This window comes from Brugia malayi, assembly GCF_000002995.4.
Source record: "Brugia malayi strain FR3 genome assembly, contig: Bm_v4_Chr4_scaffold_001, whole genome shotgun sequence".
In the NCBI taxonomy this organism is placed as follows: Eukaryota; Metazoa; Nematoda; class Chromadorea; order Rhabditida; family Onchocercidae; genus Brugia; species Brugia malayi.
Genome location: NW_025062478.1, coordinates 12,776,879 through 12,848,967, shown reverse-complemented (window position 1 = coordinate 12,848,967; position 72,089 = coordinate 12,776,879). Strand labels below are relative to the sequence as shown.

At 26.7% G+C, this 72,089-nt stretch overlaps 6 protein-coding genes across 8 annotated transcripts; 3 read left to right on the top strand and 3 right to left on the bottom strand.

Annotated features, from left to right (window-relative positions):
- Nucleotides 1–12,967: 12,967 nt before the first annotated feature.
- Nucleotides 12,968–18,443, top strand: Bm10165 (Uncharacterized protein; the record flags this gene model as incomplete). 2 transcript variants are annotated; one of them, XM_043082574.1, is made up of 18 exons in its annotated part: nucleotides 12,968–13,066; nucleotides 13,319–13,452; nucleotides 13,543–13,616; nucleotides 14,308–14,430; nucleotides 14,499–14,575; nucleotides 14,898–14,991; nucleotides 15,105–15,313; nucleotides 15,480–15,629; nucleotides 15,862–15,942; nucleotides 16,095–16,250; nucleotides 16,474–16,605; nucleotides 16,784–16,993; nucleotides 17,368–17,493; nucleotides 17,613–17,715; nucleotides 17,803–17,965; nucleotides 18,035–18,118; nucleotides 18,203–18,287; nucleotides 18,357–18,443. In XM_043082574.1, 18 exons carry the CDS (start codon nucleotides 12,968–12,970, stop codon nucleotides 18,441–18,443), a joined length of 2,187 nt encoding a protein of 728 aa, XP_042938508.1. The 2 variants fall into 2 exon arrangements, with proteins under 2 accessions (XP_042938508.1, XP_042938509.1); XM_043082575.1 differs by lacking the exon at nucleotides 17,368–17,493.
- Nucleotides 18,444–20,136: 1,693 nt separating this feature from the next.
- Nucleotides 20,137–23,327, bottom strand: Bm4421 (Uncharacterized protein; the record flags this gene model as incomplete). Of its 2 annotated transcripts, XM_043082573.1 has the most annotated exons (4): nucleotides 20,137–20,226; nucleotides 20,522–20,593; nucleotides 20,862–20,987; nucleotides 23,274–23,327. In XM_043082573.1, 4 exons carry the CDS (start codon nucleotides 23,325–23,327, stop codon nucleotides 20,137–20,139), a joined length of 342 nt encoding a protein of 113 aa, XP_042938507.1. The 2 variants fall into 2 exon arrangements, with proteins under 2 accessions (XP_042938507.1, XP_001891846.2); XM_001891811.2 differs by lacking the exon at nucleotides 23,274–23,327 and having other exon boundaries at nucleotides 20,862–20,969.
- Nucleotides 23,328–31,693: 8,366 nt separating this feature from the next.
- Bma-nex-2 (annexin, putative) lies at nucleotides 31,694–39,859 on the top strand (the record flags this gene model as incomplete). The annotated part of the gene is made up of 9 exons (XM_043082572.1): nucleotides 31,694–31,744; nucleotides 32,596–32,659; nucleotides 33,499–34,089; nucleotides 37,097–37,239; nucleotides 37,434–37,589; nucleotides 38,083–38,301; nucleotides 38,864–38,986; nucleotides 39,260–39,394; nucleotides 39,680–39,859. The coding sequence occupies 9 exons, from the start codon at nucleotides 31,694–31,696 to the stop codon at nucleotides 39,857–39,859; spliced, it is 1,662 nt and encodes a 553-aa protein (XP_042938506.1).
- Nucleotides 39,860–42,037: 2,178 nt separating this feature from the next.
- Bma-rde-12 (DEAD/DEAH box helicase family protein) lies at nucleotides 42,038–49,100 on the bottom strand (the record flags this gene model as incomplete). The annotated part of the gene is made up of 20 exons (XM_043082571.1): nucleotides 42,038–42,084; nucleotides 42,290–42,383; nucleotides 42,565–42,705; nucleotides 42,855–42,972; nucleotides 43,234–43,400; nucleotides 43,630–43,779; nucleotides 43,989–44,102; nucleotides 44,535–44,665; nucleotides 45,072–45,260; nucleotides 45,395–45,507; nucleotides 45,671–45,738; nucleotides 45,874–45,962; nucleotides 46,068–46,113; nucleotides 46,444–46,469; nucleotides 46,762–46,827; nucleotides 47,223–47,900; nucleotides 48,058–48,120; nucleotides 48,519–48,591; nucleotides 48,867–48,915; nucleotides 49,078–49,100. 20 exons carry the CDS (start codon nucleotides 49,098–49,100, stop codon nucleotides 42,038–42,040), a joined length of 2,445 nt encoding a protein of 814 aa, XP_042938505.1.
- Nucleotides 49,101–51,751: 2,651 nt separating this feature from the next.
- On the top strand, nucleotides 51,752–56,712 carry Bma-mdt-17 (Uncharacterized protein; the record flags this gene model as incomplete). Its single annotated transcript, XM_001893105.1, has 12 exons — nucleotides 51,752–51,876; nucleotides 52,372–52,587; nucleotides 52,912–53,246; nucleotides 53,463–53,627; nucleotides 54,006–54,154; nucleotides 54,423–54,546; nucleotides 54,697–54,866; nucleotides 55,171–55,299; nucleotides 55,375–55,460; nucleotides 55,625–55,739; nucleotides 55,999–56,141; nucleotides 56,532–56,712. 12 exons carry the CDS (start codon nucleotides 51,752–51,754, stop codon nucleotides 56,710–56,712), a joined length of 1,938 nt encoding a protein of 645 aa, XP_001893140.1.
- A 1,242-nt stretch (nucleotides 56,713–57,954) lies between these two features.
- Nucleotides 57,955–68,414, bottom strand: Bm4299 (Uncharacterized protein; the record flags this gene model as incomplete). Its single annotated transcript, XM_001893104.2, has 20 exons — nucleotides 57,955–58,113; nucleotides 58,349–58,493; nucleotides 58,767–58,840; nucleotides 59,000–59,158; nucleotides 59,601–59,673; nucleotides 60,533–60,651; nucleotides 61,193–61,319; nucleotides 62,936–63,297; nucleotides 63,473–63,536; nucleotides 63,662–63,731; nucleotides 64,133–64,231; nucleotides 64,497–64,633; nucleotides 64,910–65,021; nucleotides 65,143–65,252; nucleotides 65,745–65,854; nucleotides 66,381–66,565; nucleotides 66,710–66,816; nucleotides 67,042–67,213; nucleotides 67,491–67,675; nucleotides 68,332–68,414. 20 exons carry the CDS (start codon nucleotides 68,412–68,414, stop codon nucleotides 57,955–57,957), a joined length of 2,652 nt encoding a protein of 883 aa, XP_001893139.2.
- Between the last annotated feature and the right edge of the window lie 3,675 nt (nucleotides 68,415–72,089).

Sequence of the window (72,089 nt, the reverse complement as noted above, 5' to 3'; positions counted from 1 at the left end):
CAAAAGAATTTTAAAATTGTTGATTTATTTTTATATGCTTAAAGTTTGATGTCATTAATGTTTTTTATTGTTAATCCTATTGCTACTGTTATTTTCATTGCTGTTATTGTTATGTTGTTATTGTCGTTGTTGTTGTTGTTATTGCTAATGCAATTGATTTAGCTTTTGCATATTGTTGCTAATATATAAATATTATTAGTGAAATTTTTGTTATTATTATTGCTAATTTAATTAACTTATTTTTGCTTACATATGCTAATTAATTTCATTAGCAAATAATAGATTTCAATATAATAATACAATATGATAAAGAACAATGAATGATTTGTTAGCATTATATGAAATAAGACTTCTTGTATTCTAAATAAAATTAATAAAAAATTTTTAATTTGAATCAAATTTAAAATGAAATAACATTTGAATTTTTTTTGCCATTTTCATTATTAAATGTTAAAGTAAGCATCTGAATGTAAAATAATTTTAAAAAAAAAAAAAAAAAAGAAATGAAAGTGCGAAAAAAACATAATCAAATTAATATTTATTGAAACTTTCAAATTCCATTAATTATTTTTAAAATTGTATTTATTGGTGTAACTAGAACTAAAAGTTACTATGATGCTATTTGATTTGATAAATTAAATTGTTTAAAGAGGAAGAAAAGAAGGAGAATGGAACACAATCGATACATTCTTGCAAGAGAATCAATACATTTATTTTTCTGTGGAAAGAAACAAAAAATTCGAAATGAAATTTAATATAATCAAAGGGAAAAAAAAATTTAATTCCTAAAAAATTGCAATATGAAAATTTTTGCCTTTTGCTTACAAACAATTTAATGTATCATTTCAAAAATACATTAATTACAATAAAATATGACTAATTTGTATTCAATTTTAAAATGATCACAGATTAGAATGGTTTGCATTCATTATTATGCAGATACTGATAGAAAAGTGATGAATAGCTATAATAATATTACTATTATATAACAATAATAATATTAATAATAATAATAATAATAATAATAATAATAATAATAATAATAATGATAACATAACAATAATAATAATAATAATAACTTCTAATAATGATAGTAAGCAGTAACATAATAACAAACAGATAATCGAAATCAATTCTCGACAAATAAAATCATAAATACATTTACTCTTTTATGCAGCAATAATATTAGTGTATAGGTGTGATATTTACTTTTTACTTTGTTATTATCGAACCTTTCAGCGACTCAATGTACGGTAATAACCGGTTGGATAGTAACCGGAATATTTACTTAAGAAAATAAAGATTGAAAGATTAGAAAAAATAGAAGGGAGAAAAAATGATAGCTTGATGCTTACAGCAAGTTATAGTTGGCAGTAATGTAATAATAACAGTACTTTTATTATTATTATTATTATTATTATTATTATTACTGTTGTAAAATTATATGAAGATAAATTATTTAAATTAGTCATTAATTTTAATTAGCTATTTTATCTTAATCTAATTTTTTTTTTCTTTTCGCTTATAATTCGTATATTTAATTAAGCAATAACTATTATTAGTTATTAAACATTTTTATAAAGTATGAAGAATTATTAAATATATTTGTGTAAATCTTTTTTATTACATTAATTATTTCTGTATGGTTGTTACTTAAAAGTAATGAAAAGGTCAAATATTTTTTTTTTTTTTTAATTTTAATTAAAATGTTAAAACCATTGAACGTACAATTTTGATCAATGTTAAAAAAATTTTTTGATTAAGGTAATAAATAATAAAAAGTAATAATAATAATAATAAGAAAAAGTATTTTTTTTTCTTTTGACGATTGCAGACAAATATCAATCTATTTTCGTTAAAGTTTCTTATATTCTTAACAGATTAATCAATTTTATTTCTTTTTATAATTTCAAAATAAAATTTTAAAAGAGAAATTTATTTGCTAACCTGTAAGAGTATAAATTTGACCGTTAAGTTTATTATTTATTATTATTGTTTTTTTTCTTTTTTTTTTTTGTTGTAAAGAATCAAAGTACTAGAAAAAATATATGTAAGAATTTATAATAGATGAAATTTAATGGAAATACCTTGTTTAAAAAAAAAAAAAAATCAAATGATAATACTAAAAGTTATTTTGTTATAGTGGCAATTAATGATACACTAATTATTGTTAAATTATTAATGAGATAGTAATTATTGCTAAAATACATTGAAACATTGAAAAAATTTGTGATAAATGATTTTACCTATTTAAGATCAAAAATTAAAAATAGCTGATGAGAGCAATCAAAATGATTAATTTTGATAAATTATTTCATCCATTTCTGCTGTCTTTGTTTTGTGGTTAAAGTAACAAAATGCATTTTAAAATAACAAAAAAAAAAAGAAACGAACAAATACTGAACGTTTATCAGTGATGAAAACAATCAATTAATTAAAAATAAAATTGAAGTATTTTCATAGTTTAACTTCCGCATTTCTATCACAAAATATTTAAAAATAGATGACAAAAAAAGCTTGATAATTTTAACTTTTTTTTTTTTTTTTTTTGAAATTTTGTATCACAAATTTTTATAACAAATTATAAAATCTATAATATAAAATTTATTTAAAACTAAAAAACTAAAAAATATTTGCTGATTATTATCAAGTGATAATTTGATGAAATATTAAATGCTAGCTGATATGATATTAATCTTTTAATATTTTTCCATCGAATCATAACATACGAATATCAGTAATGTTTAAATTATTTTTAAAAATTTATCAGAATAATAGATAAGCAATTTTATTCTTTATTCATTTACAAAAACATTTTAAATGTTGAACTATTTTAAAGAAAAAATTAAATATCACTAAAGTTTATCGAATTAAAAATAAAAAAGAGCAAAAAGAAATAAAAAGCCAAGGAGAGGGAGAGAGAAAAGATTTACCTTCAACATATTAATGTCAACAATGAACCAATAAATGTCATTGAAATTATAAAATTAAAATGAAAAAAAAAGCAAAAAAAAAAAAAAAAATGAATAATTCTTCTCCTTTAATAAATGTTCATTGAAAAAAAAAAAGCAACAAAAAAAGAGGAAAAAAGAAATTATTGCAATTTTCCCTTTTTTTTAAAAAAAAAAATAATATTATAGAATTGAATGTTTACCATTTAGCTATGACAGTCGTATGTCTCTTTTTTTGTTTTTGTTTTTATCCAATGATACAATAAAATTGATTTATATGACATATAATAATATCACAAATAATTGAAATTTGATTTATCAATTTTTGTTTAAATTATAAACAAGAATATGTAAGGATAATAAAAAATGAAAAAAAAAAAAAACAATTTTGTTTAAATTTCATTTTAGTTTTGTTTTTTTTTATTTATTTTCCAACAAAATCAACATTAATCATACCTCTTTTTTCCTTCACTTCATCGTTTTTTTTTTTTTTTTTCTTTTTTTTAGTAAAAAGTAATATATACTTTTTTTACATGTATGTATTTATTTTAGCGTATTTTTTACGTGTATTTCCACGTGCATAGGTATTTTCTATACGTGTATTTTCACGTGCATAGGTATTTTCTAGATTTTATTATATTCATAAATTAGTTAGTATATGTATATGTATAATTTGTTAAAATATCAAATGTTCAAATAGTTAAATGTTTTCCGCAAAAACGTTTTTCAATAAAAAGAAAAAATTGTTTTCACAGTTTTTCCCATAAAACTTCCGAATATTATTAATTTGAAATTTGTTGATTTGTTGACAAAGAAATGCCGATGAAATGGGCAGGAAGCCAGATAATGAGATTTTTCACTAATTCATTTCAATGGAACGAAATTCTGTGTCCTTCTTCTTACATACACACCCACGCACACACAGCACACACATACCCAACCCGTAGATACGTCACACATACCCAACCCATAGATACATCACATAAACCCACAGATGTACCATACATTCCCACCAATAAATCCATCCATATACCCACGCATACCCACAAACTCATCCATTTACCTTGCATCCACCCATGTCATCATTCACCACACACCCACCTATCTACCCACACATTCACTCCCTACCCTACAACTCTCACAAACCCGCAGACATACCCATACATTGAACTGTCTACCCACCCAAACATCACCCATATCAGTTTGGAATTTGCTGATTTGTTGAAAGAAATGCCAATGGAACGGGCAAGAAGCCAAATCATAAGGTTTTTCATGAAATTCTTTTCAGTTAAACGAAATAATATTCATGTCATTGGCATTACAAACTAAAGCTTATCGAACATAAAAATATATTTCCCAAAAATACCCAACACATAAACCCAAAAATGGTATTACTGAAATTGAACCTAAAATTTAAAAGTGTTAAGTGAAAAAAAGCTTTGTTAAATGATCAATAATTGATATGATATCACCAGTAGCAACAGAATAAAATAAAATTACTAAAAATTGTTTACATTGCGAAAAAAAAAGATCGTTTATTACAGGAAAAGTATAGGTTAACTTACTTGATATAATATTATCACGTACGAGTAAAAACAAAAGTGAGGGAATTTGACGTAATAAATTTATTCAAATGATATTACGCAAATTTATCGAACAAGGATAATTAAACATTTCATGCTTACTACTAAAACAAAACATTCAAAATTTAAAATGGTTATTATACAAAATCAAATTTAGAAATTTAATTCAGTTTCTTGCCCCAAATTTTTGAAATTTCAAATCTTTGCTTGTGAAATTAATTTTTATTTCTTTTTTTAATCATCCAAAATTAATCAAGTAATGGGTAAATATTAAAGGATTTTAGTATTTTGAGAAATGCCAAAAAATACGCTTCTCCTAAAATCAATTTTTTTATTTTAAACAAATATGAAAGTATATTTATTTAGGCATCATATCACATTTACTTAAGTATTATATTTATATATAAATATAATATTTAAATAAACGAAATTCTAGTCCTATATTTCTAATCTTCGTACAATAGTCAAAAATTCAAATTTTAATAATCTCCAAAATGAAATTTTTAAATACAAATTATTCGAGCAAATTTTTTAAATCTAAATTTATCTAATTCAAATATGTAAAAAAAAAAAAAAAAGAAAAAAGAAAAAAACGAAAAAAAAAAAAACAAAGAAAAAGAAAGGATGCATCATTAAAATATCATTAAAAATATATGATCACTTCAAATATATTAATTCTTCAATTTATAATGATTAAACGTTGAGAGAAAGAGAGAAAATGAAATTGAAAAAAATGAAAGAAGAAAAGAAAATTAAAATTGATAAGAAATAAATTTATTAACAATAATATTTGATGTAAAAAGAAGATGAAAATTAAAGTGAAAAAGAAAGTGTAAAAGCGGAAAAATTTTTAAGAGAGATGAAAATTGTTAGAAAGTTATTTCATATTTTCCATGCAACACTAATAATAATAATAATGATGATGATGATAATAATACTAGTAATGATAATGATAATGATAGTAACAATAATAAAAGTAATATCTTCGAATAGATTCGCGCTCGATTTAATCTCAATGTCATTTGGTCAATAACATCGTAGTGACCACTACTACTGCTGTGGTATGTGCACAAATGACCACATCCGTATAAGAGAGTTAAAGAAAGAAAGGAAAATCGTAGTATCATAATAAATGTTCGCATGAATCGTTGGTTTTATCACCTATCTTACCTGTTTATATCGATGATATGCAGGTATGATTGGATGGATCTGCAATATCAAACTGTTTTGACTATCTTTTAACAAAACACAATGAATTTTACTAATACACACACATACTACATACATATGTAATCCTATATTTAAACCTGTTATTAAATTATCATTGAAATTGTTATCGTAGTTATCTAATGATTGTTATCTAGTAATAGTGATAATAATAATGATAATAATAGTAATAATTGAAAATATTGATTAAAGTTAGTTTAATCCTTACCAATTATAAATATCTGGAAAGTATGGAATGTTGTGATGATATGTTTGTAATTGTTGTGAAATGAATGGAATTGATCATTTTAATAGATAAAATTGTGAGTGGTATATAAAAATGAAAAGTAGAAAAATAATGAAATTAAGAGAGAGAGAGGGACAGAGAAAAGATTTTTTAGTTAGTATACATTATGGAATTTTTTCATCATAAAAAAGTTTTTTTTTTTTTTTTGTTTTAAAAATTTTTGTATAATTATTCATTTTAAAATAATTTTATTGAATTGTAAAAAATGTGTTGGCATAATGGTGAAATGTATGAAATAACTGAAATGATTGCATGCATTTAACCGGATAATAGATATGTACATGTTTGCATGCATTTAACCGGATAATAGATATGTACATGTTTGCATGCATTTAACCGGATAATAGATGTGTAGATGTTTGCATGTATTTAACCGGATAATAGATATGTACATGTTTGCATGCATTTAACCGGATAATAGATGTGTAGATGTTTGCATGTATTTAACCGGATAATAGATATGTACATGTTTGCATGCATTTAACCGGATAATAGATGTGTAGATGTTTGCATGTATTTAACCGGATAATAGATATGTACATGTTTGCATGCATTTAACCGGATAATAGATGTGTAGATGTTTGCATGTATTTAACCGGATAATAGATATGTACATGTTTGCATGCATTTAACCGGAAAATAGATGTGTAGATGTTTGCATGTATTTAACCGGATAAACTGGATAATAAGTAGCGGTAGCGGTACGAAAGTTTAAAAAAGAAAACAGTATTGCCGTATTGAAAATAAATCATTATAAATAGAAAGGACAAAGAATGGAATAACTGGAATGAATAGATGATATGACCGGGTAATGAATAATACAGATGTATGTATCATTAAACCGGATAATAGATGGAATGACTATATGCATTATTAAACCGGATAATGAATAATAGCGATGCTTATATTGCTTAATTGACAACAAATAGTGAAATGAAATTTTGAAAATGACAAGAAATAAATGTATAAATGCAAATTTGAATTTCAAATCCTTCCTATTATAATCAGTTTTACTATTCTTTGAATCTATTTTATTTGTATGCAAAATAGATAACTATTTTATTACTATCTATAATAGATTTGCAAAATTTCAAAATAAAATGGCAAAAAAAAAATTTTTTTCAAATTATTATTTTTTTTTTTTTTTTTTATGCATTGAGAAATTTTATCTTTCACTCAATAAATGCTATGTTATTTGTTGTTTTATTATTAAATATTTAATTACCGGCTAATATTATCAAATTTCATTTCAATTCATTAGGTTTCAAATAATATTGCATTAAATTCATCAGCTTATCTTCCAGAAATTCATAATATTGTTGAAATAAACTTTAATTAAAATTTATAATATTTAAAAATTAAAAAAAAAAAGTTTATCTAACATTGCTTAAATTAGCATAACTCAAACGAGAAAAAACACATAGTAAGGGATTTTATATACATTGCTGTCATAATTTCAAAATGATTTCTGATATATTTCAATAATAATATATTGAATTATAATTATTATTTTAGTATTTAATTTAATTTCATATAAATTATTCATCAATGTTAGCATTTCAAAATTTGAAAATTTCGTTTCATTAATTTCAAAATTACTTTACAAATGTTAGCTGTGTTAAATAATTTTAATAGTTTCACCTCGGATAGATTATTATTATTTTTTATTATTAACAATAATAATTATTAATGATAAACTGTTTAAAATAAAACTTCAAAGTAAATTTTTATTAAATTAAAGAAAATATTTAAACTTTGTTTTATTAATGTTCAAATTTTGCACAAAAATAAAAGTTTTAGGATACAATTACACTTGTGTACTACTCAAAAGTAATATAGTTGCTCGCACTATAATTTTACAAAAATAAACTTTGAAAGAAAAAAAAAAAAACTTTTACGAAAATAATTTTATTAATCGTTTCTTTCTTTTCTTTCATTTTCAAAATGAGAATGAAAATAAAGCAATTAATTTACACAAACACATTTATCTTAATAATAATTTGATAATTGATAATAAATAGATAAAGTTGCAGTCAAAAGTATAATATAATTTAATGAAAAATTATTATAATTTCACTTTTTTCTTTCTATTTATTTCCATTAAAATATGAATATTTGTATATGATAATTAGAAAAATATTGGAAGTAATCATATGAAAATATAATTTGATAATAAATGATAAAAGTTCAAATGTGATAAACTCGTTTCGTACAAAAATAATTTCATTAATATTTCGATTTCTGATCTTTCTTTTTTGATGAAAAAATTTGATTTAATTTAAAATAAATAAATCTCTTATATTTGACATAGTATATGCATTGTTAAATACAAATGCATATTATTAGATTAATTTATTTTATCAAAATTTATTATTATCAATTAAACAGCTTATTTATGAAATTAAAATACGATTAATTCTGTCTGTGCGCTGTGAATTATCTTTGCTTAGTTAATATTATTATGTAAACAAAAATTAGAAGTTGGAATTTTGTTAAAAAATGTTTAAACAGTTAAAATTTTCGTGTTTTTTTTTTTTTTTTTTTTTTTTTTTTTATCAAATGTTTTTTAAGTTATTTTTTCCTAAATTTTTGAATAAAAACTTTCAGTAAAGTTATGTAACATTTTTGATCTAAGCTGAATTTATGTATGATAAATTAGTAAATTATTGTTAAAATAAATGCGTTTGTTTAATTGATTTGCATCCGTGTAAATTAATTTTCTTATTTTTCATTTTCATCCTAAAAAAAGGGGAAAAAAGAAACGATCAATAAAATGGTTTCTAGAAAAGTTTGTTTTTCAAAGAAAAATGAAAGTAAGATACGAACAAATGTATTACTTTCAACAGATACATATATACAATTGCATGTTAAAATCCATTTTATGCAATTTATTACTTAAATAAATGAACAAATTAAATAAAATTTATTTAAATAAACATTTACTTTGAAATTTTATTTTATACAAATTGCTACATAATAATAATAATAATAATAGTAATAACGACGATACTATAATATGTGAATATCTTATAACATTTTAATAATTTATTGTTAGAATGAAATGTCTAAAATTACTGCGAATAATATTTTCCAATTTTTTTGAAAAACTTTAAAACTAACACAACTAATAAATTTTTGGCATCAATTTTTTTTTTTTTTTTTTACATTAATGAAGTTGAATTAATGAAATTGAATTGAATACTAAAGATGTTCAACAATTTAAGCAGTACTATTTTATTAGACAAATTTTTTTTTTCTAGTTTTCAATTATTTGAAGTTTAATTCATAAATGTTATGAATGACTGAATGATAAGCAAATAAATTGAATGCAATATTATTTAACATTTAATAAATTGAAAAAAATTTCATCAAATTGTACATTTGTGTACTATATTTATTTTTCAAAAAATTTTTCTCAAAACTCATAAAAAAGTTTAAAAATTTTAATAAACAACTTTGATAATATTAAGTGATATTTAAAGATCTGATAATAAAACTACAAATAACATAACAATTAAAGCATTTAATGAGTGAAAGATGTAATTTCTCAGTACATAAAAAGAAGACAATTGAACAAGGATGAAAAAACTAAAATAATGAATTTAAAATGAGAAATTTTTCCTTTTTTTTTCATTAATTTGTAAGCATTCAATTTTATTATATATTAATTACTAATTACTTTTATATAAATATATATGTAATGATTGTAAGATGATATAATGATAAGACTAATCACCCATTACTTTTATAAATATTAAAATGATATCATATTACAGAATTGTTAATATAGCAAAAAAGAAAAAAGAAAAACTGCAATATCTGAATTAAATCATTAATCTGTGCCATTTGCATTATTATAAAATATCAAAATTATCCTGCAATCTATGGTTTTATTTTCACAAACATATTTAAAAATAAATCTTTAATCAATAATAGAATAATTTCTCTCAATAGAAAAATATTTTATTTTAAAAATTTTTTAGCTTTTTTTTTTGAAAAATAATAAAACTATTACTGAATAGATTAAAATATTAAAAAAGTGGAAAAGAAAGAAGGAAAATAACACAGAACTTGAAATAAAAATATAAAAAAAAAAAAAATGAGAATTTATATAAAATAAAAATTTAAAAAAAAAAAAAAAACGAGAAAAGTAAATTTTAATTTAAAAATTTATTTTTTATTTTCATTATAATTTTAAGGCAGTTAGTTTTATTATAATTTAAGGCAATTACAGATCAATTAAATACCATTGGTGTAATGATCCATGAAATTAATTTTAGCAATGATTACAACACAAAGAAAATGAATCATGAAATATAACGTATATTACAATACTTTGAGTATTTAATTCAATTCCGTCTAATTTAATTTTGTATAATTCATTTCATCAATGTTAGCATTTCAAAATTTTTCCTACAAACGTTGAATGTGTTAAATAGTTTGAACAATTTCACCTAAAAATTGGGAAATATCATTTTTAGTAATTATACATGAAAATTATCAACTGTTAATTTTCATCAAGCTTTTAAAATAATTTATTATCAATAAAAAGAATAAAAAATTTGAAGATTTGAAAATTTAAAAATTTGAAAAAAATTATGAATTTGGAACAATCGTTGAACAATTAATAATAATAATAATAATTTTAATAATAATGATAATAAGAGTAATAATAATAACAATAATAATAATAACATCAATAATAATAATAATAATAGCAATAGTAATATATGATAATCATAATAATAGTAATGATAGAGATAATAATAATAGAGGTAATAACAATAATAAAAATAATAATAATAACAATAATGGTAATAATAATAAATAATAATAGCAAAATTAATAGAATCACTTGTTTACTTTACTTTACTAATACTTGTTAATTAGTCTTTACACAGTTACTTTATTGGACTAATGATAGTCCTTTGACTTATTTTTGTTAGCTTCAAAAACTGATGTATAGCTGTTAATTATATTTTGATAAGCTAACTTGTAATCTTGACAAGAAAATGCATAATTGTATGTTTTATAGTTGTAGGCTACATTACACATTAATTCCGACATGAAATCCAAATCCACTACCAATCCGGAAAAAAGTATGCTTAATCCGTCCTAAAAATGCAAGGGAAGGAACAAGGATGGAATTCTGCCTTAGTGGTTTTTTTTTTGCTGGAAAATATTTCCGGAAATATCGTATCTGCTGGCCAGATGCCAATTCTTGGAATGGCTCAGAAAGCGTCTGGGAGCGATTTTAGGCCAAACGTGAAAGTGTTGAGAAGATGGGGGAGACGGGAGATTGCGTGCGTGAGTGGTACTTGTTTGGGTAAGTGGAGAGATATTCGGGTAGACAACGGGTTGTTTACGTAAAGCTAAATACTAAGGTACTTGAGAAAGGTAAAGGTAAACAGGTGAAGGTAATGGTTTTGGTTAAGGGGGTGGATTATTTAGTGAGAAGTAAGGTGTGACTAAAAGATACTTCGACAGGTAGAAAATTGTTTGGATAAGAGCTTAACTGAAGCTTTCTTACGTCTTATACGTCAATTTAATCCAAAAAGAAAGGAATGTGTTATATGAAGAAATGTGTCAAAAGAAAATGGAATTTTGGTAATTGGGCATAAATTTCTACAATGATTTAGAAAATATGTAGGAACGATTTTAGGTCAAATGTAAAAATGTAGACATGTCGCATAACATGAAAGCTAACGTAAAACCAAATACTGATCTCGACATTTTTACAGCGTTTATGATTTATATTTTTTTCTTTCTTCTTTAATTTGTTACTATTTGCAGCAAATCTTTATTTAGCAGAGGTAAAAATATCGGCTTCAAGTGTAAGGCTTCATCTGAAAGTACAGACAATTCACTATTTGTGTCTATATTTGTCAATTCGCTTCTATTTATAACCTTTTACTTTTGTTATTATTTCAGCTCTTTTTTAGAATTTAAGTCTTTATTAGAAAAAAAAAATGAATTAAAGATCTTAGAATTTTGCTAATATATATTACTTTAACGCTGAATCTTATAGAATTCTCATTCAGGTTTTAAATTCATGACTGATCTTTTGAATATAGTGACAAGTCGTATTAGAAATGTAGTTCACAGCTACTCTGTGTTTTTTAAAGTGTTTTTAGAATTAGATTTTTATAAAGTACAAATTACGAAAAATTTTAAGCCCTGAATTTAGAAAAAAGTCAGATGCAATGAGTGGTTGGAAGATTTGAAATCGTAAATTTCAACTAAAATATTTCTTAAAGTTATACTCTTTCTCTCAGCAGTTACACTCTTTCTGTGATGCTTTGCACCCCAATATATTTGTAACTCATTGTTCTTGACGACAATGATGTAATAGGTTTCTTCTTAATTTCCTTAAAACTTCTAGTTAATTTTATATCATAGCATCCAGCATTACTCTGCATTTACGGTACTCGAAATATAGTTGAATGAAGGTTAAAATTAAGTTCAAATTTTATTATAATTAAGATTTGAAATAATTGTTGGAAGGATATTGTAAATACGCAGTAATTATGCGATGGAAAGCAGAAAAAAGTAACTAAGTAGAGGTTTTCTCATTTACAGTTGAAATTAATTTTCAAAGTAGTTCACCAATTCTTAAATTATATGGAAGAAGTGAATTTTAGTTCAAATTTCCGGGAAACCTTCGAAGTATTTTGTCAATGCTTTCGGCAGTTTAACTGATAAATAGGTTAGATAAGTTCAGTTAGATAGAGGAAGAGATCAGGAGGTTAGAATGATTATTTTGTTATTAAATAGAAAGTCATTAGGTCTTAAAGCATCATTAAAATCCCTTTAAGCATCAAAGATTAAAACATTATTGGAGGATAAGAGAAACTCCTGAAAATATAAATACAAATCTTCGGTGACAGAATAGAAGCGCATTCGTTGAATTTGAGGTCAAAATGGAAACAACATCGACTTCGGGCAGCAATTTGTTGAAGAATCTTTGCGAGCAGTATGATCAGGAATTGGCCAGCACTGAAGTAGATCTTGACGTACATGTTAGCTTTTATTTTATTTACATACGGGCATGATAGTAAGAGAAAATAAAACTCACACATATGTAGGTTTAATGATAAAAAATCTACGATATACTATCAGTATACGTCACATATTAGTCTCCTTCATAACTTGCATCTTGCATATGTTGTTTTAAGGATTCATGTATTTTTACAATTTTTTGGCAGAAATGGGAGAAAAAACAAGAATGTTTTTTTCTTTTATCAATATTTCGTGCTATTATGTTATCTTAGGAAAAACTTATAAAGCTCATGAGGGATAACAGTACAATTAATAAAGAACAATTGTTATCGGCACAAAAAAATGCGAAAGAAACGGAAAAAGAGTTGCAGCTGCTGGATGATATGACAAATGAACTTGTTCAAAGGTTCTTTTTTCAAATACGCATGCATTACTCATGAATTTAAAATTTGATTCTTTTCAAACTATTGCTTCTACTTGTTTTATGAACTTTCAGTACTAGTTTACAAGGCGAAAAAATTGAAGAACTGAAACACGTGCAGCAGGAAAATATGAATGATATCACTAATGGTTGGTAAAATTCCTGGATTTCTCTATAAGAGCTTGTATTAGACAGAAATATAGTTGTCCCGAATCCTTATGAGAGGAAAGTAAACTATATTCGCCTTCTGATCTTTGAAGTGAAATATGATTTCACATTTATAATCACATTGCATACTATGTTTAGTTTGTTATGATGCAGATCATTCAGAAGTTAATCGAGCATATTCTGACATTGGATACTTTTCTAGCCATTATCAGTTTGGATATAGATCTAGAGCCAAAAAATATGAGGTTAGAGTGAAATGACGGAATCTACTTATTTTTTTTTTTTTTTTTGATATCATTTAAAAATATTCACAGCCAGTTGGTCAATATAATCTTCAAATAAATTTGCACAAGGGGTTACAACCGCAATATTTCGATTTCATTCCGGAAATTTGAAATTGCACATACTAAATAAATATTGCAATACTAGAGTGCCAGACAGATATTTGATCAAATCACTATGCAACTTTTACTCTAAACTTTTATAGATATAATAATCATTTTACTATATGAATGTTTTGACTATAAATAATAACAGGTCGATAAAGACTTGAATCAGATTATGTAAAACTCTTTTCTTTACTTCTATTGATATTATAAATACAGATTTATTCTGTGCAAATATTGGGTATTAGCGTAGAAACGCCTTAATGACAGTAATAAGTACTTCTAGCTCAACAGTGCCTGCGTGCCGCTCAAAATACTGCTCGCGAAGATTTGGAAAAGTTGCATTCCACAGAAAGAGATGCGCAGAAATTTTTAGAAAGCAATTTTGTTTCACCAAATTTTTCCAGCGGTAATGAAATTATTTGTGGGAAAATTGCCATTGAATTTTATTTTTCTTCATATGATAATAACTTTCAGTTGCTTTAAAATTGCAAAATCTCCAGGAAACGTTCACTTCAAAAATACAAGAATCAATCGACCATTTAGCTTCAGTGGTTTGCCTCTTACAGTTCCTTTATATTCTTTAATAAAAGTTCAATATTTTTGATTTCGTACAGTAGCAATTAAAATTTTGTAAATTCAATATAACAAATTTATATCGTGAATAGTGTATCGTTGTCTTCAGATTGTGTAATTATTGATAGTATGATTAATATGGAAATGAGTAAAAACCGATTTGACTAACACGTAGGCAAATAAATACTTCCAATCTTAGAACCATTTAGTGTACGTATATATATTAATGATAGCTGATTATATACCAATTAAGAATCAGTGTTATAACGATATATGTTCTGTGCCAAATTGCTTGTTTAGATATCAATTGCGGATGAAGCTGGTCGGCTGGAGAATCTCGAGGAAGTTGTAAAAGAAATGAGAATGGATGTCGTGAATGTGGAGGGACAAATTAGTAAGTACTGAACAATCAAAGATGAAGAATTTTGAATGAATGTATCATCCTTTGCTTTTTGATTATCTCATAATAAATCAGCTGTTAATAATGTTAATAATGGTTAAATTTAGGTGAAGCTGATTCACAGTATTCAGTTTGTCATGAGAAAATCGGCAAGTTAAATGCGATGCAGGAAGAGGAAAAGCAACGACGAAATGCCATATCGGAAAAATACAGACAACGTAAGAGACGTGTTGCGGAACTTACGCGTTCTCTTAACGGTCGTAAGAACGAGAAAAAGGTGCTTTCTGAAAGCATAAATTCTAAGCAGCAGGAATTGGTTAGTATTGTATAGTTTTGCAAAAATTTCCTTTTTCTTACGATTTATGGATAAAATCTAAATGCATATTATTTTGTATCAGTACTGTCTGTGTCCTAATTTTTTTTTTTTTTTTTTGAAAAAAATTTTTTTTCAATTTCAAAGTTTCTGTTTACATTTGTTATAGGACAAAAACAAGGAACGTTTTGACAAAAAGAGTGCTGATGCTGCAGCTATTAGGCAAGAAGTGGACATAATAAAGGACAAATTAGCTAAACTTGAAGACATTGTGAAACTTGAACAGACGAAGCATGAACAAGAAGTTCTAGAAATTAAGGTAGATGGGCGTTCTCTCTTAAACCATCATAAGTCAAACATTGTCTTGATTAGATGAATGACATTTCTAAAGCTGTTTTAAGATCTGTGGCCATATGAACGCGGTTTTATGGCACTTTACGGAATAATCCTATGTTTCTAATAACGTTTTCTCAAGAACTCGTAAATTTAGATGTTTATTTTTCATAACTTTTGTTTTCACTTGCAATTTATTTTGACTAATTAACACTTAGGAGCGAGGTGAAGCTGAAATATGTGCTGCGAAGTCAGTTTTGATGACTCTGCGTGAAAAAAAAAGCGCTATGCTTATGCAGGTAAATAGCGAAGGCTTTGGTCTTTCTATATGATCCGTAAGGAAGTAATGACATCTAGCACTTTGCTGTGTTTATCATTTATTAAAAGCATTTGTATAACTCTTTTTGATTCTTTTATTGTTATTTATAATGCTCACCAAAAGATTGTTCAGGTTCAGCAGGCTCGTGATGATCTCAATAAAAAATCAGAGTTGGAAGCTCATAAGAAAATCAACGAACAAATGGAATTGAATTTAAAACAGCTCAATCAGGAGAAGGCAGAACTTCAGCTCGCACTTGACGAGAACGAAAACCGTCTCAATGAACAAGTTCCAAAAATTTTCTACTTGTCTAAGTTTAAGTGCTTACCACGAATTTCCATTAGTATGGATGGAATAAGGAATATTATTTTGGCTTGTTAACTTTGTGTCCGTTTTCTCCATGTTTCAGATACAATAAAAATTTCCAAGGGAAAGTGTTCTAAATGGTTTAAGTAGTTCACGAAGATGCACTGTAATTCTCTAATTCGATAACAATAAATTTATTTTTCAGCTTTCTGCAATGAAAGCTATGAAAATCACATTTCAAGATAACAAGCTGGATGCTTCGAAGAAACGTGAGATTTTGATGGCAGAAGTAAAGCGCATGAGTGAAGAGATTCAAGGCTTGAAACAGAAGATTGCGGTTAGTCAGTCTCTGGTGAACATACTTTATTGATTGAGAAAGCAGTCTTTGTATTGTTAATTTATAAAATTCAAATAGCTTTTGTAGGGTTTATAGTTGCAGCTTCAGTATTTATGCTTCATAAATATGAATAAGGAAAAATTGCTTCTTCATGGAACCTTATCATTATTTTATAAAGGAAGAAGAACAACGCCTTAAGGCTAAAAAGAAAACTGTGGATAGGCAGTTAAAGATAGTAACTGTTGGCAAGAATATTAGTACACTTCTGCGCAGTGCTGTTGAAAACGATGGAAAATCTCGACAAGATTGCGCAAAAGCAACACAAGGATCTATTATGGTGGATCAAGAAGGAACAATTCAAAAATCACAAGGAGCAGAATTTGATATGGTTATTTCCCATTTTTTTCGTTTAAACTTTATATTATTACGTTCATCAGTCCAATTTTTCATATTATTTCTTAGTGTTTTTTGATTTAAATTTTATTACATTTACTGTAAATGTAAATGTAGTACTTTATTTCTAGAGATTTAGTCTAGCGGTGGTTGTTTTAATCTTTTTCATCTTTCTTTTTCGATTGTGGTACCATAGATTTGAACTTGAATGAGCAATACTAAGGATTTTAATTAGAAATTAAGAAAATGGCGATATCAGAATTTTTATACGTATCTTTTTCGATTTATACTTCATATTTACTGTGAATGTGGTACCTTATTTCTAGAGATTTGTTAAGGATAAAATTTGAACTCCATTTCCGTGAATAGGTAAAGAAAAATGAGGAGAGTGTTAAGGATATTAAGACGGAGAATTCTAACAACAAAGAAATCGTTATTCGGGAAACTGATTCTCGAGAAATGATGCCAGAAAAAAAGCCTGGAAACAATGAGGAAGTTTGTATATTTATTAAAATTTGCTTTAATTTTAAGCAGTTTCACAAATGTACAGGACTAAAGCGTTCTTACTAGTCCTTTTACAAGTTTTCTCCTTTCATTAATTAGTTAAGTTTTAGATGGCTCCAAATTTTGATGTGTCAGAGACCAAAAAGCTGTTTCTCACCACAAAAAAAGACGAAGGAAGGGAGATGATACATGCGCCAAGCATTGAACAACAAGGTATATCATATTCTTCAGATATCGAAATTCTATAAACATGAGCATTAAGTTTTATTGCACGTTACTCAAAAACTGTTTTGTTTTTAGGACTGGAATTGTCACAACCAACTACAAAGTATAAGGTGTCGAGACGCCATCGCGCAAAGCAAAATCTTTCAATTTCGGATGCTGTAGCAACTGCACCGGGCCCATCAAAAAGAGGTCGACAGGCTCGTAAAAAAAGTGAACCAGGGAAGAGAAAGACAGATCAGTAAGTCAATTGTTGTCTGAATCATAACTAGTATCATTAAAGAATTTACTATTTATGTTGTTTTTCCAGCGATTTGGCGCTCACACTTTTCGATAGTGACATGTCAATGAGCACCATCAAACCGATACATGCCTCAACTCCACTGCTTCAGAGGTACGGTTTTTTGATAGTTTTGTAACTGATCTTGTTTTATCATTTTATTAACCTTAGATTGAGGTGCACTGATTACACTTTCAGAAAGGATGATTCTTCGATTTATAATGATGCAATTAAAAACACGCAAAAGACGCAAAAAAGTCGTGGAAAACCGAGAGGGAAAAAAGTGAGCTTACTTTAATACTGCATCTGTTTATGTAATAAATGTTATGTAATAAAATGGAATATTTTTCAGGCAGCAACAGGAATACTTGCTGGGAATGGTAGTTCGAAAGTTCCGAAAAAGAAAGATGCTTATGACTTGGACAGTGATTTTGAATAAATCAAATTGATAAACAAATGTTTAAGCTAATTTTTTCTTCTTTTCCACTTTTTTTGGTCAAAAAATGTTTAAGCTAATATTCTTTCTTTTCTTAACGTATTTCGACAGTTTCTAATTATACGAGATTTGACCTTATGTTTCTTGATTTTTTGATCTTTTAGTGTGTTTAATATTGATTTTGAATTCTGTTTGTTTCTAGTTGTGTTGTTCAGCATTCACCGCTGTCTACCTTAATATCATTGGCTCATTTGATTCAAATTATTTAAATCAGTTATATATTTTGTCTAATTAGACAACCTCCTTAAAGCAAGTAATTTCAGGGTGGTAGCATTAGAAAGAACGGAATTAAGCTTTATTAACCTTTAAAAGGCAGAATTTACTTTGTTTCTGTTGAAACGATTTGTTTGCGTTTCAAGTTCTAATCACATGTTAAATTTTTGTATTTGTTTCTGTTGAATAAAGTTTTTTTTTTTTTTTTTTCTTCGAGTGTACTTAGAATTTTTGGGTAAAACCATATGTAAAATTTTTCATGGTACATTTGTCATAAATGCAACTTGGTTAAAGTCATGGTGAATTAAACTTACTTTCACTAACTAACTGACTCTGCCTTGTATTCCATTTCTGAAAAGTAGACGAAAATTTAGGATAAAGTTTAGTGGATTCTCAATGGTCATTTCTAGTGCTGCATCGGTTTCTGCCGGTTTTGCATAACATATTAAATTAATATCTGCTCAGTTCTTCATAGGGATTTTTTTTTTTAATTTTAAGATTCTCGGTTTGACATTTTCTAACGAGGAATCGACAATTATTCGGGAATGCATGTTACGGAGAAAGAGCGATGTGTACTTATGTTTATTTTATTTGAACAATTGACAATTAAATTTCTCATTAAAACTAAGACGTAATTATAAAACCAATTTCCTAATTCTAATAGTTCATTTTGTGTAGTAGTTAATTTTACTCTACTTTTATCGAAATATAAATGTAACGTATTTAAGAACAAATTGTTATTATTTATTGTACTCATAAATTAATTACTAGTTATTTAATAATCAATCATTTATTTGGAAATAATTCATGAGAATATATCACGCACAAAGAATATAGAATTCTTAATTCATTAATAACATAATTGTTGAGGGGGAATGATTTGAATATTTTTCATGTTTCAGAACTTTCTTAATTATTGTAAAATATTTTTTCAGATGAAATTTCGAAAAGTATGAGAAGGAGTTTGCAAAATTTGAAATTTGAATTTTCATTCACAAATAATTCAAAGATGTGACATAAAATGAAGGTATGAAAGTATGAAAGAATTTTTTTTGGCGTAATTTTTCTTAATTAGAAATGTTATGCTTAATGTAATAGATTTGATTTCTTTCTTTTTTTTTTCCCTTTTAATTCGTGATTTTTGTTAATGCATGAGTAATTCATTATAAAATAACCACAAAATTATCAAAATTGCTAATTTAAAAAACTTAAATTTAACGTTAGAATTTTGTAAAATTTAAAAAATGCAGTTTAATCTAACTTATACAAAACTTTCAAAATAGATTGCTTGCTTATTTTAGAAATATTAATTTATTACAAAAAAAAAAATTTTTTTTTCAACAAGCTAACTTTATCTTTTTTCTTTCTGGTAACATTTTCATAAACAGTCATATTATACAACAATGTAAAATAAAAAATACAATCATAACATATTCAATTTTTGTATTAATTGATCCAAGAAATCATGAATTTGAGAATCGGTTGCTGGACAATGCGTCTTTCGCAACAAATCCTTAAATGTATGCTACTTAAATGCTTACTATTTCATTAATACATAGTACTATTCATAAATAATTCCAAAAAAAAAAAAAAAAAAAAGGCAAACTTAAATAATAGATTTATAGTGTCATTCCAACATTTACAAAATCTAATATGCTTTTTATAGATTGCACAAGAATATAACAACTTTATTATCTTTCTCTCACTCATTTCTTTTTTTTTTTCTTCTTTTCTTAGAAAATATATCATTTATTCTAAAAAAAAGTATGGAAATTAAACAAACAAATAAAGGAAAAAGTACGACTTACCATTATATAATGACGTCGCTCTAATTCTGTACTGAGATCAAGAATTGCATCAACATCAATATCAATATTATCCTGAATTAATAAGAAAATATTTGACATAATTAAAATGAATAGCCAATAAAATTGATTTATACATTTCAGTAATATACATTTAAAAATTGGCTGTTCTTTTTTTGCACATTATTTTTATAAACGATCAGGAATATTAATCAATAGAATGAAAAGTAATCAATAAGCCGGAACTTCACTCTATGTAATCGAGAATTTCATCCATATATTTCAGAATAAAGCAATGTTAATAAAGATTTTAAATTATTTGTAAAATTTAGAAGAAGATTACCGTAGCAGATTTGTAAAGTTCATTTAGTTGGTCATCAATCCAACTTTCCACATTCATTCGTTTCTTAATTAGCATCATTTGATGCTTACCATATTTCATCGTTAGCATACGACTTCGTTCATTTGTCTGCAAAGTTAATCATAAAATTGACATATTTTACAATACTTAAATAAACTAATTGAAGTTTTGAATTTATTATGTTTGAAAAAAGAAATCGGGAAAAATGAACAATTATTTGCAGCCTTCTCTTTATTTGTTAAATTAATTGGCTTTCTTTTTTCTTTTTCTGACTATTCTTTCGTTCAAAAAATAATAGATTTTCACAATTGCTTATTGTTTAATCGTTGATTATCATGCATATATTATTAGCTTAAATAAAATTAATTTAATTAATCCAATTTTTTATCAACTAAGAGAATTTTTCAAATTTTACTAATTTCTATCAAATTATCCCTCAGTACATTTAACTAGAAAAAGAAAAAGCGAAAGAATGAGATATAAAGTTTGAATGTAAAATTTTACACAAAATAAGATTTAAATTTTAAACTGGATTTTAATAAACAACATAAAGTATTTGTTGTAAAGAGATTAATTATCACACATCAATTAATTTTAAAGCGTATCTAATTGGTGAAAAAGCAAGTCCTATAAAAATTAAACAATATTTATACACTAAAATTTCCTTTAAATTTCGATTTTTCAAAGAAATGAGAAAAAAAATTTGATTTTTCTTTTTGTATTTCATAGAAATTTTCACAATTTATTACTCGTTTTAATCACTACTTATAATAACAGTAAAAATAATTTTTTTTTTCTTAACAATAACAAATATATTAATGTGATTCAAATTTATTTCTACATGTATATGTTAATGCAAAAATTATTTGTGTGTGAAAATATTTATAACTTCTTAAATTAAAATTAATCTTTAATAAAATATTTTGAAATTTTGAAGTATCAAATTAAGTAATATATATCAATTTTTTTTTTTACCATGACGAGATAAAAAAACTTATGGTGAATTTATCCGCAAATCTACGAACTTTCTTCTTTCTCTTAAAAATCAACATTAAAAATTACAAAATGCTTCTTCCTTCCTTTTTTATTTTTATTTCAGTATATTAGGAAAAATAAAAAGATTTTTTGAGCAATAAAATAAACTTAATTATCCTGTTTAAGTCCAACATTTTCTAGGCAATTTTTATTGCAACAAAATTGTAGAATACTAATCCAATTTAAAATTGTGCTAATTTAATGAAAGAGGAAAATTTTTAAAGGAAAAATTTTCAAATTATATGACAAATTTTATTGTAGATAAAAAACGAAGTATTTGGCATTTATAAAATTTATTTGCTAACATTTATATTACTAGTAAATATCAACACAATTCATATGAGTCATATAGTGGGAGTAATATTTTCAGATTAGATTCATCAATTTTATGGATTTCTTATTGGCAAGTTTTTCATATACGGAAAATTTTTGAAAAATATGTTAGGATTGTCTAAATTAGTTGTCCTGACTATTTAAATTCGATTTCAATTCTTTCTTTTTTTTTTTGTTTTTTTTTGTTGCGAAGACTTTCATATATAATAATTTCATATAAAAAGATAACAAAAGTATAATTTAAATTGATAATAATTTCAAAAAAAGAAAACTTATGTACTATTGCAACTTAGTTAATATGAATAGTAAACTATAAACGTAGGATTTATATCATTTCATTATATTATTAAACATATACAATTATTTCTAGTTCAAAAACAACTATCATTTTCAAAACAAATTGAAAATTTTTCCATAGTGTTTGCTTTTTCTTTTTTTTTTTTTTCATGGAATTATTACACACCAATCTGGTAATTTCATCGAATCATTCCAAATGTGTATACTGCGTTTGTGTGTAAAAATAATAATCCATGAAAAAAAAAAAAAAAAAAGAACGAACGATTTCAACTTTAACTGGTAAATGAAAATCAATAGGAAGACATTATTCCTAAAAACCAAAAAAAATTTTTCGCCACTTCATCTTCTTTTCTTCTCATTTTAGATGATTTAATTTTGAACATTTTTGTTGTTTCAAATTTCGTTTTCCAAAAATAAATAAAAAATTGAAATAATATTTGATATAGAAAAAACGGAAGGATTTTATTCATAGTTTTTGCTTGACCAGATGGAGGGAAATAGATTAAATTACACTTCCTAAATGTAAACCTAAGGTTGAAAAATTAGCAATTTTACAATATAAGCACGTAAATTGCTCTTTAAAGCTTATGCGAACTTTAAATTTATATTAGATTAAAGTTTAAAACGAATGAAAACTCAAATTAAATTCTTAAAATATATACAAACATATTGGAATAATTTATGGAGAAAGAGATGTGAATATTTGAAGAGAGAAAAAAAAGCAATAACCTTTCGGATTTTTTGATCATTGAAACGGGCATGTTTTGCCATATTTTCTGCCATTATTTGCTGTACTTTTAGTGAATCTGCCAGAATATATTACAATTTTAGGAATTAAACACTGCAGCTTAAATTTTGTCTTTTTTTTTTCAAAAAAAAATGTTTCGAACAGTTGCTTCTTCTTTCAGTCCAGATTTCAACAGATGCTTGTTGTATTTGAAAATATCGCTAAAATAATTTCAAATGCCTTCAGGCAAAATTAATTGATCTTATATTGAAATGGACGAAGGATTATATTCAAAATGATTTTATTTTTACATTCCAGTAAATTAAATGTATTATTGTTCTGCCTAAGAGCGAAAATTTACTTTCAAATAAAATTATCACTAAACTATTAATTGCTATGAAATTTCAAACAATAATTCTATTTAAGAAGATAATACCAGAAGCATTTAGACGATTTTTTTTTAAACTTATTAAAAATGCATTAAATTAACATAAAAATGTATGAATTGTTTAAGACGATGAAATATCAGTATTGGTATTAACACATTTCAACAAAAAAAAAAAAAAAAAGAGAGGAAAATCTTTTTAAAAAATTGAAAATGAAATTTCCAATTGGTTCAAAAAAAAACTATTATGATGGCAATATATATATAAAGAATGTTTGATTATGAATGCCAGTAGTGCATAAGTGATGAAAAAAGAGAGAAAAGAAAATGATGAAATAAAAATAGAAAAATAGGATAAAATAAAAACAAAACAGCCTAACTGTTTGCTATTATTTTCAGTTCATTGTTTAATATAATAAATGAAAAAAAAAAAAAAAACTTTTGGTATTGATGAATGAATACAAGTAATAAAAATGAAAGATCGATGAAATTAATTTAATTTAATTTAAATGATCATCTATGCTTTCTATGTCTACAATATTTTCCATTTCTAAGTGTTTTAAATATCTCAAAAATTAATGCTACTATAACATACCATCATAGCATCATTATCATTATTATCATCGGCTTCAAAAATGTTATCGATGAAAAGAAGTGGGGAAGCTGTTGGAATGGTAGTATGAAAGGGAGTAGGATGGGTTTAACTCTCAATCAATCATTAAACGATGAAACAATATTTTGAACATATTAAATAGAAATAAAAAGTTGAATGATATATTAATTAATGATAGAAAAAGATTTTTCTCAATCAAAACTGATAAAAAGAATTAGCTTAATTATTTTTTTTTTCTTCCTTATTCCCTGTTGATTTTATCATATTAATCATATCAGAATTATTGAAAATTATTACTGGAAAAATTGGAAATGATAATAATTAATGTTGCATATACATTGAAACGAAAATGAAAAAATAAAAATGCTCATAACGATGTACAAATCATATCCTTTTTCATCAACAATAATATACAATGATGATAACTGATTATAGGAGATGAATGATTAGTGATGATTTGGTCTTTCAATGATAATTGAGCGCGGGTGATGAATGAATGATATAGAGTGACCACAAGGCATAATAATGAGTTGCTCTTTCTGTTTCATAAGTCGATAAAACTTCAGATTTCAATTCCGGTTGAAATTTTAGATTGATAGTACAATAATTGTTCCTTTTCCTTTATTATCACTTATTGTTGATATAAATGTTATTTCTTCTTATCGACATAAATAATTATCAATAATATGCTACCTTTTTTTCTTTCATCTAATTCTTCTTGAAAAATATTTGCTTAAACTGACAATTTCTATATCAAGCATCATTTATTTTCAAAATTTATCGAGAAAATATGTGTGGTGCTAAAATATATAGAATAGCAAATTCAAACGATAACGACAAAATAAAAAAAAAAAAAAAAACAATGACAGCAATCGAAATCTTAAAGTATTTGTAAAAAAAAATTCAATGATAGTAATACAAAACGATATCTTGATATCGAGCTAACATAGCAAAGAAATATTACATGTAAAACCCATCCATATATGTAATTCTTGCACGTAAATGCACGTAAAATCTACATATGCGTACTCTTAATCCTTCCGTAATGCACGTAAAATCCACATATGCGTACTATCAATCCTTCCATAATGCACGTAAAGCCCACATATGCGCATCCCCAATTCTTTCGTAATGCACGTAAGATCCACATATGCATGCATTTAATTTCTATGTATTCCTTTATATTTCACATATTGTCTCAGACAATTAAAATTGCTAATTCTATCGAATGAATCACCCCAAAAAAAAGACAAAATTCAAACTTAAAAAAAATATTAAAAAAAACTTAATACCTTAAAAATGTGTCGAAGATGATAATGATGACAAGACAGAAAAGAGAACATTATCATGAATAATAGTAATAATGTGGACAATAATGACAACAATGATAAAAATAGATTAGTGACGGTAACGACAATTAGATGATTTAAATGACGACCATAAATAACAGCGATGAATTTGATGTTGATAACGGCAACGAGAGCACAGCTCAATGAAAATAGTAGTAAGGAAATAGTATTGCTGATGACTGCAACAATCTAATAATTATTAACAATAATAATGAATAATAATGGTAATACTACCCAAAACTACCCAAAAAACATAATAAAAATTAAAATCGTAACAAATACTTAAAAAATCATAATCAAAATTAAAAAAAAAAAAAAGAAATTATAATCAAAAACAAAAAACAAAAAAAAATAAAAACAACAAAAAAATAGCCATAATTATAATAATAATTACAGCCAGAAATACTACAAAAATAAGTTAACAAAGAAAAAATACCACTCAAAAAAATCAATACAATAAAATAAGAATATCACACATGAACACCCAAAGAAATATAACAACTTATAAATAAAATACCTAAACATATCATGATGCAACTTTTCATAGGATCCCAATCTAAAAAACTTAAGCAAAAAAATAAAATAGATAAAAAAAAAAAACTAAAATAAAAAAAAATATAACAAAAAAGTCAAAAAATCCAAAATAAAAAATTCTATAACTTTAAAAAATAGAATAAAATCTTTAGTTTTGAAAACTAAAAGTTTAAAAATTTAACCTAAATCTACAACTACTTACTATAATAACCATAACCAACACGACGGTATCTATAACTAGGGGTATTCTTACAAAAAACCTTTCAACATAGACCATAACCTAAAATATCTTCCAAAAAAGAATTAATAATAATAACAATGATAATAATAAATATAATTAATAATAATAGTAACAGTAACAATAATAATAATAATAATAATAGCAATAATAATGATAATAATAATAATAATAATAACAGTAGTAATAATGATAATAATTATAATAAAAATTAAAATAATAATATAGTAATAATAATTTCCTATGAATAATAATTATAATAATAATAATTTAATGATGAAAATAGAAGCAAATTACAATCTTCCTGATAATTAGATTACGGAATTTGATTTAATAATTTTTTGCAATGTTCCTAACTTTTTTAAATCATATTATTACCATTAATTTTTTATAATAATGACTACAATTGTGTATGCACCAAGCTTCATACATTTGTTATAGTATTGTACACTTCGTCTCATCAAGGTCATCCACAAGACTAATCGCGTTCTTCCTATCAAAATTGACAGATCTTACAATAAATTCACTTCTGGATGCATTTGTAATAATGATGTCAACTTCCCAAGGAAATAACCTTTAAATAGTTCGAAACAATTTCTCATTTGGAATAGTTAATTGAGCATATAATCATCATTCATTTTCATTTAGTAAAATGCAACAATTCTCAGTTGTGAATTTAAAATTTTAATATGAAATTTGATTAATTCTCGTGATAGTTTTCATAGCTTTAAATTATTGCGTTTTAATTTTAATTTTAACTAATCTTATCTTCGAAATTACTAGCAAATAAGTTAACAGTGAAAAAAAATTAAAAAATTTATTTTATAATCATAGAAACTTCATTATTTTAACATGAAAAACACTCTCTGTAATATAATATTTATATTTACACTAATCTTTAAATATAATTAAATTTTATAGTACTATCATCAAAAATGATACACTTAGACGCAATTAAAAATGATAAGATGCAAATAGCAAATGTGTCATTGTCATTTTTTTTATTTCATTTTTCAATCATTGTTAACAAAATGCATCTGATTCATGAATTTTGTTTGTAAAATTGATTAAAAGTAAAGTGAAAAAAAGAAAAAAAAAACTAGCAAAACATAATATTGCTTTTAAGATTAATATTTGTCACAAAAATTATTCGAAAAAACAAAAAAAAAACTATTTTATAGGAGGGAAAAAAAAGTCATTTAAATGATGTGAAAATATTTAAGATATTATTTAGGTCTATGAAAAAGGCCACACCACTTATCATAGTGATGAAATCGATAAATAAGCTAAGACATTATTATTTCAAACTATTATCAAATGTTTGTAAGGTAAGATTTCTATAAGATTATTTGCAGCAAGCAGATCAAATAAATTAAATTATACTAATTATTTAGCAATGTGAATATAAAGTAAGAGAGAGAGAGAGAGAGAGAGAGAGCGAAGGAAAAAAAGCGAGAAAAAGAGGAAAAAAACTAACAAAAATTGTCATATAAAATAAAATTAAGCATTCATATTAATTTAAAAGAAAAAAAAATCAAAGAAAAAAAAAACGAGGAAAAAAAGAAGGAAATAGCTTTTTTTTCTTATTAAAAAAAAAAATTAATTTAAGCTAAGAATGAGTTAAAGAAAAAGAAATTAAAAAAAGTTTAAGCTAAAGTAGGTTAAAGCTTTCAAAAAAAAAAAAAAAAAATGTGAAAATAACGATATTCATAAGTTAAAATATTGCATTATTTCTTAAAACTAATCGAATAATGCTATCCTTTACAATTTTTTGTCCACACCATTTTTCATTTTGTTGAATTATTTAAATTAAAAATGATACATGTGACATCAGAGAAGAACTAGAAAAATTAATTGAGCATTCATTTGGCTTAGTATTATAGGAAAATAAATGAGAAATTAGTTAAATTATGCATCGCTTTTTTTTTCTGCTATTTCCCATAAATATTTTAATTTTTTCCTTCACAAAATTGGCAAATTCTCAGTTTCAGAAATGATTTCGCATCTTCTTTCCTTTTTTTTTTTTCTTGATGAATAAAAAGTAGGCGTAAAATTTAATTTATTTGTCAAAATTTTCCATTGAAAATAAATTAAATTTGTGTAAAAATGAGGAGGAATATTTTTTTAAAAAAAAGAAAGAAAAAAGAACGAAATAGGACTTTATTTATTTAAAAATTAAAAAAAAAAAAAAAGCAGAATAAATGTTTAAGTCAATTATTTCAAGATGATTGATTACATATAATCTAATATGGAAATAAAGCAAAATTCAGAAAATATTTAATTAAGAAAAAATTACAAATTGTAAACATAACAGATAGTAATTAATTAAACAATAAATAATTGTGTGAAAATAAATTCGAATCGATCATTTCATGCAAAATGATGTGTCAAATACATGAAAAGTCTCAGATAAATTGAAATAAATTATTTGAATGAATGACAAAAAATAATTTTTTAAATTTTCAGAGTTAATGGAAAATTTGACAAAAAAAAATTTTTGCTAAGAATTAATATTTTATTTCGAGTGGATGAAATATTTTGATCATTCATTTTCGTAATGCTTATCAAATTCAATGTTAGCATTTAGTTTCCTGAACAGAATTCAGTAAAACTATTTCATTTAATGGTTTTGAAAAACATTTTACATCGTTCACTTTAATCATTTATCAGATAACCTTATCATTTTCTTTTGAAAGTTTTGAGAAAAGAATTTTTAATCCTATTTTAAAAGTTTTAAACAAAGAAATTTAAATTTTGTCAGGTTTAATTACAAAAATTTATTCCTTCAATTAACATAGAATTTGTTATTGAAGACTTTTAATATTTTTTGAGGACACAATTTTTGTAATCCAGAAAAATTTGTTGAAAAGTTAACAATCACAGATTTATTAGGTCAGATAAATATAGAAATAAGTAAGCAATTGAAATTAATTTATTGAAATCATTTTTACAACTTTCCTTATTCTTTTAACAAAACTTTCAATTCTAAGCTATTAGCATTAATATTACATTAGCATTAATGTGCTATGACTGAATTTGATGATTAAAATAAAGTATAAAAAAGTTTATCATAAAGTCATTATTGCATGACTATATGAATACGTCTTCAACAATGATTCATTTTCTTGATATTTTATTGCTTACATTAAATTGATATTAAATTTACGTCAAAATATTCAACTACACTTAATTTATATGAAATATACGTTAAATTTTGAAATTTTACAAAGACGTAAAGTTTGCATCTTAATTCTTAACAAAATTTCTAAAACAGTTTGAAGCTCTAACAAAAGTTTATTTTGATATTATTTATACGATTTTGATTTTATACTGCTAATCTTAAAACTAATTAAATTTTCTAATCATCACAAAAGATATTAATAGGACTATTGCAAAAGAAAAATTTTTTTTTATTTAAACATTTTTAGAAACTAATTTTTAAAAGTTTAAATAAAATTGCAATTAATTCTGCAAAAGCATTTTAGTTTATGGCTTGAAATTTTTTTCATTCTCATTCCATTTAAATAATTCGCCTATTTTCATCAAAAATTTTCAGTAATTAATTGTTTTAAAGATAACATAATAATATTATCTTAATTACAAACCACAAAGAGAAAAAATCGTTCTAATAATTTATGAAAAATAAAAAATTAAAAAGTGACAATGTTGAAAAAGCATTTAATTACAATAATTTGTAAATATTTTTATAATTAATTTCAATTGCTAAAAAAAAAAAAATCCATTCAAATTTAGTTTTCCATTTGTAAATATAAACGCTCAACACTTTGTGTATTATTTCAATTTCATCTTTTTCACTTCCAGTTCATCCTCCTTGCGTTTTGTTTTTTCAACCAATCAATTCACATTTATCGATTGCGAGGACATACAATGCGGTGAAACACAACAACCAAAGGTAGTGACAACAACGCCAACCAGCAACAACTACGCAACACCACGGGCGCTTACGCCATTTTATCCAATGATTGTGATAATTATTAGTCACAGCCTTATCATCGCCGTTATCATCATCGTCATCATTATCATCATCGTTGTAATTAATCGTCAGTTATTCTCATTTGAATTTGCATTAGCATCAACAGTTATTAGCAACTGAGACAAATTATTATTTTCGAATTTTATCTACTAATTTTTACTTTATTTCAGTAAGAAAGATTGCGTGTTGATTAATTGTGACAGAGATAATAATACTGATGGTAATAATGATGATGATAAGATTAGTAATAATGCTGATGATGATAATAATAACAATGGTAATGACATGATGGCATGATGATAATAATGGCAGTAATAATAATGACGATAGTGATATGATAGTGTTGATGACGATAACAATAATAACAATATTGGTAATGACAATGATGACAATAACGAAGATGATAATGATGACAGTATTATGATGTAAGAGTGATGATAATATTAATGAAAAAATGATGATAATGCTGATGATTAATGATAATAATGTTGATAATGATGGTAATGATGTGATATCATGTTCACAATGATGACTAGTGATATGATAATGATAGTAACGATAATGGTAATAAAAATAATGAGAATGGTGATGATAGTGATTATGATAATAATGATGATGATAATAATAATGATTATGATGTTGGTGACAGAGAGAAAAAGTTTTATTTCCCGCATATAATCTCAAAAATTATCCACCATTGACAGCAAAACATTACAATTGATAAACGGACATCGTCAAATTTTATTTGTTTATCTTAACCAAAAGCGCTTTTCTTTCTTTTTAGTTTAGTCATACACTCTTTCCATTCTTTTTTAAAAAAAAAATCGATCGGTTTTTTGTTACAGCAATAATATATATAATTTGAAATCGAAATTTCAAACTAAAAATTTCATTTATTTTAAAAATTTTATAATTATACGTTTTATTTTCTTTCTTTTTATTTTTGAAAATAATCTTTTATTATTTGTAATATTTTTTTATGAGATAAAACAATGAACTAACAATTGACTCTTTTATTTATATATTTGCTACCTTAAATGAGATAATATTTATTTATTAAATAAGCAACAAATCGATGATAATAATAGCTTATGAAAATTTAATTATTTTTTATTTTTTCCTTTCTTTAAAAAAAAATAACACTATATTATCTCAATGTGTTTGTCAATAAAAGATCGTAATGACTCATCATTTACATCATAAATTGATGACTAAGCAAAATTTGAACTATGTTTAAATAATTTAAACTTTAATTATATTTCAGTTTTATCTTACCTTACTGTTACCAAAAAATTCCAAGCAAACAACAATGCCACTTAAACCGCAACTTTTCACTACTATTCTCAACGAAGTTACAAAAGTAAACTTTACACAATTTTTTTTTCCCTTATTTCATCTTCTAAAAATTTTGATGAATATTGAAGATATCTTTCTTTAAATTAACATTTAAATATTTTCAATATACAAATTATATTTTAATAACAATGATTTTTTTTTCTTCTGGTTAAAACGAATAGTATGTTCGAATTAGTACTAATTTAATGATAGCATAATAACACTAATGAATTATCCAATTGATAAAAATGGATATTTAACAATGTTTTGATAACAATTATTATTCTAAAATTACGGTTTGTTTTTGCTGATTTATTAGAAAATATTTTGTTAGTTTGTTTTTTTATGAAATATTTTACCAAAATGAAAAATCAAATAATTCCGACTAATTTATGAGGAAATATTCATTGTTTACTGACTAATTAATATATTCGAATCATATATCTTGATCATAACTTATTGCTAATTTCATAGAAAAATTATCAGTGATTAATTGATATTAATTTAAACCTCTTAGATAAACAAAAATAAAACCGCAATTTATTTACTTTATTAAAGAAAAATGTTGAGAGAGCTTTATTTATGGGTTATTTCATATAAAAAGAAAACTTTCTAGAAATTATACAATATTGTGCTTTAATGTTTTGATGAACTGTTCGTTTTTTCGAGTAATTAACAGTTAAAAGTTTATGAATTTACGATTCGATGTATCTTTCTTCTACCTCATTCGTCATTACTGCTTTTAATAAAATAGTAATTTAATTATAAATATGATATTTTGAAAAATCAAATATATTAAATATTTCGTCCTTTAAATCCTATAAAAAAAAAAAAACTGCCCGATTCTTTTTCTTTCTTTTTGAAATTATTATTCAGGGTTTACAAAATATGCAACAAGATGATAATAGGAGTAGCAGCAATAAACAACAACAACAACCAGGTATTTTTTTTTTTTTTTTTTCTGAACAATCATTTTGACTTAGTAACAAAATGATAGGTTTTGAATCAATCATAAGTAGGAAATCGTAGATTTTTGCAAATATTCGACTACAAAATGAATACTTAAGAATTAAGTAATGAATAATTGAATAAAGTAATGTTTAGATAAACATTTTCTGAAGTAAGTTATGCTTTTTTTTCCTAAGTTTTCATTTTAAATGATTTAATTATGTAAGTATATTTTGGAATATTGCATTCAGTATAGTTAAATTTTGCCACATATCAACTAATATATATGTAATTAATTAATTTATTTATTTAATTAAATAATTTATTTGTTTGTTTTTTATGCATTTGTTTATTTAATTTTTAGGACACTGTTTTCAACTTTATTAAATTTAAATGGAGCTTTTGTCCCCGATTCTGTTACTAAATAATATTTTAAATTAAATATATATATTTGTGTTAGTTGATATGTTGCTAAATTTTTTCGTTACTTAAATAGTTTGTTTGTCTTTTCTTTTTTTTTTTCTCTCTCTCTCTCTCTATTTCATTATAATATTACACAATGTTTGGAAATATAGCTAATGTCGAGCTTATCTAAAAGTCATATTTACCTTTTTTTGTCTTCTCATCCATTAGCTTTCTTTCGTATTTATTTTCATTTATTTATTTATTTTTTTTTTTCATATGACACTGTTTATTTCATTTAATGCTAAATTCGAATTAAAAATTTTTGTTGATTAAGAAAACCTTATAATTCTTTGATTTGTACCATACAGAGAGATTCATGAAGTAATCGTTTATAATAATTACTAGCAGGTACAAATGAATTTCCAGGTAGTGGTCATTTTGGTCAACCAAATAATTATCCAGCCCAATCAGGTAGCTATCCAGGTCAGCAAGGAGGTTATTCAGACCAACAAGGAGGTTATTCCGGTCAACAAGGAGGTTATCCCGGCCAACAACGAGGTTATCCAGGTCAGCAGGGAGGTTATCCCGGTCAACAAGGAGGATATCCCGGCCAACAAGGAGCTTATCCAGGTCAGCAGGGAGGTTATCCCGGCCAACAAGGAGGATATCCCGGCCAACAAGGAGGATATCCCGGTCAACAAGGAGCTTATCCAGGTCAGCAGGGAGGTTATCCCGGTCAACAAGGAGGATATCCCGGCCAACAAGGAGCTTATCCAGGTCAGCAGGGAGGTTATCCCGGCCAACAAGGAGGATATCCCGGTCAACAAGGAGGTTATCCAGGTCAGCACGGAGGTTATCCCGCCCAACAAAGTGGTTATCCCGGCCAGCAAGGAGGTTATCCAGGTCAACAAGGTTACCCGGGACAACCTGCTTACCCATTGGCACCTAGTGACTATCCATATCAAGGTTCTGGACCAGGTCACATAAGCAATACTTATGGACCAATAATTGGTGCAGGTAAGCTTTCCTTAGGATTTTATTTAACGATGTTTACATAGTCTTATGATAGTTTCCCAAATAAGATACAATAGAGGTGAAACAAAGGTACAATACAGTGGTATATGTTTACTCTTTTCAGTAAACATACTCTTTCTGAGTAAACTTATACCACTTTCTACTTTATTTACTTTAGTTTCATACAGTTAACATTTAACTTCATGATTTATCACCTATCACATAGAAAACAGAATGAATAAAACTTTAATTTTTGGATATTATTTTAATCTGTTTATTTTTTCAATATTTAAAATAGGAATTATTAAAATTGAAAATTTCTTACATGAGAATTTTTTTTTTTTTTTTGCTTCTTATTTGTTATCTAAAAATTAAGCAAAATTATTATTATTTAATGATTTTCATTTCATATGCAAATTTACAGTTAAAATTTTTAAATTGATTTTAATGCTTCTACTTGCAATTTCTAAATGAAATTTCAATGTCGATAAAATTTAGAATATTATTTAAATTTATCAAATTCAACTGAATTATTTCAGATAAAACTATGATAAGAAATGTTAGCTTTTATTGTCTTTTGCCATTTGTTTACATTTTTAGCTATTTAGTCATCTCATTCGCTTATCTTTAAAATAGGACATTTAAATATTTGCAATTAGTTATAACAAAATGATTACATTAGATAGAATATATTAAATGTTAATAATTTTGATAGTAATTAATAAAATATAAATTACATTCAGAAATAAATCTGATTATTAATTTATAATTTATTATTTTTGTTATTATTCAATTAATTATTAATGCAAATAACTATTTGATCAATTTTTTCTTTCTTTTTCCTTCCCTTTTTCCTCTTTTTTGTTTCTACTATTCTACTTTTTTGACTTATTTGTTTAAAAAATGGATTTACTTATTTAAAATTTTATATTAAAAATTTTTATTCAATATTTTTAATTTAAATTTTACATTTTTGCTTTGTTTACATCATTAAATATTGCTATTCATTTTCTCTGCTTTTCTTCTTTACATTCTTGTTAATCATACATCACCTCACACTCAATTTTTTTCAATTTTTAAGGGCCTAATTAAATTCTCTCGCATCCTTCCATTTCATCAATTCGTTTTTCTCACATTCATTTTTCGATTTTTATTTTTCAGTTTTATGTATTATTCTCATCTTTTCGTACTTTCTCAGTTTGTCATATTTTACTTTACTTTTTCCCATTCTTTTTTATTTTACAAGGAAAATGTTGTAAACAATAATAAAATTAGAATATTTTATTAGTGAAAGCAAAATTTGAATACTTATAAATGAAAGAAATATTCTTGATTATCTATTAATTTTAATTTGATTAAATACAAAAATTTAATTATCAAAATTTTTGATAAATAACCTATTTCATCTTTACTAATTACAATTTAATTATAATAGTTAATGCATCAAATATATATATATATGTTCATTACAAAACACTCATACATTCTATGTCATTGACCTTGGAAAATTGAACTTTCAATTAACTCCAATGACCTTTTAAATATTTACATGTGTGACATCAAAGTCTGGTTAACTAGCACAAACATTTTTCTTCATAATTTTTGTTTACCATAATAATTTTATAATATCATTTACCGAAACATTTAGATTGATTTATTTAAGTTTTATCATTATTATTATTATTATTATTATTATTATTATTATTATTATTATTATTATTAATATTATTATTGTTATTGTTACTGTTATTATTATTATTATTATTTGTCATTATTATTTATTGCTATTAATTAATTTGTTATTATTATTACTGTTATTTTGTAACCACTTTTATTATTTTTTTTTTTGCTTCGCCACATAATTATTCAACCACAATACATTAATAAATAAACAATATTTATCATCCAAAATGAATCATGTTTTAAAATCGATGGTATTGTAATGCAATAGTAGTAGTGCCTTTAGTCATCATCAATAAAACTTGTTTGTCACCTTGTCCTCTCCTCTTTTTTTCCTTTTTCATGTCCCATTCTTTTCAAATTTTTTCATTAGTCAGAAATTGTCACAAGTGAATTTATCAAATAACAATTTAATTACATTCTGTAATACTTTTAGCTTAATTTTTTTTCCACTTTTTTTTTTTTGTTATCTTTTCAATTTTTTGATTAAATAGTTTATTCTTTTCAAAATATTCATCCTTTTCTATACACAATGTAATTTTTAATTATTTTCATTAACGATGACAAATTTGTTGATGTAATTAATTAATTTTTTTGTGCACTTAATTACTATATTTAATATGTTTGTTTTAATTTTAATTGTCTCGTTCCTTTTTTATCAACATTTAATAACTGAAATTAAAGAAAGGAAAAATTACTGTTATTATTAAATTATATTATCAATCTATCAATAAAGCATTAATAATTAAATTATACGCATTTTTAGTTAATATTTTGAAGTCTTCTTCCATTTTAAGTTGTTTCTGTTTTTATTCTATAATAATTTTAATTTGAAGTTGATAGTGAAAAGTTAATGGTAATAAATTAGTTATTAAAATTGAAATATATATATATATATATATATATATATATATTTGAAATGATTAATTGAATAACTTAATGTTGAAAAAAATTTTTTCTTAGTTATTTTATTTAGATCGAATTAAACTTTTTTAATTTATAACTGAAACTAATTTATAAGATTTTGCAAACTTTTTACATTTGAATTTTGCTTTCCTCTTTACCATTCTGTCTACTTTTTTTTTTAAAAAAAAAAAAAAAAAAAAAGGAGATAGTAATTAAAATTACAAATTTTTAAGTTTAAAATTAAAAAAAAAAAAGAAATAAACAGCGCTAAAATTATTAATTATTTTCCATTAATAATTGTTATCTCTAAAACATTATTTGTAAACAAAAAAGAAAAAATAAATAAATATTAGTATGTTCGCGTTATTATCTTAACCTTTAACCTTTAAATCATTTTTTTTTTAAAAAAAAAAATAATTTTCAGATATGCAAGGAAGAGCATCGTTACATCCATATCAAGCATTTAATGCAAATGCTGATGCTGAAACATTACGTAAAGCAATGAGAGGTTTAGGTTGTGACAAAAATAAAGTTATTATTGTACTTTGTGGCAGAGTTAATTTTCAGGTTCCTTTCTTTTTTTTTTTTTTTTGACATTAATTGAGAAATGAAAATTTTTATTTAAAAGTTCAAAAATTAGTTTAATTTTTAAAATTGTTTCGTTTATAAATAAATAAAATTTTGAAATTTATTTTTTAAAAATTATATATTAAAAATTATTATTAAAAATTATTTTTTTTTTCTCTTTCGAAAATTTTTAGCGTCAACAAATTGCGGCAGCTTATAAAACAATGTATGGTAAAGATCTTATAAATGATTTGAAAAGTGAGCTATCAGGTGATTTTGAAGATTTAATATTGGCGCTAATGGAACCACCAGCACGATATGATGCGCAACAACTTCACAAAGCTATGCAAGTAATGATTTGATAATTTTAATTTTTTTTTTTTCTCAAATTTATCATTTCATATCATTTTCATATTATTAGTTTAATCATGCAATTTATGTTAATTAAAAAATTTAAATAAACAATTTTTTAAATGAATTTTAAAGTCGAAAAAAGCATTACGAGAAGCTCATCTATTAAATTATTTATGCAAACATTTTCCAAATATGATTTATTGGCTAATTGAAATGCATGATTTCCTCACGTACATGGAATTGTGAGAGAACTAATTATCAAAGATATATCTAGTAATTAGTATTTAAGTATTTTGAAACTTAATTACTTACTAAAATTTGTATGCTTTATTTTGATCCAAACATATTCCAATATATTTCATACATTTAATACATAACGAATTTTTAAATTTATTAATTTGCTCATTAAAAACAGCTTTATTATTTTATGATATTATTAATTCTTTTCTATTTTTTTTTTTACTATTAAAATTTAACAAATAATTATAGGGTTTGGGTACAAAAGAATCAGTACTAATTGAAATTATGTGTTCACGGACGAATGCACAAATTATTGAATTACGTAACATTTATCAGCAAATGTATCATTCAACGTTAGAGAATGATTTAATTGGTGAAACAAGCGGACATTTTAAGCGTTTGCTCGTATCACTATGTAATGGCGGACGTGATGAAAGTATGCAAACTGATACGTTACGTGCTAATCAGGTTAAATATTCTTCAGTATTACTTAATTAACATTAAAATAATTTGTAAGTATATTATTTTATTTAATATTTAAGCATTTCAAATTTTTACTCAAACCATTATATATTAATAAACAGTAATGAAAATATGTAAATTGTTGCATAACAAATTAATTTGATTTAAAAAAAGAAAAAAATATTACATAAGTATTCATTAAGCATATCTTATATGATTATTATAAATTAATTTGAAAATTACTTTATTTGTACATTAATTCTGTTGTGTACATTTTTTTTTTTTTGAATTGTAAACTTTTCAAATCCTTAAAAATTTCACAAATATTTTAATTTTGATTTTTTTTTTTTTTTTTTTTTTGGAGTAATTAAGAAAGAATAAAATAGATATATCATCAATAATTTTTATTATTTTGTTTAAACGATTTAATTAATTTGAATCTTTATTCTTTTTAATTACACTGATTCCTTAATTGTATTCGTTTTAATTCCTTTAATATTCAATTCTTTCTTATATCATTTTTAAAATTAAAGAAATCATCGGAATAGTGATATATTATCATTTTTAGGATGCTAAAAAATTATACAAAGCTGGCGAACAACGCCTTGGTACCGATGAATCATGCTTTAATGCTATTTTAGCTTCACAAAATTACGCACAACTAAGACTTATCTTTCTAGAATATCAAAAGGTTTAATTAATTAAAAGTTAAATGGAAAAATATGATTTAAAAAGTTTTTTTTTTGATTTGAAATTATAGAAATTATTCATTTTCTTTCATTTTTACAATTTATCAAAAAGTTTGATTAATTAGAAGTTAAATTATATGCATAAATTTGTAATGGATAGAATTACAGTTAAATTTTAATTAACAATAATTCAAAATTGAAATTTACACAAAATTTCCACATTTTATGAGCACCTTTTTTTTTTATTTTTTAATTTCTACTTTTTTTTTTTTGAGATAACAAATCATACAATTGAGAAAGCAATTGAAGCGGAATTTAGCGGTGATGTAAAGGATGGCTTATTAGCTGTTGTAGCATGTGCGCAAAATAAACCAGCTTATTTTGCTACATTACTCTACAATAGTATGGTGGTATGCTAATTATTATTTTATTAAATTCTTTTTTTTTTTTCTAAATTATTATTTGTTGGAAGAAAATAAGTTGAAATTAATAATAGCAATGAATAAATTAATCATATTAAAATATAATTTTTATAGCAATTGATTGATTCACAAATTAATTTGATTGATTGATTGATTTGATTTGCTTTCCTGATCACATACAAATGACAACTCATAAATAACAAAGAAAAAACGAAATTTTTATTTTATTTAAAAAAAAAAAATTTTTTTTCATAATATAATGGAAATTTTTAGGGATTTGGTACACGTGATAATGATTTAATCCGTATTATTGTTACACGTTCCGAAATTGATTTAGCTGATATACGACACGAATTTGAGCAAAAATATAACAAAAGTTTAGAATCATTCATTAAGGGTGATTGTTCAGGAGCATATAAAGATGGTTTAATTGCACTTGTTCGTGGCAATTAATTCAATTTAAATTTCAGTTTTCTCTTTTCTGTTTTTCAATAAAAAAAAAAAAAAAAATATTGGCGAATTTTACAACATTATGATAATAAAAAATTCTCATTCTTATAAATTGTAATTTGAATTCTTTGTGATGCTTGATGCTTTTTTCTTCCTCTCTCTATTTTAATAAAATTAAATTTGCATTTGCACACTTTTTTTTTTTTCAGAATAAAAATGAAGCAAATATGTGAAAATTACAAATCTTATTATCAGAAATAAAAATTCCTTCCAGCTTCTGTAGCATATGATAATAAGGATTTTTTATTTATTCAAAATTAGTTTTCTACTTGTAACAGATACTTCTCATTTAATGACTTATTTATAGATGTGATAAACTTTAAGCACTAAGCTTATATCATACAACTATCAATATCATATCGATCAAGAAATAAACGTTATATTATTATTCTATAGCATATGAAACTGGCAATTACCTATTTGAAACTATTGCATTTTATTTTCATGAAAAATGTTTTATTTCAAAAGAACATCAACTGAACAATGAATAATTCAAAATTGTGAAAAAAGAAAAAAAAAATCTTTTTTTTTTCCTCTTTCATATATGATAAAAAGAAATAAAAGAAAAATATGTTCAGAATATGATCTTTTATTAAATGTCAAAATTCGCATGAATTTTTTTTTTTTTTTTTTTTTTTTTTTGTTTTTTGAGAGAAAAAGAAATTCTTAAATTGTAAAGTAAAAATGAACGATTTGTATAGTGAATAAGAAGATGTAGAAATGTAGAAAACTATTCGTTAGATCATTTAAATTTGGTCTTAATTAATCATAAATAATAGCCTGTAAAATATTTCACCATATTTCTGAACATAGAACAAATAATCATATACAGTAGAATATTAAGGATAATAAAGCCTGCCTAATGCAATAACCTGTATGCTGAAATATTGGGTAGTTAAAGTAAATTAATTACATGAATTAACTGAGAATAACATATGGAAATGCAACAAAACTGTTTAAAACTTCGATTAAAAAACAAAAAACAAAAAAACAGAAGAAGAAATTAAATGAGACATAACTGTTTTGGAAATGCATTCATCTTTTGGAGTAATTTACACATTTTAATCAATTGATGAAATAACAATTTAGTAATCATTTATAAAATAAAAACATCAAAAGCATATATTAAACTCATATTGTAATGTGAAAAATTAAGGCAGAAAAAAAAATTTGTCAACCAAAAAATGCTATTATGAAAAAATTATCAAACATTTAATCATCAGTTCTTCATTTGTGTTAACACAACTTGTTGCTTATTTTCTGCAATTAATTATATTTACTATGAAACGAAAAAAATTCAAATATGATTTATAACTGAAAAATAAATGGAAATAAAATAGAAAATTGTAGGATAGATAGTAATGAATAATTAAGGAAAAATTACACAATATGTATATTGAATCTTGTATATTATTTCTAAAACTAAAAATTATTTTTTTTTTTTAGCTAGTTTCACAATCTTAATTTACTAAAAATGAACTTAAGAATTTTTCATATAAAATGTATATATTAATTTTAAGCAAGAAAATTACTAAAATTTTATTGCTCTTACGCAGAAACTTATTATATGTGGTTATACTTAAATGTAAATGGCATCCACTTAAGGTTAGAATTGCAACTAATATCTTCCAATGTCACCTCCACCAAAACTTCTCTCTGTGCGATTGCAACTATTACTTAGCATCTGTTTACCGTACAATATAATAAACAAAACTGGAAAATAGAATGAAAAGATTCAAGGAGATATTATCCATCACCAAAAAATGTATTCTTAACCCAAATGAAATTAGATTTGAAAAAAAATCAAAAAAAGAAAGAACGAGAAATAATCCTGGGAACACATATACCCCACAGCTTCGCAAAATGTCCATCAAAGTCCACTATTTCATCTCAAAAAAGATATCCTTTTTAGTCATGATATCTGTTAATTTATTTCTTGAAAATGTTGTTTTCAAAGTTGTAAATAGATAAGTTGAGATTGTTAGAAAAACCTATGAAATGAAAAAAGATGTTATTTCATTTTTAACTGAATAACGGTTCAGTTAATTTCAAATGCAGGAAGATACAGAATTTTGAATAAATTTAATTAGAATAAAAATGAAAATCCATACATTCAATTTTTTAAAATTCCTTTTTAAATTCGCGATCAAAATTACTGCTATCAGATCCTGAAATACCATTTATTCGCTGAAGATCTTAATCTTATGTTTGTCAAAAAACTTTTTCATGCAGAAATAAAATGATTATGAAATCAGCTAATTTTAAAATCGCTTGAAAGTATTCGAATAACCTTCGATATTCTGATTAACATAATTTCCTTAATGATATCTTTTGTTGAAAAAAAAAAAAAAAAAAAAAAACTTCAAAGCATACGTTGACTCTTCACGTAACCATCAGCTCGTTCGCAACGACTGTTAGCGATATCAAGAAGAAAGTCCGGTGGTATCTGCTGTACTTCTTGAACTACCTACAGTAACATATATTCCTATTTTTAATAAGAATAATTTTTTTTTTTTTTTCAATGATCAATTACCATTGTTACAATTAGCAAATGTATAAAAACAGATAGTTCAATTATGTATGTCTATACATAATTTGAAGATTATACTAATCTTCAATTAAAGTTTATGCCATAAAAATGATTATACCTGAACAATACTAGCAATCAAAGCTGGATCATCATCAGCAAGATTAATAAATGATGTCGCTTTACCACGATGAAGACGACCGGTACGTCCAATACGATGTACATAAGTCACACGATCACTTGGCATGTCATAATTAATTACCTTAAAAAATTAATCCCTTCACAAGTACATATTTATATAAATCAAAGTAAAATGAATTAATCTATGTAACAAATTAAAACAACGTATAGTATTAAAGTCAGAAGATAGTTAGCAAAAGAAGTAATATTAAAAAATATATATAAACTGACATGTTGGAGATCTTTGACGTCAATACCACGTGCGCAAACATCAGTAGCAACCAGGACTTTAATATTACCTTTTCGAAAATCTGATAATGCTTCTTCTCGTTGTTTTTGCATACGATCTCTGTAATGCAGGCTTTTCTTCTTACACATAGCACTTAATATATCTGTATAAAATATTTAACATAAAAAAAAAAAACACCAGCTAATCACTACGCATCTTATAGACAAGATAAAGAAAACTTTTTTTGTACAAAAAATTTATTGCAAGTGAATTATTTTATAAAAACAAGTTAATGAACAGAACTAAAGATATATCTCTTGAACGATCTAAATCTAAATTTCCATGTAAAAATAAATTTTAATGACTGATCTAGAACATTACCCGCTGATGCTGCTCGATTGTATATTTTTTTGAATCAGATTTAAAGCTATGACATCGGCCATCTGTTTCCGCTGAACAAAAACCAGAGTACGTGCTACATCACCGTTATGCTCTCTATCCTCTTCTAATAATTGTATCAATTTGTCAAACTTATTTTCAGACGTAACCTGTAAGAGTAAAACTTCACGTTTTCTGTCAGACAAAAAGGTGAAGTTCAGAAAGAGAGCAAAATGATCCTAACAAGCTCTACTTTTGAACGACAATATATCAGTATATATAACAAAACTTCTCTTTTCAAATTTTTAACTTTTATCAAACTGACCATACCTAAGTGATACCATTATGAACAACTAAATGGCCATGCAGAAGATTTGAAATAAATACCACTTAACTAACCTCAATAAAATTCTGCTCAACGAGTGGATTAGCCGAAATAGTTTTACCGTTTGATACAAATGCATGATTTTCTTTCAAAACTTTTGCTGCCAACTCTTTTACTTCGCTTGTAATCGTTGCGCTGAATAGCAACGTTTGTCGATCCTTCACCTATAATTTTTTTTTTTCCTTCAAATTAGGAATAAGATTTATCCTAATACCTCTTCTGTTCAGGAAACTAAGTGACCGAGAAGATATACTCGAATAAGTCAAACAATTTATTCCCAAATAGCATATTTACGAATTTATAGTATCATTCTTACGTTTTTTATCAATATTTCGTAATATTTTGGAAAACTTCACAAAAATAAATGCTCTACCGATGGAAAATCAGGCCTGTGAACGAGATTGATAATATCTGTTTGAAAGGAATCTTGACTAAGCATACGATCGGCTTCATCCAGCACAAAAAAACTGATATTGTGCAACTTCACCTAAATAACTATCGAATATTTCCTTTAAGTAATAGCATTAGTACGGATTGAAACTCTTCTTCTCTACAAATAAACCTATTCTTTTCAAACAAGTGATAAATTATTCTCATATCGATTAACAAAATTTTGTCTGAAATTTGAATTTGAATTGAAATGATCGAAATAGAACAGTACTATGACCAACTATTATGGAAATATTATGACTGACTGTTATGGAAACTCAATCGTGTTGAAATATTATCACTTCACAAAACCTTGTCAGTTTACTATCGTTATGCTATGTGCTTTTTTTTATTACATATAAAATTTAATTTTTTTACACTTTAATAAAATTTTGAAATTTTTTTTAACGGAAAAAATATTAATGCATCGAAAGCAAAATTTCAAATTCTAATATTAATTCTAAAAATATCATTTAGTTTAAAGCAGTACCTTCCTATTAATCACAAAATCTTTTAATCTTCCCATCGTAGCAAACAGTATATTACAACCTCTTTCTAGCTCCATTATATTTTCAAATAATTTGTACTGTCCATATGCTTTTGCCACTGTTACACCAGTTCCTAAAAGTTACATTGGAGAAGTACGGGAATTTTTCTCATATTCTGATTTACATAAACAGGGTTGATCATAATAAGCATATGAAACTATAAATATAAGTGAACGAAGGCTAGATTATGAAAGCAGTTTAATTTGAGTCAGTCAATGTCAAAATAACTATGTCATTACAATTAAAAATGATGTTAAAACGAAGTTTGACAAAACAAAAGATTTAACAATTCCGAAAACAAATACCGTTATGCATTCTAGCTTAATCGGAAATTGTTTGATAACTTCTGAGGATACCTCTATAGAAGTAATATAACTTATATGAAATTTAGAATTACTTCAAATCAAAACTGTACTAGAACTACTTGTCACATTTGATCCTCTATAAATCAAAAATATAAATTATGTCAAGAACTATACCATTAGCGAATTTCCTAGCTTGATTGTATAGCTGTCCGACTAATTCACGTGTAGGTGCTAGTATTAAAGCAATTGGTGCACATCTCGAGTCATTTTTTTCACCATCATTCATGATGTAATTGATAATTGGTAAAATGAATGCGGCTGTTTTGCCACTACCTGTTTCGGCATGTCCAACTATATCCCAGCCTTAATAAAAAATATACTAAGCATAATCGAAATATCAAATTTGCTGGTAGTTGGGACAGATATATAAATGAAATGATTTGGCTATTCAATTCAAGTTAATTAAAAGTTAGGTATTTATTTCAAATTTAATGCACCATTTTGTATAAGTGGAATGACAGCAGCCTGTATACGTCGCGGGGCTGAGTAGAATGATTTTTCGACGACATTACGTAATAACAAATCTCCAAATCCTGCGTTCCTCCAATCACTAAAATTGAAAGAAAACAACAGTCGCTCCAATGCACTAGTAATCACTTAACATAACTTTAACATAGCATCAAACCACGAATTTTATGTTTCAAATTAAATTCTTGTACCTCACAGATATTCTAAAATATATGAATCTTATGATGAAATCTGTAGAAACTCACTCTAATCTCAGCATTTTCTGCAACTGTGGAATTCCTGTTATCGTGACTTCTTGATCCAAATCACTTATCTGTAATGAAGATTCTAAAATCTAAGAGCATCACAAAGCATTCCTTCTATTCTTCCCTTTTCTACATACGCCCTTTCACTTGCTCAAGAATCGGGAATGTGAAATCGTGCTCTATTTGAAAAGATAAAATACAACCTCATATTTCGCATTAGCTTCATCCTCTTTATACATTTCTTCCACAGATCGATCTTCTGGAACATGAGACGAAAAACGAGAAGCTCTAACTGAAACAAAATTTGTAGAGCATTAAGAACTTCTGAGTACCAAACACTTCAAAGTATCCAATTTTATTTGATTAATTAAAAATTTTTTTATATTCAATAACGTACCTCCATTTTCGGATAAGCGGTCACCACAGCCAGCTCCTACATCTCTCTAAAAATAATTGTTGGTTGGAATAAAAGAATAAATCATAGAAAAGGATTGAAAAGCAGTGTTAATCTAAAGACTTCTTTCTCTTTTTCTTTTTTTTTCCTTTTTTTTCCTTTTTTTTTTTTTTTTTATCAATAACATGGAAAGAAAAAACGATCTCCCGCATTCCTATTTCCCTCTTCTTTCATCTTCTCTTGAAGTATATTTTTACACTGTCTACTGCAAGCTTTCTGTTAGATACTAACTATTTGTGCAAGTTAGTTAATTATTTCAACAAAAATATTAATGTTAAAATTATTACATCAACACAAAATAAAATCCGAAATAACCTACTTTCAAATCCGATAAATGCCAGTTTCCTATAAAATGTGAAAATATATGCAAATTCATATAGAAATAATATAAAAATGATTTGTGAACAGATTGTCAAAATAACAAGGAAAAATACTGAGTGACTAAAGATTTTAGCTAAAATTTAGAAAAATCTCAAGTCAAAAAGAAAATCACAAAAATTATTCCACGATAACTTAAAATTACAGTATGGGCTTCCAATTGAAGAATTATATGGATCTTTTTGTAGATTTCATAAATGTTCTCGAACTCAATATTCAAGACAGGTAAAAGATGATGATTCACATTACACAGTCTCACCTCGATCATTCCTTCGCCTATTACCCCAATCACTGCTGAAGTTAGAACGACCAAATCCTGTTTTTCCTGAAAATGTTCTCAATCATGAAGGACTTTGTTAAATGATATTAAAACTCTGAAAAATAAGCTATCAAAATCATTTTGAGGTATGTTTAAAACATCGAAAAGTCCGATTATTCAGGTCTTATTTTTTTTTATTTTATTTTTGTTATTTTGCTATTTTGGACAACCTAGATTTTGCACGTTGATATATTAGAATACAGAAACAATTTGTGAATGGATGGATGAAAAAATTTAAGACGTTGAATGAGTGAAGTTTTGTTAAAATTTAAAAAATCCTTAGTCAACAAGAAACATAAAAATTAACTTAAAATTACAATATGAGTGGTAAGGTCAGAACATATAATTCTGGCTAAACAAAAATTTAATTTCTATCTTGGAAACTTCAAAACAAGCATCACCTTCACTATTGAAGCCACTATTAAAACTCCGAGTATCGGAAAAAGTTTCTTCATTATTTGCTTTGCTACCAAAATCTCCAAAACTATCATTATTTCGGCTGTTATTAAAGCTGTGACCACCGCAGCCCCTCCGTCCACTTGAAAACTTGTTGTACTTGTTGTTACCGAAAGCAAAGCTTTCATCTCTGTCATTGTCAAAATCACTTCTGATAGGATGGAAACCACCACCTCGATCACTGGAAAAAGCGTGGCCTCCTCTAGATCCACGCTTGTGAATTGCAAAATCTCCAGAATTATTATAATCGAAACCACCAAAGTTACTATTATGACCATCAGAAAAATCACTAGTGTGACGATCGGAGCCGAAATTAGAACTACCGTTCGATTTACCACCAGCATAAAAACCACTACCACGACCGCCACTGTTTGAAGATCTTCTATTCATATTATTTTCGGCTAAGAAACCACTACCCCTACCACCATATCCCGATGAGAATCCACCACGACGTTCAGCTGAGAATCCAGAAGAAAAATCGTTTTCGCGATCGAATGAATATCGATCACCGTCCTTGCGATTACTAGAAAAAGTACTTTCACGACCTCCTCTCATAAAAGTGCGAGTGCCGCGGTTGTTACCAACACAACCTCCAGTATCGAACGGACTCGAAAAATCTGAATCTGAAAAAAAGATAAACCTACCCTTTAAACAAACAAAAACATTGAGGTCTCGGAAACTATTGCCATGCCCAAATAATTGAAAAAGATGGAAAGAAAAAATAAATAACGCCTCAAGAGCAATAAATATGCAATTATTAACTAATATTTTGATTATAACCTGTAAAGTGCTCCATCCTATTTTCTCGATTATTACGACTATATTCATCAAAAGTACTTCCGCCTGAAATATCATTATTAGATACATGTTACAATTTTAGTAAATAAAAATTTTGTTTTATATAATTGGTCAGAATAAAATAATATAATGGAATGAGTGTTTAGAAAATCAACACTGAAAGTTTAATAAATATAAACATGTAAATTTATATCATAATTATAAGCAACAAACACTTTTCTACCGTTTCAATTAACATCGTTCGCCAGAACCATGAAATTACAGAGTTATCAAATTAAATCAAAAATTCTAGCATCAAAATTAGTAACTATGCAGCTTTCTAGCTAATCATATAATCTTATATCATAATTATAAGCAACAAACACTTTTCTACCGTTTGCAGCTTTCTAGCTAATCATATAATCTGCCTGCTTGAATCTAGCTAAATACTCTATAGAACTCACTTGAAAAATTATTTCGATGAGAACCACGCATGCTACCATTCTCATTACGATTTCCTCTTGTACCGTTATTAATCTTCAAAAATTCGCAAAAATCATTTAAACTAAAAAATCGTTTAAATTTAAATCTTGTCTAAAATTTCTTATAAAGAAAGTAGATATCATTACATGACATACAACTATAGAATCAATCACGATTAAGTATCCATTATAGCAAGAATTGAAAAATATGCAAACTAGTTGCACAATGACAGATACACTGCGTATCTCCCTAAATGTTTAAATGTTATAAAATTACAGTGACCACCGTCCATTGAATAAATTTTTTGAAAACCAAAACTAAGACGATACCCAATCAAAATGTGATTCTGGAAAATATGAACCATCATCGATGATTTTCCTGAAATTTTTGTGCGATTTGTTAGAAAAATTGATGAGCTTTACTTTCTTGACAAAAAAAAAAATCATATTCAGAAATTAAAATATCATCAATTTAAATCTCACTAATCAGATTTACAATTTAACCAAATTCAAAATCAAAAAAAAGAAAAAAAAAATATACCCTCGTCCGAATCCACCACTCATTTCGAAATATTAGATGTTGCAACAATGAATGATGATCTTTATAATGTTAACTGAAAAAAAGAACCAATAATTGAAAAATGTAAATGTGATCTTAACGTGCAAATAAAACTCATTTTATAACACAAGTATTTTACAAATATTTACATTTTACAAATTTTTTTTTTAAACTCATTTTTAAATTCGTGCATTAAATATGGATCATTGCATTGAGTTAGAAATAAATAAATAAATATATATATATATATATGCGTATAAATTAATCATATTATTATTTATAGTACATAATTTCTCTATAATTTTGCTACTTTCCACTTGATGATATACGCTTCTTTAAAAAAAAAAAATTAAAAAATCTTACTATTTCTTGATATTAGTAATATAACTGATGATGTAAAGAAAAACATTCAAATAATAAAGAAATTGCTGAAAGAGAATTTCTTACACTTACGCTACTTACTATATGATAAAGTGAATCATTTTCGGATGCGATCATTAGCTGAATAGATAGATTCTAATGAATATATATATATATATATAAGTAAAATAAAATGTATTTATCATTTTTTACAATACGTAAACAGCACTTTTTATTTCAATAGAACAAGAAATATTTGCCCTAATAGAAAGAATTAAATAGCTAAATGATCATTTATTTATAGTTAAAAAGTAAAATTAATTAAATCTAAAAAATATTTAATGCAATAAACCAATCAAAATATAAATAAATAGCCTATGTCACACTTATCAACCAGTCACTACCAACCATCATTACTGTACTGTCTTTGTTACCAAAATGAAAACGAGCAAACGAAATGATGCACGTGCGCAAATGCATGAGTGGACGTGCAAGTGAATGATGCAAGTGTGCAGCTGAATGATGCACGTGCGCAAATGCATGAGTGGACGTGCAAGTGAATGATGCAAGTGTGCAGCTGAATGATGCACGTGCGCAAATGCATGAGTGGACGTGCAAGTGAATGATGCAAGTGTGCAGCTGAATGATGCACGTGCGCAAATGCATGAGTGGACGTGCAAGTGAATGATGCAAGTGTGCAGCTGAATGATGCACGTGCGCAAATGCATGAGTGGAAGTGCAAGTGAATGATGCAAGTGTGCAGCTAAATGATGCACGTGCGCAAATGCACTATAGAGAAAATGACAATATTCATATGGAAAAAACAAATGATGTAATGTAAAAGCATTAAAATGTAAAAAACGTTATGGGATATTTGAGGGAGAGAGAGAGAGGGAGAGACGAAGAGAGAGGGGGATGCTATAGACATTTTGTTCAAATTATGTGAATGCATTGCATTACATTCTTATACCCCAATGAATTATAACAAATGAAACTGAACAATTTTTGGAAAACTCTCGGAATACTCGGGAATACTTCCTCTGATAACAAATAGTATGAAATGGATTTTAAAAATGAAAATCAAAAAGACAACATGTGACTGATGTTAGTAATAAGAGAGGGGAAGGAAATAGTATAGAAGTGTAGGAGGAGCAGAATGAAAGAAGTGCAGTGTAGCATGCAACATTCAAGAGTTCTCGGAAGGTTCAAGAGGGTTTACTTTGAGAAAAATTTTAAAAATCAGAGAAAGAGATTTTGTCTTGAAAAAAATGCTGAGAGATCGACTCGAAAAGTTTGCTTTGAAGAATTGAAAGGGTTTTATTTGAGGAAATTTTGAGAGATTTTGGTTCGAGGAATTTACTTTGCTGACCTTTTGGATCACCTTTACTTGAATGGATTTGCTTTTGGGCAATTTTGAGATGCTCAAGAGATTTCCGGGCAGTTTTCTTTTTCTCTTTTTATTCGAAATTTTCTGACAAAATGAAAATAATCAATTTCACATTAAAATATTATAACTCTAATATTATATTGTAAATTTGTAAATTTTATATATATATATATATATATATATATATATATATATATATATTTGCCAACGTTTAACTTATCTATGACATATGTAAGCATAGGCATATCAAATGACGGATGTCATTTTCACGTACATTTATGTAAATTCATTCTTTTTTTCAGATATTAATAATATAAAGTGAAATTATGATGTAAAATGCATAGACATTTTTTTTTCCTTCCAAATGATTTTTTTTTTTCTTTTTTCAAACTATTTTATTCGAAGAAAAAAAGAAAAAAAATTAAAATCAATAAGTTGAATCTTTTATTTATTACTACAAAAAGAATAACGTTTTTCATGTGTAGTATCATATTCGTTTTAGATTCACATTTCTTTTTCTTTTTTGTTTTTCACAGTTCACTGTGATCTTCAATTTGAGGTTATAATTTTCTGAAAATTATTTTTTTCTTTTTTTGCATCTTCAAATATTAAGAGTAAAAAATTTACATGTTGCAATAAAATCTTCAGTTTATTAACATTTCTTAATGTAAACCAAGAAGTAAGCATGAATTAGGTTAACTTCTCAAAATGATGATGGTATCATGTAATGATAAGTCACTACCATATTGATATATGTTATCAGCAAAAAAAATAAAGTGAATGTGAATTTATGTAAGCTTTTGTTGAACACATGAATCATTGAACGTAATAAGCGTATAAGCAATATAAGCATCCAAAAATAAAAAAAGAATTGATAAGTTGTATTTGCAGAATTTTAGTGTATTGTAAATGTTTGGTACTGGACAACCAACATCATCGACATCGCAACCAGCAGGTGTTAATATTGCCATAGAAGCCTGTTCCGAGTGGGAGATTCAGGAAATCGGTTTTGATGGAGTTGAAAAATATATGCGGTATTTATTCTCTTGCGTTATATTTTGATGGAACTGAAATTTCTTTGATATTCCAAATGCTAATTTACTAATTAAATTATTTTATCGATAGATAAAATTTAATGGGTTGCATCTTCCGGATACTGTCATCAGATAAGTTCCGATCGTTCAATGATGTTGATTAGCATTTGATAACGAGTGATACAGGTTGAGATTGCTTGGTGCTATTTTACAATAAAGGAATATGATTCTTGGAAGTTCATATTTTCATTGCACAAATATCCATAGTAATGGTTAAAATATTCCTATAGAGTAGGTGTTGCTAACGAGATAAAAGGATGAAGTGGAACTATGTAAATTAAGCGAATCAAACTTTTAATAAATTTCTGACTTCTTTAATCTCATCAATTCTTCAGTTCTAGACTTTAGTCTGTCATTAACGCAATCTAATATTAATGAGATAGTAATTTTCAAATACGAGTTAATGTATTTTGCATTTGAAATATCTGCTTTCAGACCGTTGGATTATTCTGATCATGTAGCAAAATTAGCTCGTAAAGTGGATTGGAGAAAATTAATCGGAGCAGAAGCTACATACGATAATCCAGATGCGTTGCCACGTGATGATGGTGAAGAAGTTGAAGAGAAGGAACCCGAAGAAGTGATAATTGGAATGGAAGATCGTAAAACCCCAGAAGCTGGACCATGGCATATTGTTGCAAAACGCTTACAGTAAGTAACGATTCTAAGTAATTATCAACAAAAAATGTAAACACTCATGACTTGTGAGAAAATCAGCAGATTTTAATTAACTATTGGTTTTTATTATTTATTTCACAGTTCTCTTCTCAACAGTATCCTTTATATTATGTCAAACCACTTGGTAGATCCATCACCTAATCGAGTTTTCACGGTTATTATTAAGGTAAGAAAGATATTGTGCGAAATATGATGGAATGCATAGCTTGGTTATGTTCATTATTCATTGGTTTTTTACATCATTTTACGAATAATTATTACAGACTTTTAGTGCATTTTATTTTTTTTATTTTATAGCGAAGCACTGCAGCAAGTAAATGTTCTGGTAGATACGATTTCGGTATTAAAAACACCATATATGGAAGCACTAACAGTTGCGGATGCATTTGAAGCACAGCATAACATGCAAGATATGATACAGCAATCCAAACAATTTCAATGGGTTACAAGGCGTAAAGCTCTTGGTGAAGCGATTGGCGTTCTAGAACAAGCTCAAAAATTCCGCTCAAAGCTTCTTACTGAAACTGATCCTGATAAAGCGATGTTTTTTCGTGAACTCGAAAAAATGAGAGAATTATGGAGAGTGAGGAAAACAGGAAATGTTACTTATGGCGATCTTGGATATAAAATGTGTTAGTGATATCAGTTATTTTAGATATTTTTTATTATGTCCATATACTTATTTCTACCTGCAAAAAGAGCGGTTCTCGTCATTGTTGCCTCATCTAAATCTTCTTGTACAAATATTATCTTTGAGCTAACATTTTATGATCATTTTTATGTTCATTTTACAAATATATTTCTGTCATCTGAGCCAGCTTGTCACACTGTTTCTAACGTTTTTGTAGTCGGGCCAAAATACAACCCAAAAGAATTATTTGATATCACTCGACGTACGGGAACATCTGGTGGTGATGGTGGAAATCTGTCAGCACTATCTGAGTCATGTCTGCAAGTTCAAGTGCCATGTGATCTGATTCGCCGCTCTACTATTGCTGTTTCTATTGAAATTGGTTAGTTTGTAGTTTTTTTTTTTTTTTCTTATTTTTTTTTTTTCGTAATAATAGCAGTTTTATGGGAGCTACTTTTTAAAGTTTCATTTGAAATTTTTTTTATTCTTCATGGTCATTACTGTCTCGTAAGTAACTATATTGCCTTATACCTTAGTGTTTATGATCGAGATGCAATCAGTGAAGTATGAAATTTTTAATACCACTATCATTGACAGGTTCTATATTTAATGTCTAAGTAATCCTAATATTATACGTTGTATGAAGAATCCTTTTTTCTGTCGTCAATAACTAAATGAGAAAAAGAACATCTTCTAAAAAATAAATCATAAAAATGCATTTGTCCATGGAAGTCTTCGTTTAATTAACCAATAATTTTAGATAATGATGATCCGAAAACTTTGTTTGCAACTGCCGAAAACGATTTAGATTATATGAAAGTTGATAGAGAGCAGGCAATGAAAGTACACTGGTCGAAGGCATTACAGTGGGCACAAGAAAGCTTGTTATGCCGAGATATCTTTAAGCAGGTTCCTTTGAAATTTAGTATTGATGTACATTTTTTTTTTTTTTTTTTTAGCAATTTATGTGAATAGAATAAACTAGACGCTTTTGGTTTTAGTTTATTGTTTTCTTAATTATTATTATCTATTCTATATAATATTTAGACATGTAAGGCATTAGAATAATAATAATTTGACCCTAGTTTTAATGCAGATAGTAGATATTATAAATTTAAGTTGAATAAGTAAACTCCAGACTATTTTTCTCCATTCTTTAGAATCCTACATATTTCAGTTATGTAAAGATGCTGTTATTCTGAAAGATCGTATAACAGTAATTCGTGATGGTGTATTAATAGCTTCATTATTCGATAATATTTTGTTGCGAGTAGAGTTGGCATTTCATCCATTTGAAGATGGTAAGGACAGTCACGATTCTGTAATTCTGTAACTTGAGTACAAGTTTAAGTCTCGATATATGCAGTGACTTCAGTTTTAATTTTTGTTTGCTAAATTGAGCAATGATATATTGAGGAGAATTTCAAAGAAATTACTTTTATTAGTTTTAGGTCCTTTACCATCCATAGGCGACGATTATTTGAACCGCGCTCTTCGTCAGTTATTTTTAAGTGATCTATGTGCACGGAACATACGTCATCAGACATTTGTAGCTATGCCATTATCGGCATTACCGAACACGCTTGATTTACGAGGACCGTATGCTATGACTGATGAAGAGGTATGTTTTGGTGTTTATTCGGTAACTTGAATTAAGAAAATAAGTGATACTTGCATATAGTCGGTATTAACAATTGTTCGCAAACTGCAAAGAAATAAGCAGTTGAGTTGCAGTTTTGATTTTTCTGTAAAATTATTTCGTTTAGTTACATTAGTTTAGTAATTAATGCAATCAATTCAAAAAAAGAAAATTAATGAGTTGATATGATTTGCATAATCATATTTTATATGTAAAAAATGTACCATTTTGTGCTAAGAAAACAAGAGTTAATATTGACAAATGTATAACTTTTTTCAACTTTCAGATTGAATCTCGTTTAAGACAAAAGCGCACTTTGCTGGAACGATTGCTTTTATTGTCATCTCATTTCGTTTTAACAAATCGGGTTACAACTTCATTAAAGCGATATTTGCTTCGTGTTACAGATCCTCAGGTGCATTTATGTTACAAAAGAGGATACATTTTGAAGATTTGAAAATGAAGACAATTTTAGATAAAATTATTTCAGGTTATGTGGAAATGGCTTCGTGCTACACCTGTTCAGTCTTCAATTATTGTTACAGCATCCAATAGGAATTATGATTATGCCGGAAAGTACATATTTTAGAAAACTTAATACTTAGTTCAGCAAATCAATAAAATCTTAAGCGTCATTCAAGCTATGTAATAAGTTTCTGTCTTTCTTCTTTAAAAAAAAAAAAAAAAAAAAAGACATTATTTGCTGATTAAGATTTGTTTTATATAAGCTTTATTTTAAGAACAACATTTTATATACGAATTGGTGCGGAGAATTTTTATATTGCAACAAAAGAAGGCCAGAATATCGAATGTAGAAGAGATGACGAAATGCTCATTTATACGATTGACATGCTGGTAAATCTTAGATCTTGATTTTTTCTTGAAGAAAATATAATTTGAAACTTCCATTACATTGAAATTATGTTATAAAGGTATCATTTCAGACTGGAAAAAAAAGTATATATTTGTTCATACTAGAAAGGAAGCTGTAATAAAATTATGTTTTTGATAAATATATGAAGCAAAAATTAAGAACAACTTATTCTTCACATTAATTTATACAAAATTTTCCCTTTTTTCTTTATAATATCTAAAAATTATATATAACTTCCAGATTTGTAATTATATGTTGAATACGGTAGCAATGATAGCTAGTAAACTATGGCAATGGCAAGTACTTCATGCAAATATTAATGCAACAGATGATCGAGCAGAACCAAGTCCAACTGTTTACATGTGCAATCAGAGTGCTACTCGGTTATATTTTGCTCTTCTTATTGATCATTATGATTTTCTCTTTTGTTTCTTTTTTAAGTATTAATTTTGTAAATTAAATGGATACAGCGGTCAGTGATTATAGAAGAAGGAAAATTTGATGAATACCACAAAATATTTTAAATAAGATGATTCATGCACCACACGATATCTAAATTTTTTAGATATTATGTAGCACTAATCGTTCCTGATCAAAAAAAAAAAAAATCGACAATCTACCTTTCCAAAATTTTGAAGTCTGAATATTTCTTTTCGGAAAAAAGGTATAACTTCAGAGTGGAGAATTAGGGTGTTTGAGCATTTACCTAGTATTCAAATTTGAGAAAAAGATGTTTATCATCCGAATTGAAACACAAGAATTAAGCATTTCAGTGCAATTTTTATGCAATTTCATCTGAATGAACCGCCAACAATTCGTGTCCGAAAATGTTCACCAAATAAACCAGCATCTGCTGAACAACCGGGAGAATTTCTAGTTCTGAATTACGACCGATTGGTAGGATCGTCACTATGTCGGAAAATAGATAATTTATGCTCCATGTTAAAGAGTTAAATTCTTGTTTCTCTTTTTATTTTTTGTTAATAAGAACTTGGTTGGTTTTGTTGGAAAGAGGTAATCTGAAAGGAAGTGAATGAGTAATTTTTGAGTAAGCCTTTCATTCTGTTTCAGCTAGATTTGTATACTGTTTATATTGAATAGTTGTATATTTTCATGCGAAATTATGTCTTTATTCCTGTCTTGTTTTACAAAAAATATTCACATGTTAAAATAAAACAATTCAGGAATCTTTTATATTAGTTTCTTTGTTAGAAACTGCAGAAAATCTCGCCTCTAGTTGAAGTTATTTGTAACCAATCTGTGTTGATAACTGATATTATTTAGGAGATTTGGGAGCTCATCCAAACGCATTTTCAAAAAAAAAAAAAGAACAAAGAACAAAGGTAGTAGCTTTTTGTGTAAAATTTTTTTTAACAACATAAAACAATTTATACAATTAGAGCAAACAGTCAGAGGGGAAGAGGAAAGCCTTTACTACATAAAACGCTTTTGTTAGCAAAAATGAAAACAGATTCATCAAAATAGGCGAACACAGAAGAAACAAGTAAATTTTCAACTTTGTTCTGCAGCTTACATAATAATAACTAACTTTTGAACGGTCCAAAGAAAATAGAGAGACCGAGAAAAGTATATTAACTTACAAACAATTATATTTCTTTCTCGGAAAAGGGAATGCGGGCAAGAAATCGAAATTAATGATGCCAGGAGATCAACTAACATCTGACGTAGTGCAGTCGAATTTCTAATTTATACAGAAAACCGAATGAAAAATCCAGCTGTCTAACTTATTTAGATTATAGTTGTGCCGTGATAAAGTCAAAAGTTCCTAATTTAAACTTATGGCCGATACTGGACGCATTCAACATAGGACGAATGGACTCTAGCAAAATGACACAAGTAAATCCTTTGCATTATAAGTTCTTAAGATTATTGTGGACAATAAATTCCCAAGGAAATATTTCCAATAACTTCAAAACTTATACGAAAATTTACAGTTAATCCTGATATCCTATTCTTCCCTTTTCTACTTGTAATGTATTTCACGGTTACAGATATGATTTTAACAACTTTAAATTCTTATTAAAATGAAACTTACTGGTAAAACTAATCTTCCTAACCTTTCCGTATTCATGTCAATGATAAAACTGAGAAAGTTTCAAAAAAAGAACCACTAATCACAAGCTATAAAAGCATGACATAATCATGACCACAATTGCACATAATTCTTGTGAACGGTCATAAATTTTTTTGACTCTCTGACGGACTGCGCTTGGCTGCTGCAAGCTTACTTTGGTAGGCACTACACGGTCGTCGACTTGGAGAGGTCGACAGTGCTGTGACTGATGCTGTAGGACTGGAACCAGATGGTGATGCTGGCAAAGATGCTGATGAGACCTGAAAAATAGCTAAGCGACATCAATCGGAATCTTACATGAGTGAAACTCTAATCTTCGAATACCTTTTTTTCGAAAGTGAACAGGTACTGATGATTACTTACTTGAATAAAGGGTTATTTATATTACAAATTTCGTAATGAATTATCGACATCGAATGACACTTTTTTGGCAACAACGGAATAAATTTCAACAACAAGCAAGAAATCCATTCAAATTTCAGCAAAATATCCGACCTCCAAATACTTCTGTATCGCATCAAATGCTGCCGATAACCGGTCCAGTTGATCAGTTACTGTCCCCGTACAATCTTTCACCGGCTTAATAGCCATTTCCAGTAAATTCTCCACTGATTCCGACAAATGTCCTTGATGAGAATTCCTGAAGCATGAAATTTAGTACTAACTCAATCATTACTGGACAAATTGCAATTTATACAGTGATGAAAAGCCACTATTTTGAACTTTTCACTATTTATAATCATCTTATCTTGAAAAAATTAAGCCTTGTTCAGTTACTCCTAATGTATCTAAGATGAACGGTTTGTTGTACTGATAAGCTACTAAATAGCAGAACTATCCCTTATAATCAAAAAAGAAAGAAACAAGTAATATTTGAGGGAAAAAAAAAATGAAACAAAAATCATTTGCTTACCTTATCAATTCAATGCTTCGATTACATTTCATAGTAAGTTGTTGTACGGCACTTTCAAGACCATCTATACGAGTCTAAAATTTGCCTTCTATAAAAATTCTTAACATCAAAAATTTCCTCTATTTCCCTTTCCTATCTCAAAAAATTCACTACGAAAAATTACAGGAAATGTATATACTACCTTGCTCTGAAAATACTTAATTCTTGAAAAATAATCTGAATAACGCATTAACCTGATCCTGAGTAACTTCAGAAGAGCGTAGTTTATTCAAATCCCTCGTAATACCTTTTGAATAATTGACAAGAATTGTTTCCGGTCCACAAGAGGCATTATTGACTGATAAGTCATCTTGCGATCGGTTGTGACGAGCTTTATTTGAATTCCGGATGATCTGAAAGATCAAGATTTTAATCTTAAGGAAGCTAAAGCTTGAAATGAGCACCTCAATCTATTTTGGAAGTTTAAATGTTCAGAAATCTAATTACTTTAATAAGAAAATTAAATAGTACGAAAACTGGAGCAATTTCAGTGCGTATACAAAAAAAAAAAAAAAAGTGGAAAACGAATATATATGTTAGAGTAATAACAAAATAGATAATCTGTTGAGAACATAAATAGTGTCTATAACTTAACTAAGAATAAACTTAACTAAACATTATATCACAGAAAACTAAACATTATCACAGAAACTTAGCTAAACATTATATCACAGAAACTATACTATGAAGTAGGGCTGATTTTATACTGAACTAACTGAATTCAACAATTCATATAACATGAAATGACAAGTAATCTCAATGAGTAAATAAGGAATAAAAACAAAAATAACTTACAGGTAGCACATTGGTAAAAGGTCGAGTCCCTTGATGAAATGATATTGAACGGTTTGATGCAAATTTGTCCGCTCTGAAATATAATTTCAGTTTGTTCAATTATTCATTAAAGAAAATAAATGTCTCGCTAAACAATAAAAAAAGTCACAACGATAGCAAACACTGAGACTGTAAAATAGGATACATTACAAGACATTCCAAATGACATATAATCTAGTATCCATATCCTTGTTTCTCATTTTCAGCAAAAAATTTAGTACTGCAAAGACAGTTCGGAATTCATCGCTCCTAACAATAATAAAACTATGTCTTCTAAATTATCTAAAGATCTTTTAGACAAAATTTCAAATTTCCGTTTAATACTGACTACAAAAGGAAAAAAAAAATTCGAGAAATACTTGAACATTAGAAGTTAGGGATGAAATAAGGCAAAAAAAAAAAAGACTAAATTATAACACAACTACAAGTAATAATTGATAACACTTTATGGATATTCAGCAAAGCACTGATAAACATGCATCTGATAAACAAAATTTAACTATGATAACAATAAAATTTTGAAAAAAGCTTACTCCTTTTGACAGTTCTGACATTCGTGGGAGATGTTTTGTAAGCTAACATAAGATCAACATAAGCCAAATTTTTAAACATTTGCAGAAACAAAAATTTTGAAAATTACTGGAAATTTTACGAGATCAGGTAAAAAGTTTATGATAGTTTTTGATCAATCATGAAAAGTTCTTTTTAGCAGATTTCTTATAATGGAATATTTTATTTAATTTCCTCCTACTTCTCATCTGTAGTTTCTCTCTCTCTCTCTCTAAATTAAAAATTTGAAGTGAACAAAATTTTGAATTGAAAATCCTCGAAATAAAATAGTTCTAAATTAAAATGGAAAAAGAAATATCACAAGAAAGAAGTTGAAATTTTACCGTGTTTTCAGTTGCTGTAATTTCTTTGCCTCAGCTGCTGCCTTCATCGGATTATAATCCTTACGTCTTAGCCAAGCCGTCATCTCAGCACTTTCCTTCTGTGCTTTTATTCCACTTGCCTTAAAAGTTAATCAACAATCTTCAAATATTTTCGAAAATTGAAGGAGTTATGTAAATCTTAAAGCAAATTAAGACGGATATTCACAGTAGTCATCATCAACGTCATAAATCAAATATGTTGGATACGCACTATAAATATGATAATTTAACACAATTTAATGAAACCATCACAACAATGCAATTATTGTCGACTTGTTGAGAGATTCTATTTTAATTTCCCTCGACGAATGAATTTTTTTTAACTGTATTTCATATACGTTTATAAAATAAATTTAATAACATAAGATTTGATTTTTCAGATGAGATTTTGAAAATAAATACTATTTCATACACTGATAATTATGATCTGCTAGGCGATATCAAAAGATTTTTGTAAGAAACAAATTAATAACAATGAAAAGTGGAAGACAAGAATAAAATACAACTGATCTATGATACCAATATTTGAGAAACAATAAGAATAAACCAAACGAAACTTTAATATTCTGTTACAAAATAAAGTTAAAAATTTGAAATAAAAAATGCGTCAACGATTTTTACCTGATTTCTTCCACTCCCTCCAACACGGAATGGCGGTCTATCGCTCCGATTGATTGTCGCAGGAGTTGGATGATTCTTATTGCTAATAGCAGAAAATCGCATCGAATATCGACCACCATCACCACGCCTGAAATTTAGAAAAAAAAAGTTACATTTACATAACCTGAATTTTAACAAATAAACAGTAAATTGGCAGTTTTGAAGAAATTTTGAAATGATTGTTTTCTTCCTTCCATATGTTGCGAGTTTTTAATATATATATTTCTCCTTCCATATGTTGCCAGTTTATATATATATATATATATATATATATATATATATATATAGCAATATTTTGACAAAAATTTGGTATATTAATTAATCATGTTAAATCGTCCTCTTTTGTTAAAAATGGACAAAATAGAAACGAAAAAAAAGAAAGCAACACATAGAAACGAAAAATAGTACAAATGTTTTAACTTTCTTTTTTAATTAATTAAATAAAATTAATATTTAAAAAAATCTATAATATGCAAAAGTATGATATGCCATCGTACAACATGCAACATATTATTGAACAAAAATTGTTACCCATGCTTGTTACTGACGATAAATGCAAATTGCATGTGCAGTTGCAAAAAGATATATAAGAAAAATGGTGGAAAATATAAGAAACTCTATTTATTGACATCATATGCTTTTCTCCTCTTTTTAACCAACAATTCTTTTTCCAAAATTTGCTTATTTATTTTTAAAATACATTCAATGTATAAGAGGATTTTTTCATCCCTTTATGAATTAAACAACCATTCATAATTATTAGTTAGTGGCCAATACCATCCCAATATAAATCTTTTTCTTGCAGTAATTGGGTGTTTTTTTTTGTTAGGAAAATAAAAAAAAAAAAAAGGTATCCTTGCATGCATATACAAAATAAACAACAATACAATATAAAAATACTCACGTTTCACTGCGACATCTCACCATCCTGTTTTAAAGTGAAAAGAAAAAGCTCAATAAGAAATGAAGAAATGAAGGTAGTTGAATTATATCAAAATCTAATTACCACTAGAAATTAATTATTTTACATGAAAAAAAAAGTAAACCATGAATTAGTATTCTTGTTTTTTTTTTTTTTTTCTTTTTTTTTAATATAAAAAACGCTTAAAAATTAATGTGAAAAGTTATTACAAATTAAAAAGAATAAAAAAGCAACGTTATATTATTTTAAAAGCATGAATATTCTCAAAAGCTTGCTATAAGTTTAATTGTATTAACCGACTAAGCGTAAGTCTTCCACACAACTCATGACTTAACCACAATCTTCTGCATGGATTCACTTACAACTATTTCTATTTAGCAGTCATGTTATCGAAAAATAACTTTACAGATTCAAAGCATAGTATCAGGAAATGGCATGATTTATCATAGTTATCATTATAGTTACATATCATTTGCCCAGTGTCTTGAATTAAGGGTGACGTATTAAAAAAGATAAAAATAAAGCTTACAGACAGTAGTTATTGCTGCTCTTCAGTTAAAATCTTTTGGGTTTCTTAGAAAGGACAAGATGTGCAAGATTTAACATCCAATTTACATTAATTATTAGAGAGCAAGGATAATGTGTGATATACAATTGTTAAAATTAATTATGAAGAATGATTAACTCTGATTAGCATTTTTCTTCAATATTCACGATTCAAGAAGGAAATATTTAAAAAATCCTTATTTATAATGTATTATTAATTCATCCAACCTAAATACCTGAAGGTATTATCATTCATTCCACTTGCACCAGCAGTCGGTTGTGTACGATGCACTTGGGATGACAGTGCTGTACGTGAAGATGATGCCATGGTACATAAACGATGCGAATTATACTGACGTTCTTCTCCTTTAGCAGTGTCTGGACGACGTGGAATCCTTACATGAGACCCCGTTGCAGCAGTTAGACGAGATGAATTCGAAAGTGGTGGTGTAGATGGTGCAACAACTTGATGTTCACCGATATCACGACGTTGAGCAACTCGTCCCGAATTAAGACGCAACAGATCACTCAAGAGATGTTCGTTATTTTCTGTTTCACCACCTGTGTTGCTAACATTCTCATTGATTTGAGGCAAAATCTGAAACAAGCAGTTGAAATACAAAATTTAAGCACATGTAAGTAAATAAGAAGTACAGAAAAAAATTGCCGAATCAACCGAAACGTTGTTTGATTGATTCCATTATAACGGTCTATAAAAAAAAAGTGGAAGAAACTATACTTAAAGATATCAAAAGCTACAAAAAAATACCTACCGATCCCATGCGCATTGGCATAGTAGGACGAAGATTTTCTGTGCTTTGGGTTGTCGTCGACTCACTAAAAATAAAAACCAAGTTTGTATGGAAAAACTAACTGGTTCACAAAAAATCAATAAACCTGAGACATCATAAAAAAAACATGATCATATATTCCGATCTAAGCTTACAACAGAAAAATGATACCTTGAAACACTTTCTGCATCGGAATCTTTAACAGTCTGTGAAGTCACCATTTGATTCGCATGATCACCATCTTAAAATTACTCATGTTAAAAACACGATAAGGGACAATGCAGTATTATATCATGCCATTTTCTACAGGCGTCTACATTACCACGTCTATATGAGTTATGTGACTGATGGAAAGATCAAAATTATTGCAGATCGAGGAGTACAGGTGATAATATAAGAATGAAAACCAGTGAAAAAAAGACAGCTGATTTGATCAAAATGATAAAATGCATTAAATGTCTTGTGATTTTTACATTGAAAGAAATTCATAAAAAAGACCAAAAAATCAAATAGTGATGAAAAGTTTTGATCAAAAAATTTGGATAAACCTGAACAAAAATTTTGCAACAAATCTTTAGAATAGGTCTTTCTACCCAATCAAGTATATATATGTGTTTTTTGCAATATTTAATTAGCGCTGACCAACAACATAAGTCCCTGCTTCACTTAATGTATCGTCAGTATCTGGTTTTTTTCCTCCATGTTCGCATGATGAGATCACATCTGTCTCTTCATTGCATTCTAAAGGTTAAAGGTTAAATTTACAGTTGATATAGGGGTTTTCAAAAGAAACTACTCACAGAACTTTCTTCTTGCTTCAGTTTGAGGGAGCTTCGATCTCAATGATCATAGAATTTCGATACTTAAGTAAAAGTCACACGTTGCTTTTCTAAGAAAAAAATTTTTTTCTAAAATTTCAAAATTTCCTGAACAGCTACCACATTCAAATGTATTTACATCTTATCTATCTTATCAAATTAAATAAATTTAAAATTGAATCTTTTACCTTCGCCAATTCCCATCAACATTTTATTCAGCAAATATTGCTTCGGATCACTAGATGCAGCTGTTAAACCGGCTATTTTGGCTGCAGTACCTTTAGAAACTAATCCAGATGCTGGCATACTTCTTCTCATAAAACGCCTAGAAACATGCAGTTTCGATGGTTATCTGTTATTGACATACAACAATCCTATCAATCATCTTACTCAAAATCATAAGCAATATTTTTATTTTTATTATTTTTTGCAAATAACAACATTATAAACACACATCTAAGTTCAGTCACAAGAGTAATAAAACACTGAAATTGGAACTCAAATTTGAGAATAAGACTTGTTTCAAAACAAAAATTTATATGCAATATTACTGCGTATGCTTCAAATTAAGATCATCAAATTTTGAAACGACTTTGCCCACCTGGATGAAGTTTTCTTAGCAGCATCTTGAAGTGATAAATTCACTTTCTGTGAATCTTCTTCACTGTCAAAGGAGACAGTAAATGCAGTTGAAGAAAATGTACGTTGAGCAACTGCAAATTTCTGAGCCTGATGAGTTTAAATTAGAACCCCAAAGTTGAACCACCGATGGTTTATTTCAAATTAAAAAATTAATCAAGAATAATTAGTAGCTTACTTAATACTAAAACTAACCTTTAGCTTTGTTCTCTCTTTTTGCTTCTTCATCGATAAAAGGCTCATTTAAGTCAATATCCATCCTAATCGATTTTAATGGCCGATGAGCATTTCCCGTAGTTGTATCCCTATAATGAAATAAATAAAAATTCCGAAGTTTTGTTAAATTCTGAATTCAAATTCATTTGCCTAAATCAATTTAGAAAACGAAAACTGTAACTTACAAGCAATTAAAATTACACATTAATAGATACATACAAACAATATAAAGAAATTGAATAGCAAGATGATGAGAGACTGGAATATAAATGAGAAACTAAAGAAGAAACCATAAAAATTTCCAGCTTGTTTTTTGTTATAAACAGTTGCTTTTCATTACTTCCGTACGCGACAAAACAAATTAATTACAGTCAGCAAGGGTAGTAATAGTAGAATTAGCTGATGCCAAAATATTTAACCTAATTGAAGAGATAAAGGAGTTTCAATAACATGAAGCAATAGGTCAAAATCAGCATAAACAGAAAGTTAAAATTGAATTCGAAAAGAAATTTGGAGAAATATTTCAAAAGAAAGCAATATATTTCAAAAAGAAAACTGGAAGATAATTTAAGCATTTTCACCTCGTGTTTTCGCCATCATTTTGTACTTTTACACTGGAAGTACCATTTTCACCCCACCATGTTGGTGCAGAACCAAATAATGGCGTCCTTTCACCGTCTTTTGTTTGAGCCTATAAAAACAATCACTGCTATCATTATATCCTCAGCCATCAACATCGTAATTTTAAAAATCTTGAATCAATAAACAGTAGTTTTTTTTTTTTTTTTTTTTTCAGCAAGCATCGTTTTCCTACTACCCATTAAGAAATCTCTTATGATAAAACCATTCCTGTTTTTTTCTTTTACTGAATTCATTTCAAAAGATGTAACGATACTCACAATGAATTGAAGCATTTCAGTTCCTTAATCTATGGTTTTATTTATTTATTTTTTCTCCTTCATGACAATCTTTTAAATCAATAATTTGTCGTAAAAAGGTCATTTGAAAATTTCATACGATCATGACAAATTAATATGGTCATTTTACAAAGACAAATTAAAATGTATTATGAAACTTGCTACTATAAGTACTACAAACTGGCTTATTCTTCAACAACTGTGCTATAATTCTTAGGTCGATATTGTTAATAAAAATTTTTGCAAAATCCCAAATAAATCTTCATTTCGCAGAAGATGCAGCAATGTATCCACACTTACATGGCTTATAGTGACAGTACTGGTGGAAATGACTGGCTTACTAACAACTTCTTGATATGTGGTAGCCTCTTGCGGACGCATTTGTGTAGAAGTATTTTGAGAATTACCCAACGGTGTAGTTGCCAAATTATCGAATATTAAGCAATTTTGAGATAAAATAGGTGAAGCATGTGGAGGTGAGATGGCTGAAAAAGGTTTATATGTCATGTCATTAAGAGGAAAAACAGATAATTTAAATTCCATGAGTATGCAATTCTAAATCCAGTGATAAAACTCATAAAATCTGAAAATAATCTATTTACAAGCTTAAAATGCACTGGTAGATTTACAATTTTTTGAAACAAGAATTTGTTTTGCATCCACCGCACGACTTCTTATTGTCGACATTATTGGATGCTCGAAAACTGTATGCCTTTCATCAGTTGTTACAGTTGATCTGAAAGCAAGCAAATAGTATTGTATGAAAATAGATCAATAAAAAAATAGAGCACATATTTCTAATTACCATATGTACGTGCGAATCTATAATTGCGACAACTTTGGATGTAGTAAATAACTCCCTTTGGAGTAAATTAGTTTCAGTCTCATAAATTTATCTAAAATTTACTTTTGTAGCCAATACTTGGCTCTGAAATTATAAAATTTCCAAAGAAGAAATTACCTGGTGTCATCGAAATCAGCAACATTATGTACATAACATCCAGTGGTACTTTGAGCAGTTGTCACCAGCGGTGGTGTTGAAGAAAACCGCTGTCCAAGCGCCATATGTGATGGTGCTATCTGATTTCCGGCTTGGGAAGCGGTTATAGGTGTAGCAGCTACGACATATGCACCTGTAGTTAAAAAGAATCTACTTAAGATCCCAATTTTTTGGCAAAGATAAGATAATGCAAAAAAAAAATTAAAGAACTGAATTCTTTGGCATAATCATTCATAAATAGCTTCGAGTAACCACAAAACCGGAAAATACTATGAAGAGCTAAGAAAAAATACAATGGGGAACTAATTTTCTTTAGGCAGTGCTAAAAATAACACATTAATAAATTTTATATGTCAGTTTAACATGGTTCATATAAAAGGATTAAATGTAAGTTATAGCAATCAGCTAACCATGAGCTCCGGATGTAAAAGGATGATAATAAACAGGTTGTGCTGGCGTAGCAGAGTAATAAACCGGCTGATAGATTATTTGTGGATGTGGTGCTGGTGGTGCAGAAGATATCAAAAAATGCTGACCGGTTGTTGGATCGATCAAAATCTGATGACTACCGAGTGGAGCAGCTGTTGGTGGACATCTTCAAACTTTTACATTAAGGTATCGAACAAATAAGAAGTTTCAAAGTTTCAAAATCATGAGATTTCCAAAAATTTTTACAGCTACATTATATGCATAAATACCTGCATTTCAAAATATCTCCCGGTGTTAGCTAAAAATTAATCTGATTTCATTAATCTGTCTGTTTCTGAGGTATATTATGCACTCAAAAAAAAAAAAAAAAAAACAAAAAACAAAAGAACAAAAGAAAAGAAATTTAAAATGAATTTACAAAAATGAATTCACTTCGTAAATATCGTAACTGAATGGAATTAGTTAAGAAAAGAATTAAATAAATAAAGTAAACAATTCCAATAATAGCATGCTTAATATTGGTATGATCATTCCAGTGTAAAAAAAAAAAAAAAAAAATTGAAGTAGAACAGCTTATAAGAACATATAACACTTTCTTTTTCTGACGAGAGAGGTAAATGTTTAAGCTAAACTCATCCACAATAAGGAATTCGTTATTATCAAACATTCGCTACTACAAAAACATTGCATCTTAACTCTGCCAAGAGATGCCTTTATATGGATATAGTGATTTCGGGTAAATATAGATATTATTACTTAAATTACACTCATTGTAATTTTTCCACATTATTTATTTATTTTTTTTTTAACAAGTTAACTTACATTTGTGACAGTGTAACGGGTATTGTAGTAGTAGTTTGCTGACCAGTAATTGTTGGCGATGTTACTGCTGTAATATCGTGCATCAGCGATATTGGAGGTGAAATCGATGAATGAGCCGAACCAACACTAGGACTTTCCTGGTTATCAGAACCCTATTCAAATAGAAATATAAAAAAAGTATTATGAAACAAAAAAAAAAAAAAATGCAATAAAATAATAAACTATTAATCAATTTTACTGAGAGTTCAACAATATGAAAAGATTAATCAATCATTTGTATATTCCCATCACCCAAATATAGAATGCTAATTCAATTTTTCTTCTTATTTCACTTACCCGTAACTCATTTTCGAGAATTCGAGAAATAACTGTCATTTAACATTTCACTAAAGTTCGACTAGATTGAAACTTTCATCCTTCAATTATAAAAATCTTAAAGCATACGCATAATACTACATTATTATTTTCTGAAATCATTCAGTCCATTTTTACAGTAAAAAAAAACTCACACATTTGTAGGCATGAAAAGAAACTAGTTTTGTGAAAGCCTGTTTGGTTATTTAAATGGTAATTAGATTTGACGAACAATCTAGCATATTGTTAAAACAAATGATTTGCCTATTCTCTCTCTGATAATTATCAGAAGCCGCGTAGATCTTCCTTAAAAGTTACCATTCTAAACCAACAACACGAAAACTAGGTATGAAAAAACTTTTTTCAAAATATAAATTTTTTCCCACCTAAAATCTAAATCTTTTGAATTTAAACTTCAATGGAGAAATTTCCATATATCATATTCCATTAAATATGCTCAGAATCTGGCGATGAGATTAGGTATTTTTGTGGAATGTAATTAAAAAGAACATAAAATCAATTTCAAACTTGATTTTTTTTTAATTTTTTTTTGATTTTTTAAAATAGCAACTAATATGATGGCAATACCATATTCGTTTTCAAATCAGTAAAAAAGAAAATAATTTTTCCAGCTAAAAAGATGCAGAAATTTTAGCCAATTAATGATCATTTAGATTAATAGTATTCGGTATAACTAGCATATCTGTTAACATCATAATAATCTCACATATAATGAGAGTGATAATTATGCAAGCGTAATATAATCAATGTCGTTGCTTCAATTCTGAACTAAATTAATAAAGTTTTGCACCATCATATCATCATCAAATAGAACAAACTGTGCTCAAGTACATAATATTAATGTAGATTTCATTACTACAAATCCAAGAATCAATCTAATAATCACTTATATCCTCTCTTCTCCTGCTAATTGCTATTAGTCGTCACTAATCGTCACCGTCAATAATTTTACTAACATTGAAAAGAAAAAAGATCAAAAGGAAAAAAGAAAAAACTTATAAATATTAAAACTATTTCATATTTAAATATTAAAAATCAAAATTGTGCAAATATATATATATATACTATATGTTTTAAAAGTTGAAACGAACTGATAAACACCAATTGAATGAAATCAACTATGAATAGGCTTATTAATAGATGAAGTAGAATGAATACAACGACATGATAACTAAAACATGACACGGATGATCAACCATTGTTAAGGATACTATTGTGTGACGACTATTTATGGCGTCCGTTTGTAGTATGTAATAAATGCTCAAATAGGGCATTAAAAGAGCTGGTAACAGTGTGACAAAGAATGGATTAAAAACATAAACGACAAACAAATAAAATGCATTTTCTCAAAGACAATTGTGATTGAAGTGAAGTATAATTACGTCTAACTTATGACCACGTTTAACGTGACATACGCTACTAACGTAATGTAAGAATGAAAAAGAATGAGAGCAAGAAATCAGTATGGTGTAATATTTGAAATAAAATTACATATGCAAAGCTTGTCTTAATGAAAACATACTGCCATAATGCAATCATGAAAGACGCATAAAGTAATGGAAAGAGAGAAAAAGAATGGAGGAAGGAAAGATTGATTAATTGACCTTGTCAGTTGTATCAATTATATATTTTTTCATAAAAGTTGTAAAGAAAAAAAATCAATATAGTATAACGTATTTCATTTCAATAAACTGACCCACTCTAATTACTCTCTAAAATCTTTATTTAAAAAAAAAAAAGTTATATCGATAAATTATATGGAATGATAATAATAATAACAGTGAAACTAAGAATACAGTAAACAGTCAAGTTATCCATAAATTAATGAAATAAACGATAAATATCACCAGTCATTATCACCCACTATATAAAGATTTATTGGTGGTAATTGTATGCAAAAGTAAAAAACTGTTTTCATTTATTTATTCTTTTTTAAATTTTATAGATAAAAAAAATCTTTTTCATCTCTTGCCGCTTTAACTTTCCAATAAATACAGGGAGCAGTTAGTTCACTACAGCAAAACGAAAAGAGGTAAGAGTGTTTAGAAACAAGATAACACAATATTTCTATCTTCATTGTTCAGTTTTCAAGGTAAGAATATCCAAACGGTGAAACCGTTAACCTCCATAAGATTATTGCTCTCTTAGTGTAAAATATATAATTAAAATACGAGAGAAAAAATAAAGAGCAACAAAAATGGACGAACCCAATTCTCCGAAAAAAAAAAAGTGCTCACTCATCTCATCTTTCCACATCAATGAAAATGAATGGAAGAAATGATACTTTTTCCAATTTTTTAAATCACCAATATTAATTAACAAATTTCATGATCTTTTTCAATGTTCTTTTTATGGATTTATCATATATAATAACTTTATCAATTTATCATATGTAATAACTTTTTAGAAGAAAAATAATGGAAATTAACCATGATGGAAAAAAAAAAAATTTGAATTTGAAAGAAGTGAAAAAGATGGAATGGATGAAAAAATTACCACCAGTTTAACTATAATTAATATGCAGTTAACAAATTTGTTTGCATCCATTTCTTTTCGGACAATTGATTATGAAAATCAATTAAACTTGCATCATTTCTGATGTACACTTAAACCATACAGAAATACAGAAAATGTGAATGCCTCAGGATTTTATTAATTTGGCTGAAAGACATACCCACTATACTAATCTAAATTCACACAGTACTTTTTTCTTAGACATTCTGTTGGAATTTACCAAAAATAAGAAAAAAATTTATCAAGTTTGCTCTTATAACTCAAATTCAACAATGCAAAGGAACAATATTTAGTAGCTCCAAATTTCAAAATAGTATTCCAACAAATGATAATTCTTCAATTCCATTTAATTCATATTGCAATTATTAGCCTATTCGCTTCCTTATTTACTCATTGCATTTATGTTTATTACCATATTCGCTTGCTGAAATCCGATTTGATGAATGGAAAAAAGTGTCATTCACCTGCATGAAAGTATCCACTTTACGTGGTGTATCATCTTGAGTTCCTTGTATATTTCCACCAACACTTAGCGGATCGGTCGAATTCATTTTATCGAAATTGTTTTCGACGTTTAGGCCTAAAAAAATAATAAAATAAACGATGCTGATGTACTAAATTCTAGATCACATTATAATTTGTTATCTATATTGCACTACACTACATTATAAAGTCCCCAGCATACAACATCGTAGTGCGCTGTAAGCATCCATGAATATTTGAATAATCACATCAATAATGTTTCACAAAACACTTTCAATTCCGTGTCATTACAATTTAAAATCAAACGAATTTCATTTTATGACTTTTGTAAAGCTAATACAACCTCATAAAATCGCAAAATATGACTCAGTGCTATGATTAACTTT